A 72089-nucleotide genomic window follows, 5' to 3' on the forward strand; every position below is an offset into this window, starting at 1 on the left:
TTTTCTTCTAGCAGTTTTATGGTTTCAGGCTTTTTTTTAATCTTTTTTAAGGTTTTATTTATTTTTACAGAGAGGAAGGGAAGGAGAAAGAGAGAGAAACATTGATGTGTGGTTGCCCCTGGAGTGCCCCCTACTAGGAACTTGGCCTGCAACCCAGGCATGTGCCCTGACTGGGAATCAAACCACAGACCCTTTGGTTCTCAGGTCAGCACTCAATCCACTGGTCCACACCACCTAGGGCAAGTTTCAGGTCTTATGTTTAGATTTTTAATCTTTTTTAGTTAATTTTTGTATATGGTGTGATATAAGGATCCAGGTTCATTCTTTTACATATGGGTATCTAGTTTTTCCATCACTATTTTTTCAAGAGACTATCCTTTTCCCATTGAGTTCTTTCTGGGAATCTCTATTCTATTTTATTGGTTTATAAATCTGTCTATGCCAGAACAACACTGTTATTGTTAATTTAACTTTGTAACATACTTTGAAATCAGGAAGTGAGGTTTCTGACTTTGTTCTTCTTTTTTAAGATTTTTGTTGTTGTTGTTTTGCTATTTGACATCTTTTGTTTTGAAGTTCAGCTCTTCTATTTGCAGGACAAAGAGACGGGAAGTTGCTTTTATGAAAAGCAGACTGGTTAAATAAGAGGAAGACATGCACCCCCTGGGTGCTGTGGTTTAGAGGAGTATGAAATGTAGGAATCTACTAGAAGAAAAATAGTCACTGCCACTTCTGTAAAATCTGCTTCCCACAACACCAGCCTTCGATCGTATGTGTAGGAGTTTTCCTCATGTTTATATCTACTTACATCAAAGGGTGTTTTCTCTTTTTCAATCAAAAGATGTTAAGGACACCATGCTGGATGTATAGTCTACACCAAAACTGCTTAAACTTCGGGGGAATTTAAATGGGTAATTTATCCATTCAATTATGAAGTGTGTTCCTTGCACTATGTTATGCTCTGGGCATGGAGGGATGGCCAGTGGTGGGCAAAGCCCACCCAAACCCTGCCCTCCAGAGACTTGACTCAGCAGCTTCTTGTGTGTGTGACCATAGCCTAATGTGTCATAGTAAGAGACAATTCCACATTTGCCTCTTTAGCTATAGAATGTAATTTTTCTAATTTGGGGGGAGCATAATCTTTGACAAGTTTTCTTTAAGGTGAAGAGACACTTGCTCATTTTCAATATAGGAAATTCAAGCAATCTGTAGGTATGAACTAAGAACAAAACACATGCCATTCTGTATTGTAATATTCAACAAGAAGTTTTGCTTTAATTTAAATATATTTTAGGTTTAAATAAGTGACTTATTTCCTCCTCTAACATCATGAAATAACCTTTTTTGCTCTATGTGAGTAGTGTGAGCTGAGACGTTTACTGGAAGTGGAAGGAAAACAGAGCTTTGGCCACATGGTCTGCTGCACGGAGGGGCTGAGTTGTGCCCAACTGCTCTTACGTAACCACTGGCTCAAACGTTGTCCTGACTGGGAAATTCTCTGTCTTGGGACTGAAACTAAACACATGAAGAAGTTTGGGTTTATCTAGAGGGTCATCATCACCCAGACACATTTTCTTTCAAAGGAATTGAAAATTTTAAGCAGCTGTTTAAGGCCCCAGTTGGAGGTGGAGGAGGAGCTTGGGAGTGAGAGTGAAATTCAGATTTCCATTGTATTCTTCCACTGCATAGGTTTGTGATCTGGAATTAATTTTAATTAACTTCTTTGTGTCTCAACTTCACCTTTGTGTCTGTTTCTTCATCTCTAAGCAGGGATGATAAAAAATAGTGTCTACCTCACAGATTGTTAGGAGTATTAATTAGTTCACATCTAAAAAAGCACTTAGAATACATCCTGGGCCAAAGTACACATTATATAAACATTAAACAATAAATTTGAAGTGTCCATAGATTTATGTGCTTTTTCTATTTGATTGTATTCAAAAAGCTTTAAGGTTTATAGTGAAGATAGAAGGGATTGCTTTAATGGAATTGAAGGAATGTATATATGACATAGAAACTCCATTTTTCCTAGGAAATTTTGCAATATGACACAGCCTTTTTTTTAAAAATCAAATGTAACATTGACTCAGTATTCATTTGGGGGGGTGTTTTCTGAAGGTTTTGCTGGTTTAGAGTGATTTGGGATAATGGCAAACTGAAATGACAGATCTTTATTTAGATACTTATAAGCTTTGGAGACATTAGAATTAGACTGACAATCTTATTATGTGCATTCAGTGTTCTAGAACTAGTCTTCTGTCTCTGTTTTGGCTCACACTGTGAAATGTCCCTGGGGATTGAACAGTGGCAAACATATGCAGAGAGAGGGAGCACTCAGAGCTCACTTTATCAAGTATTCTTTTTTGGGTCGATCTGCACATCAGAGGTTGGAGGTAGGATGCTGACAATGTGAACTACTTTTTATAAATGGAATACGCCATTTGTTTCCTGAGTTATTTAATACTCCTTTCCACGTGTGTGAAATTTTAGCTACAGAAGAACCTTTAGATTGTCAAAACTTCTTAATTAGAACTGTGAAAATACCCTTTAAACATTTGTGTACCAAAAACACATTCGGTTTCATCACATGGTTCAAAGGTCAGTATCTCACAGGAACACTGACATGTCACATGTATTCACATAACAAGAAAGCAGCTAAGAAATGCCCCGATGAAAGATTAGTATGCCAAGGTTTTGTCAGTGTTAAAATGAAAAAGATGACATTGGCAAAAAGTAAAACTCCGGGCTCTGAGATCTGCTTCCAATAGGAAGCTACTCTGCTTGCAATTTTATTTTCTAGGTCATTGTTTCCCATACTAGTTGCTGAACCCCTGTTGGGACTGTGAAGATACCATGAGTGTCCTTGGTGATCGGAGCAGGGAGGGCCCGCAGGAGCAGGCAGTCTGAGGGACTGCAGCACCAGCATGCCGCCTTCTAGTCTTCTCAGATCTTCTGCCTTGCAGGAAGAGAGATGAGTCTGGAATTTTCTCTTCCCTTAATTCCCTTTCCTTAATAATCAGAGCTAATGACTATTGAGCAATTATTTTCTGCCATGAAACAATGTACTGACTGAACTGGGTAAAACATTTCATTTACACCTTAGCATGATTTCTCATAGCATCTATGACATAGATGTTATACATTTTTTCCCCAGTTCATAGAGGCTTGGGAAGTTTTAGCGATTTGGTATAAGGTCATTCAGCTAAAAAGAGTTGCTACCAGTTTTGAACACAGGCTGTCTGAGTGTAGGACACACAGTTTTTCTCTGTTTTCCCCTTTGATTTTCATCACGGAATCTTATTGGATGAAAAGGTCTAAACACTATTCTTCCATTATCATCAATTAGGCTGAGGGCCGGGAGCAAGCCACCTCAGTGGGGCATCTTAGAATATTTGAAGAAGCTTTACAAATGCTTTCTATGGAGATTTAGAAATGCCCTTTAGAACTCTCGGGCTCTGCTTAAGAACCACTTTGTCTAATGAGAGAAAGAGAAATTATTTTTAAAATGCAGGAGCTGAGAAGGCTGTAGAGGTTGACCAGAGTTGAAGAATACTCCCAGTTCATTCCCTGGCTTCGCAGACAACTTTGACACAGTTACTTGTTTTTGGTGAGGGGACGTCATGCCCAAGAGTTCTTCAGTTTCTCTTTGAGAAAGTGGCTGAAGTGTCTCCCCACCTCTACTTTGCTTCCTTCTGCTGCTTTCAGCTTCTCATGAAGATAACCATGTAATAACGTGGTCGTTATTGAGAAGAGACCCATTTAACAACTTAATTCTTCCAAATGAATGCCCAGATGATATACGAATGGGATTTCCAGTCATGGTGGCAAAAAGAGCTGGGGTAATTTCATCCAGAAACAATAGTTGTTGTTTTTTTAATGCTATTTAATGCTATTAAAAATAATTAGTTGAAGGCTCTGGAAAATTTCCAAAGGTACACACAAATTGAGAAAAAAAATATTATTGAAAGACTGTTAATCGCATTGGGTAAGAGCTGCAAGTTGGTGACTTTCTCCCCTGGGGAGTTCTGAAACCCAGCTTGCGGTCTAAGCGAACCTCATCCTTCCTGGTGTGAGTTGGGAAGTGCTCCAGTTCGGAGCAGCAGTCACACTGGTTAAGTTACAGGGGGGATTTTGAAAACGAAACAGCCACATTCACCTGACAAGTTACCTTTTTCCCCCTCAAGCGGTCTTTTAGGACAGCCACCTCTCAGTGCTCTGAGATGCTCTGCAATCCCTTTGTGCTGCATCATCTCTGTTTGAAAATTGGAGTTTCCTTGAAAAACACTGCACATGTTGGGATATCCGGGACACAGCGGACACACCAGGCCTTTAACTTGGATGGTGGGCAGAAGCCCTTTGGGCAGTGAAGGTTGTAAGAGTGGAGAGGAAAACATACTCTCGGGAAGAAGAATTCGCCTTTGACTATTGTTACTGTGCTTTTAGTTGTTCCCATGTGACATATCTACCAGAATCCACTGGGTGCCCAAGTGTTTGGTCCCATTAATTTAGATAATTCCAGAGACAAGCTGGGTGGCACATACCCTCAGGATAGGTCCGTGGCTGGAAAGACCGAAATGTTTGTTGGAGTTGCATCAGTTTGGGGCCTTTTCCAGATCTAGATACACCTAGAAGAGTTACAAAACAGGGATCTAGCCTGGCCTGGGCTCTTTTTTTTTTTTTTAAGAGATGGGGAAGGGAGGGAAAAAGGGGGGACAGAGACTTCAGTGTGTGGTTGCCTCTCACACACCCCCTACTGGGGACCTGGCCCGCAACCCAAGCATGTGCCCTGACGAGGAATCAAACCTGTAACTCTTTAATTTTCAGGCCAGCACTCAGTTCATTGAGCCACATGAGCCAGGGCTGGCCTGGGCTCTTAACTCACCCTCTGCACACATGACCACCAAGTTGACTTGATCTGTACATGTAACTCTGTGCTAGATACCAACTGGCCTCCCTGGGTGACTGTATTAGTTAGGGTTCTTCAAAGAAACAGAATCAATCAGGTAGATAGAAAGATAGATAGGTAGGTAGGTAGGCAGATAGGTAAATAGGTAGATAGACAAAAAGAAGTTTATTATAAGAAATTGGCTCATGCAATTATGGAGACTGTGAAGTAAGCACACTGGAGACCAAGGAGAGCAGATGACATGCTCTAGATTGAGTCTGACGGCCTGAGAACCAGGACAGCATATAATACAAGTTCTAGTATGAGTCTGAGTCTGAAGGCAGGATGAGACCAATGTCCCAGCACAAAGACAGGCAGAAAGAGAGGTCTTTCCTACTCAGCCTTTGTATTCTACTCAGACTTTCAGGAATTGGATGAGCTTCACCTACATAGAGGAGGGCCTTTGCTTTACTCAGTCCCCCAACTCATATGTTAACCTTATCCAGACATACTCTCATGGACACACCCAGAATAATGTTTCATCAGGTATCTGGGCACCTTATGGCTCAGTCAAGTTGACACATAAAATTAACCATCATCGTGACCCAAAGTGAGTTAGGTCTATCTGGGAACTCTCCTTGGCCAAAGACCTGACCTTGGTTAGGCAAGTAGCACATCCCATAACTTCATGCTTCTGATGGATCATAGGTTGGCCTGGGCCAAATCCTCATTACCTGAAGGTTCAATAATTGCTACGGCGAGGAAAGTACAAAGCCACCCAGGCAAAATAATATTTCTGGTTTATACCCAACCAAAAGAAATATGTCTTAGAGATAAATGTCCTTCAGCACATTAGCCTCTAGTTGGAGAAATACCAAACTAACCATAACATAGGACAACCTTTGTAAGGGCTGTAATAGAGAAAAAGAGTGTTAGGAGCATACAGGGTGAGGGACTGAGGAACACATTTTAGTTCTGTCCTAAACTTTTTTCATCATTTATCTTGGCCTTTGCTTTTTGAGAAAGTTTTTTTTTTTAATTGAGGTATAATTCACATACCTTAAAATCCACCATCTCACACTGTATATACTTCAGTGATTTTCAGGAGATTCATATGGTGGTACAACCACGCCATTATCTAATTCCAAAACACTTTTTCACCTGCAAAAGGGCTCTCTGCAGAAGATAGTGTTTTCTTAAATTTTATACTAATCTTACAATTGCTGCAGCATGAATTTATACGTGAAATATGTTGACTCAGCAACTTATTTCATAGTTGCTATTTAATGTGTTACATGAAACTTCTTGCCTCATGTGGTGTGGCATAGTGGTCAACTTGTAATATTTGAGCAGGTAACCTTTCCAATTTTCCATACTGTATCTTGTTGTAACATTTTACTTACTATAACTTTGTATGCTGCTCTTATTACATTCTCATCAACTGTTTGACTTTTCCTTCTTAGGGAAATAAGTTCTTTTACTAAATAAGTTGCTTCCTGAGCCTTTTCACTGAAAGCTTTAGTCTGTTCTGGGATTCCAGTTGCCATTTAAAATAATCAGTATCTTGTTAAATGGCTGGAACTTGTGGTTCAGTGTTATTTCAACTTTGATGGGGCTCTCACAACACTTGAAAGCTCTTTGTCCCAGATCACATACAGTGGAAGAGCAACTTAGATTAAGAGCCACGTCAAACCCATTTTCAAGTAGCTTTTGTTACAAAGATGGATTTGCTGTTGTGGGGGGCAGTCTATGTCTTTGATTGCACTGGAACAGCAAAATGACTCAGAAGATTTTAATTATTTATTACTAACCTTATCAGAATTGTCCATTAACCTATGCCTAGAAATCTCAAACCTTCAAAATTTGTCACTTCAAACTGTCAGGCATGTCTGCAAAATACAAACAAATGATACGTAAAACAGAAGGATGTAAGACATAACCAAACAAAAGAAATTCCAAAAAATCACAGTAAAATTTCCTTCTAGTTGACCCAAAGGCCATCTCACGATGTTTGTGATGTGAGGTGTTGAGGGGGAGTGGGCCCATAGCATGTAGACATGCCTTCTTTGGAGTGAAGGTCTCCCTTTGTGTGTCTATGACACCAGTAGCAATCATCGGTGTTTGGTGGAGGGAGGCCGGGAGGTGATGGGAGGCAGAGGTGATCGTCAGTCTGCTGTCCCTGCATCTGCGCCATACTCATGTCCCTTTCTTGTTTCAGTATCTGAAGGGGACCCAACCAAGGGTCCTGTCTTACCAATTTCTAATACCATTATAATGAACTTATTTAATATTCAATAATGACACTGTTGAGCCTACACTATAGAATATACATTTTGTGTTTTCTACTGGTGCTATTAAGTCTCATCTGACTTGCTGAGATGTCTTCCCCTATGTCGTGTGCTTAGCTGTGTGCAACCTTGGCCTTGGCTGGGCCTGACCTCCAAGGCAAAGGTCAGATGAATAGAAACCCATTAGAACCTTGCACTAGCCTCCCTTTAGTGCCTGCTAACTCTAATTGTGTGCTTCCTTGTCTGTTTTCCCCATGAACTGGATGTTCCATGAAAGAAAGTATTTTTGTTATTTGCTATTAATTCCCCGTAACATTACATAGCACCCTACAAATGGCAAATGTTCCCTAGGTGCCTACATCACTAGCTGACATCCCTAAAACATCCTGTGTCCCCCCCCTTCATACTTACTTGTGAAGACAGCTACCCTAACCAAGTGCTCATCATAGTCTTATTTTAATAGCAGCAAACCCCAGTAGAGACTGAATAAAAGCTTAACTCTTAAAAACTCATTAAAGTCCCAGTCACTCTATTGAGGGCAGAATTAATCTAATTTTCTTCTGGTGAAACAGAAGTAACTTGAGTAAGACCCAGTATTTTTCTTCCATGTATATACTGTGGCCTGTGAGCTACAAATGAACTAAAAGTCATTTCTTCCCAACTAAACAGTCACCTTCAGGGAGTCCCAGAGCCTGGTGTATCCTGCACTGCTGAAAATATCTCAACTCTGTTGTCTTCTTAAGACATACATCTGTGTGGTGATTGCCAGAGGGGAGGGGGATTGCAGTGGGCAGAACAGTGAAGGGAATCAAGATATAAGTACATACTTCCAGATATAAAATCAGTAAGTCCTGGGGATCTGATGCACAGCATGGTGACTATAGTCGATGATGATATATTGCAAATTTGAAAGTTGCTAAGAAGGTAAATGCTAAATGTTCTCAGCATGAGAGAAAACAATTTTGTAGAAGGGGCTAACAGGGGGATAAATGGTGATAGAAGGAGACTTAACGTGGGGTGGTAAATACATGATAAAATATACCGATGACATATTGTAGAATTGTATACCTGAAACCTATATAATTTTATTAACCAATGTCACTCCAATTAATGCACATACACACACATACACACACAAATCAAGAAAAAAGAAAGTAAAAATTAAATGTTCTCAACACAAGAAAAAAATTTGTAACTTTGTGTGGGGACAGATGGTAACAAGACTTAGTATGGTGATCATTTGGAAACACATACAAATGTTCAATCACTATGTTGTACTCCTGAAACTAATAAAATATTGTATATCAATTATACTTGAATTAACAAACACATTTCTGGTAAAGGATTTGCATTCAGAATGTATAAAGGACTCTGAAAACCTAATAATAATAATGCAACAATACAGATTTGAAAGCACAGCTGTGGATTGTGCTGTGCCGATGAGGATCACTTAGTTCTCTCTGGCTGCACATCACAGGAAGGGCACAGAATATTGCCCTTCTCATGCCCCAGGCTCTGGAGATATTTGCAGGAAATTAGATACTTTACTTCTGAGACAATTCATTGGCTCTAGTATTTTGTTTCCTAGTTCAAAGCATTCCTTTGCCTCTGACATGGGGTATTATGGAAATTTGCAGGGAATTTTTAAGTATGTTTTATTGATTATGCTATTATATTTGTCCCAATTTCCCCCCTTAGCCCTCCTCCACCCAGCACCCCACTTCCCTACAGCAAATTCCCCCTTAGCTCATGTCCATGGATCATGCATGTAAGCTCTTTGGCTTCTCCATTTTCTATACTGTTCTTAACATCGCCCTGTCTATTTTGTACCTACCAAATTTTTAATATATTTTATTGATTATGCCATTACAGTTGTCCTATTTCCCCCCTTCATTCCCCTCTATCCTGCACACCCCCTCCCCTACCATTTCCCCCCCTAGTTTATGTCCATGTGTCACAAGTTCTTTAGATTCTGTACTTCCCATACTATTCTTGCCCTCCCCCCATCTATTTTCTACCTACAGTCCATGCTACTTATTCTCTGTACCTTCTCCCCTCTTCTCCTCCTCTCACTCCCCTGTTGCTAACCCTCCATGTGATCTCCATTTCTATGGTTCTGCTCCTGATCTAGCTGTCCTTTAGTTTGCTTTTGTTTTAGGTGTGGTTGTTAATAACTGAGTTTGCTGTCCTTTCACTGTTCATCTTTTTTATATTCTTTTTCTTAGATAAGTCCCTTGAACATTAATAAGGGCTTGGTGATGATGAACTCCTTGAATTTAACCTTATCAGAAAAGCACTTGATCTGCCCTTCCATTCTAAATGAAAGCTTTGCTGGATAGAGCAATCTTGGATGTAGGTCTTTGGATTTCATGACTTGGAAGACTTCTTTCTAGCCCCTTCTTGCCTGTAAGGTCTCTTTTGAGAAATCAGCTGACAGTCTGATGGGAACTCCTTTGTAGGTGACTGTCCCCTTAGCCTTTGCTGCTTCTAGTATTCTCTCCTTCATTTTAATCTTGGCTAATGTAATGATGATGTGCCTTGGTGTGTTCCTTCTTGGGTCCAACTTCTTTGGGACTCTCTGAGCTTCCTGGACTTCCTGGAAGTCAATTTCCTTTTCCAGATTGGGGAAGTTCTCCTTTATTATTTGTTCAAATAAGTTTTCCACTTGTTGCTGTTCCTCTTCCCTTTCTGGTACCCCTATAATTTGGATGTTGGAGCATTTAAAGTTGTCCTGGAGGTTCCTAAGCCTCTCCTCATTTTTTTTATTCTTATTCCTTTATTCTTTTCTATTTGGTCATCTTTTTCTTCCTTCTGGTCCGCCCCCTTGATTTGAGTCCCAGTTTCCTTTCCATCACTGTTGGTTCTCTGTGCATTTCCCTTCATTTCAATTAGTCTGGCCTTCATTTGTTCCTCTAATTTGTGACTATAATCAACCAGTTCTGTGAGCATCCTGATCACCAGTGTTTTGAACTGTGCATCTGAAAGGTTGCCTATTTCTTGGTCACTTAGAACTATAGACTCTGAGGCTTTGAGCTGTTCTTGAGCCATAATGTTTTGGTCTGTTTGTGCCTGTTACTTATGAGGGGTGAATATATTCCACCAACTATATATTTTTAAAAACTCAAGAGCTACCCCTATTTGTCTTTTATTCTCAAGAGCAAGTCATGCAATGGGGGTGACAGTTAAGAGCCAGGTGAACCTTCTCTTATTCTTATATTGGGCCCTTTGCCTGACAGTGGCATGCTGCGACTTATCCCAGCTTTATTTAGTTCAGCTTGGTGCATTTGTCCTCCTTCCCCTCTATGATGTCTCTCAAATCAGATTATTAATACAGTCGTCATTGCCTTTTTTAAAGTCTCTATTCCTGTTTCTTTGCTGGTATTTCTTGTTTACGTGTCTTGTGTTGAGTATCTTTCAGGCTCACTATTTCTACTCTGATATGGTATTACCTTTTTTAGGCTCTTTCGTTTTTCTTTCCTACCTTTTGGATTTTTCATCTTACAAGTTATACTTTGTATGAACTCTCACACCAAATTAACCCACTTCTCACCTGAGCTTTTGTTTAAGATCCACTTGATTAATAAACTTTCTGGAAAATATTATATCTAGATTATGTGGATGAAAAGAGAAAAATATTTTTTGAGCTTCAGACAAATTTTTAAAAGTCTGCTGCAGCTATTCCTGTTTCCTGAAATTGCTCAGCATTTACCAAACCATTCGTTGCTCTGTGTGAACTTGACCTTCCTCAGAATGGTGTGAAAGATGAGAGGGAAAGAATAACTCATCCTTTCTTTATATTAAAAATGAAGTGAAAAATCCCAGGAAATCCTATAACATAGCTATTATAAGTAACACCATTTTGCAGCTGAGGTGACCAAGTTCTAAGAAGGAGGTTAACCATTAGCCTACACTGCTTAAAAAAAAGTGGAAGGAACTGGGATTTCAAGCCAGGCAATGGAATTTCCAATTCCAAACTCTACTGATTAAATGTGGATTGATCTCTGGGTAAGTTTTAATAAATCAATTTTCCAGTGATATAGTTTTAGAAATAATTGGGAACAGAGGTGGGGAAATATCTAACTCCCATAATAATATATTAATATCTTATTAAATATTAATTGGGTCCTCCTAAGGGCCAGCACTCTTAGATGCTGGGGATTGGTGAGTGGACAGGGCAGCTTAGCCTTGCTCTGTTGGAGTTTACATTCAAGAAAGGGAGCAGATGATAGCAGACAAGTAAACAGGTAGGAAACAAGAAAATGCCAGATGATGGGCAGAGCTATGAGGGAAATCAGGGAAGGTGACTTGATTGTAACTGTGGACTGAAGCTACCTTAGGTGGCAGCCTGGGGAGATCTTTCAGAGGAGGTGACAGTCGAGCTGAGAAGTGAATAGTTGATATTTTATTCATTATTATTAAAAATTAGAAGCAAATGTTTTCAAATGTGTTTAAAAGTTTGGGAGAAAAATGAAATCCACAGCCAAAACAAAACCAAACCTATGTGAAGCATTCTTTTATTTTGCCCCAGGTAACTGTAGAAAAGCAACTTCCAAGCCTCTCCTCTCTCTGAAATTTATCTATTCTCTACTTTTCCATTTTGTTTTTATCAAGTTACATATATAAAAAGTTTAAAGGTCAGTTAGTTCTGAAAGACACTATCTCCACTTTTCCATTTTGTTTTTATCAAGTTACATATATAAAAAGTTTAAAGGTCAGTTAGTTCTGAAAGAGCTTGAGAGGAAAGAGACCTGCATTCTGCTGAGCCTGTCCCCACCTGCAGCGCCTGAACCTCAGAAGCAACCGATTGTTATTCTCTTAGTTTTTTCCTCCCTTACTTCAAAATTATAGGTTTAGATACTGTTTCTTGATTTTTCAGTTTTATATGGTATGTAGTGATTTATTCTGTTAAAAGTGATATTTTGTCTTATTTTTTCCTCCCACACCTCTTCCTCTTAGTTTTAAAAATAGTTATATCATTACTTTTAATTTGATCAATTTAGATCTGTTAATCAGTATCTATTAGATGTATTACCAATTAAATCATTAAATGGTTGAATGTACATTATGATGGGACATGATATAAATATTCACATCCAAGTTGTATAGTTTACTATGATTACATTTCCTGCCTTGGTTATCCTTTGTCTTGCTAAGTGTTACTGATTTACTCATTTTAGAATTGGATTTGTTTTGTATCCACCTATCACTGATTTATACCCAGACTCCCCCCCCCCGGAGCTATAAATCTCCGATCAAACATTCAAACACATTCAGCTATCAATTTCAACTTTTTCTTAGAAATCTTGCTCTTGGAGCCTTCCATCCTCCTGCTGTATTCTGAGCTGGTTGATTTTTCAATTTTCTGAGACCCCACTTCCTGATATTTTTAAGTCAGGGACTCTGTTTTTTGGATTTCATGCTTTCTTTTTCTTGGGTACTGCAGTCTGAATAATTACACCACAGAGATTTGCACATCTCACCCCTGCAACCTGTGTACAAGAGAGGCCTGGGAGATATGATTGAGGACCTTCACGGGGGAGATGATCCTGATTCTCCAGGCAGGCCTCTTGTAATTGCACGAGTCTGTCAGTGAAGAAGGCAGGCAGCCGGGGCAGTGTCTGTGGCACCAAGAGATCTAACTCTTTGAAGATGGAGGATGGGGCCAGGGGCCAAGGAAAGCAGGTAGCTTCCAGAAGCTGAAAAAGGGAAGGAAAAAGATTTCCCCCTAGAGACTCCAGTGGGAACACCACTCTGCCTACACCTTGATTTTAGGACTTCTGACATCCAGACTCTAAGATAATTAATGTGTGCTCTTTTAAACCACTAAGTAAGTGGCAATTTGTTACAGCAGTGATAGGGAGGTACTACAGTGAGTTACTCTCTAACTTCGCTAGAGCACCTCCTCTAGCATCTGGGAAAAGAATGCATAGAAGATAAGCTTTTCATGCCTCATATATCCAAAAACACCTTTATGTTCACACCAGAGTTCTTTAAGGGGGGACATAATTTTCCCTCAGGATTTTGAAGGTGTTTCACATTTGTGTTTTCACTTCCAGTGAAAAGTTTAATGCCATTCTGATACCAGACCCTTTGCTTGTGCCCTGTTTTATTTGTTCTGTTTCTCTTAGAAAGTTTCTGATATATTCTTTGTATCCTCAGTGTCAAGAAATTTCTTTATGACATGCTTTGGCTTTAGGGTGAGTTTTCTTCTATCTACTGTATTAAGCACTCATAATGCAAAAACTCAACTTTTTCAGTTCTGGAACATTTTCCAAATTCTTTATTTGATAATTTCCTTCCCTCTCTTTCTTCTGTTCTCTCTTTCTGGAACTCCTGTTACTTGGCTGGTGGAGGTTCTGGGATGAGCCTTGAAGTTTCCTTCTCTCCCCTTACGTTTTCTATTTCTGTCTTTGCTCTACTTTCTTGAGATTGCCTGAACCGCATCCTCTGACTCCCCTTAGAGTTTGTCACTTCTTCTGTCCAATTTTTAATTTCCAAGAGCTTTTACTTGATCTTTGAGTGTTCCTTAAAAATCTGCCATTCTTTTTTGATAAATATAGTATTTTCTCTTTGAAAAGAAAATAATGAAAATATCTGGCTCCCCTTATGATATTTATTTCTGCCTTCCCAGTTCGCTTTGATAATGCATCACATCAGAGGCATCCCTGAAATGGCTGATGTTCCTGACTCACCTGTTCACTTTTGAGAGTGAGGAAATGCAGTCAGTGATATTGTAATAACTAGGTGTAGTGCTCCGCGGGTGCTGGAAATATCAGGGGGATCACTTTGTAAATGATCACTTTGTATATGATTGTCATACTACTGTGTTATACACATGAAACCAATGCAAAATAATATTGAATGTAAACTGTAACTGAAAAAATTAAAGATAATTTTTTTAAAGAGTGAGGCTCTAGAAAGCTGACTGGGGCTCTGTGCCAGGTGTGTGTGCCTGTGCATGTGTGTGTGTGTATGTTGGTATGTTGGTGGCAGAGACAAAGGCTTTACTTCCCCTTACCAAAGGGTTCTTTGACTTGGCCCTCTGAGGGATGCCATGTTGATGGGCATTGTAGGTCACACACCCCCCATTTGATTGTGCTGATTGGTTACTTCAAGGACAACACCTTTATTCTCTCATACGGAAGACAAAAAGTGTCTGCTAGTTCTGGGGAACAAATGGGAGAAGGGACCCATTTGAATCTCATGTAGTATATAGACATTCACTTAATCCTTCTTTTTTTCAGTTTGCCTGGGGTCCTGTAGTTTCTCTGATTTAATCTCTCCATGTCCTTTATGAGGATGGAGGACAGAATCTGTTTTACAGCTTATTCAACAAGTTCTTTAACAACCCTCCTGCATCAAACCCAACTGCACCCCTGTGATGCCCCTCAATTTGTGGAGACTTTCTTGCTTCTGAGGTCCAAAACAGCTAGCATCTCCTTTTCTCCATCGGGAACTTCCTTGCACTCTTATCTTCCTCCTAGCTTCCAAAACTGGGTCACTGTCATTCCCTCTAAGGTTAGCTTTATTCTTATGAATCTCTTTAAATCTTCTCACTGTCATTATAGAGAATTTTAGAAGAGTACAGTGGAAATGAAATGTACTATATTTTGCCATGTGTAATGTGCAATTTTTGCCCAAATTTTTGAGGGAAAAATAAGGATGCACATTATACATGAGTAATACTAATTCCAAGTCTATACAAATGTTTTTAATTATTTTATTTCTGCTTATGTGTTAAAAGTGTAACTCTAAAAAGCAATAATAGAGACTTCCGCCAAGATGGAGGCGTAGGTGGAAATACCTTGCATCTGCGCACAACCAAATCTAAAAATAAAGTTTTAACAACAATAAACATAACCAAACCACACAGAAAATTGACAATGCGGAGTCCAAAGACAACGAAATGCTCAGCTAAACCGGTAAGAGGAGGGAAGCCAGCAGTGGAGCGGGTTGGCGAAAAAGATCCCCAACCGGTGGTGCGCAAGCAGCCGTAGGCACAGATCCCAGGTGCGGGCTAGCTACGGGCGGATACATGGAAGAGGCACAGCTGGCTGTCTGCAGTTGGTGGAGCATTTGCATGCAGATAAAGCAGTGAAGAGGCAAGCATTGAGACCGCACGGTGCAGGACTGCCCGGGGTCGCCCATTTCCACTCGGATAAACAGGCCGGGGCGGTGGGACGGACTGGCGAGCAGAGAGGACTGCCATTGCTCCCTCTCTGACCCCGCCCCCACATACAGCATCACAAACCAGCGACCTGAGTGGCCCGGCCCTGGTAAAGAATTAAGGCTCTGCTCCTCTTACTTAACAAGCACGAACAGACCAAAAATGGCTCAAGAACAGCTCAGAGCCCCAGAGCCGATAAATCTAAGTGATGAAGAAATAGCCAAACTTTCAGATGCACAGTTCAAAACACTGGTGATCAGGATGCTCACAGAACTGGTTGATTATAGTCACAAATTAGAGAAACATATGAAAGCTAAACTAATTGAAATGAATGGTAATGCACAGGAAACCAACAGTAATGGAAAAGAAACTGGGACTCAAATCAAGGGAGTAGACCAGAAGAAAGGAAAAAATGACCAAACAGTAAAGAATGAAGAAACAAGAATTTAAAAAAATGAGGAGAGGCTTAGGAACCTCCAGGACATCTTTAAACGTTCCAACATTCGAATTGTAGGGGTACCAGAAGGGGAAGAGAAACAGTCACAAGTAAAAACCCTATTTGAACAAATAATAAGAGAGAACTTCCCTATTCTGGAAAAGGAAATAGACTTCCAGGAATCCAGGAAGCTCAGAGAGTCTCAAAGAAGTTGGACCCAAGAAGAAACACACCAAGGCACATCATCATTACATTAGCCAAGATTAAAATGAAGGAGAGAATACTAGAAGCAGTAAGAGATAAGGGGACAGTCAACTACAAAGGAATTCCCATCAGACTGTCAGCTGATTTCTCAAAAGAGACCTACAGGCAAGAAGGGGCTGGAAAGAGGTATTCCAAGTCATGAAAACCAAAGACCTACAACCAAGATTGCTCTATTCAGCAAAGTTTTCATTTAGAATGGAAGGACAGATAAAGTGCTTCTCAGATAAGACCAAATTCAAGGAGTTCATCATCACCAAGCCCTTATTATATGAAATGTTAAAGGGACTTACCTAAGAAAAAGAAGATAAAAAAAGATGAACAGTGAAAGGACAGCAAACTCACAGTTATCAACAACCACACCTAAAACAAAAGCAAATTAAGAGGACAGCTAGATGAGGAGTGAACCATAGAAATGAAGATCACGTGGAGGATTAGCAACAGGGGAGTAGGAGAAGAAGGGGGGAGAAGATACAGAAAATAAGTAGCACAGGCAGTAGATAGAAAATAGGGGGGAGGGTAAGAATAGCAGGGGAAATACAGAATCTAAAGAACTTGAGACACGTGTTCATGAACTAAAGGGGGGAATGGTGGGAGAGGGGTGTGCAGAGTGGAGGGGAAAGGAGGGGGGAATAGAACAAATGTAATGGCATAATCAATAAAAAAAAAGTTTAAAAAATAAATAAATAAATAAATAAATAAAAAAGCAATAGTGATGTCCATATGCAAAATAATATCCTGAAATACAATAATCAGTTTTGTTTCCAAATATAAATAAATAAAAACTTGAATTAAAAAATGAAATGAAAGATTTTTTTCCTGAAATTTTAAGCCAAAAACATGGGTGTGCATCATACATTATACATGGCAAAAATATGGTATTCCAGTTTTTGTATTTAGCTGAAGTTCAAATATGTACTACAGTCATATTGGTTTTTAACAAACATTTTGTTGGAGCTGGTGCTCAGCCTCCAAGTGGGAAAGTTACACCTTGTTCACTGAGGCACATGACAAAGGAACCGATGAGCCTATAAAACTATATGGTCTTTTTGCCCATTTTGTGAGTATGCTGGCAATTGGTAACTTAGGTGTCCATGGCAGCATGGAGGGGCTTGCGCCCTGTCATTGGCATATCTGCCTGTCATATAACAGCTGCTTGAAAATGAATGATTTAAAATTTAGTGAGCACATCCTAACGGTGCATTTTACTCAAAGACCATAAAAGATACAGTTTTTTTCATGGTTTTTTGAGAGAGCCATGTTTTTTCTTACTTTAGTAGATGTTCATTTTTTAAAAAGTGATTTCTAAGAATTTTTCTGAAATGCCAACACAGCACGGTATTATTTGGTTTCTTAACTTTTTATTCCATGCTCTTCTGAATTTATATTTTCTGATTAAGTGGAGACATGTTTTATATTGAATGACTCACAGGGGTGTCCAACCCGTGTCCCATGGGCCACATGCAGCCCAAGGTGGCTATGAATGCAGCCCAACACTAAATTGTAAATTTACTTAAAACCGTTTTTTTGCTCATCAGTTTTCACTAGTGTTTGTGTATTTGTGCCAAAGTATGATCTTTAGTTCTGTCACTTTTATTGAGATTAAAAAATGATCATAGAACATGTACAAAGAATACAGGGACAAAGCCAAAGCAGGGTGGGATTGAGAGTGGGAGGTGGGGATGGGTGGGGCAGAGGGGAGTGGTGGAGGGAAAATGGAGACAACTATACCTTTTAAAAAATGTATTTTGATTATGCCATTACAGTTGTCCCATTCCCCCCTTTCATTCCCCTCTACCCTGCATACCCCCTCCCCTACCATTTCCCCCCCTAGTTTATGTCCATGTGTCACGAGTTCTTTAGATTCTATATTTCCCATACTATTCTTGCCCTCCCCCATCTATTTTCTACCTACAGTCTATGCTATTTATTCTCTGTACCTTCTCCCCCCTTCTCCTCCTCTCACTCCCCTGTTGCTAACCCTCCATGTGATCTCCATTTCTATGGTTCTGCTCCTGATCTAGCTGTCCTTTAGTTTGCTTTTGTTTTAGGTGTGGTTGTTGATAACTGAGTTTGCCGTCCTTTCACTGTTCATATTTTTTATCTTCTTTTTCTTAGATAAGTCCCTTGAACATTTCATATAATAAGGGCTTGGTGGTGATGAACTCCTTGAACTTGACTTTATCAGAAAAGCACTTGATCTGCCCTTCCATTCTAAATGAAAGCTTTGCTGGATAGAGCAATCTTGGATATAGATGTTTGGATTTCATGACTTGGAATACTTCTTTCCAGCCCCTCCTTGCCTGTAGGTCTCTTTTGAGAAATCAGCTGACAGTCTGATGGGAACTCCTTTGTAGGTGACTGTCCCCTTATCTCTTACTGCTTCTAGTATTCTCGCCTTCATTTTAATCTTGGCTAATGTAATGATGATGTGCCTTGGTGTGTTCCTCCTTGGGTCCAACTTCTTTGGGACTCTCTGAGCTTCCTGGACTTCCTGGAAGTTTATTTCCTTTTCCAGAATAGGGAAGTTCTCTCTTATTATTTGTTCAAATAAGTTTTCCACTTGTTGCTGTTCCTCTTCCCCTTCTGGTAGCCCTATAATTCAGATGTTGGAGCATTTAAAGATGTTCTGGAGGTTCCTAAGCCTCTCCTCATTTTTTTAAATTCTTGTTTCTTCATTCTTTTCTGTTTGGTGATTTTTTTCTTCCTTCTGGTCCACTCCCTTGATTTGAGTCCCAGTTTCCTTTCCATCACTCTTGGTTTTCTGTGCATTACCATTCATTTCACTTAGTTTAGCCTTCATATGTTTCTCTAATTTGTGACTAAAATCAACCAGTTCTGTGAGCATCCTGATCACCAGTGTTTTGAACTGTGCATCTGATAGGTTAGCTATCTATTGGTGGCTTAGAAGTATTGGCTTTGGGGCTTTGAGCTGTTCTTCTGCTTGAGCCATAATGTTTTGGTCTGTTCACACCTGTTACGTATGAGGGGTGGGGCCTTAGGTGTTCACCAGGGCAGGGCAACCCAGGTCGCTAGGTTGTGACTCTGTATTTGGGGGTGGGGTCAGAGAGGGGCAATGGCGTTTGTTCTGCTCTCTCTCAGATTTTGGTCCCCTCTGCTGCTTCCTGCAGGTAAATTGGGCCCTTCTGGTGCTGGTTCCCAGGTGTGTGGGCTTGTGCACCCTCCAGGACCCTGTGGGTCTCTCCACCAAACTCTCTGTGAGCCTGGGAGCCTCTCCCGGCATGGTATCTCAACCCCCAAAAGTTTTTCCAATTGGTGATTTTAGGCTTTAATTTCCATTGCTGGGGCCCTGCTTTGCACAGTCTGTCTCACTGCTTGCTCCTTTGCCTGGTTTATCGGTCTGGCTGAATGGTTCGTTGATGTTGGACTTCTGTACAGTTCAATTGTTTGTTTTGGTTGCGTTTTTGTTACTAAAACTTTGTTGTCTTTAAACTTGGTTGTGCGAGGAGGCACAATGTTTCCACCTACGCCTCCATCTTGGCTGTGAGACAACTATACTTGAACAAAAATTTAAAAATAACTAAATAAAGCCAGAAAAAAATGAGTAGGAGCCAGAAGGTTCTTTAGAAGTCATTTCTCACAGTTCCATGTGAGGGAACAAAACTCAAATGGAGCTCAAGTGTCCAGGGTGTGTGGATTGCCCAGCAGACTGGGGCTCTTGGACCCTAAACAGGCACCTTTCCACTGCTCACTTATACTGGGTAAGTAATGTCGAGCTTACCTAAAGTTGGGTAATTCCTTGGTGGAGAAAAATTAGGAGAGTCCTATGTACCATACTCGTCTTTCCTTTTCTACTATGACCTCCAGTATTTCTGTCACCCCACTTGCCTTCCCCCTTGTCTGTCTATACACCGGACAATTTCTCTTACTTCCTTGTGCTGTTCCTACACCTTCTGTCAGTCCTGCCTCCTCTGAACCCATCATCATCTGTGAACTTTGTCCTCTCAGAGAACAAGAGGGTTACAGGCAGGCCCTCTGTGCCATTTTCACCCCAGTTTTCTGTGCACTGTGCAGCAGCTGGAGTGTTCTTTACAAAGACTGCCTGCAGCACTAGAGGAAAGAATAGCCCTGACTGGTGTGGTTCGGTCAATTGGGTGTCATCCTGCAAAGTGAAAGGTTCCATTCAGGGCACAGGCCTGGGTTGTGCACATAGTTCCTGTTGGGGACAAGCGAGAGGCAGCCCATGGATGTTTCTCTCCCTCTCTTTCTCCCTCGCTTCCCCTCTCTCTAAAAATAAATCAATCAACTCTTTTTTGAAAAAGAGAGAAAAGAGCAAAGCAGACTCACTAGGATAAGTAGGGACTGGGCTGCAGAGAAAGCCAAGGTGTCTCTTGGGTTCTTCACAGGACTCAGCCGTATTCCCACCTGTTGGGGCTTCACAACAGCCCTGTATCAAATTTACTGTAAATTTACAGTATATGCCCTTCTGTGCTTAAGTTCATTTCTACTACTGGCAACTGAATGGCCCTAGCTAATATCATATGTTTAAACAAAATGAACTATTTTAATGTTTATTGTATGTGTCCAAAAGAATTTTATGAGCTAAAGTTTGTACATCAAACACCACCTATAACACTTTCTGTGGGGAAAAATGTGTGTCCATATACATAAATGACTGGAATAAGACCTGATTCAAAATTTGGGATCGCTGTTCTTACCAGTTACTTTGTCTCAGTTATCCATGTTTTCATCCATTACACTTCTGAAAGCACACACATCTTTACCTGCCCCTTACTTAATATCCTCACCACGCTGGTCCTAGGAAGCAGTCCTGAGCCTCTGTGACTGTCGAAATTCCCCCTCGACCCTTAGTCTGTCCCAACAAACCTATAGACTTCTGTCTAAGTGTCTTAGACACTTCTGTCTAAGTGTCAGAGTCTGTGAAGGAATGATTCAGTATCAGGTAAAAATCTCTTGAGTGAAGAAATAGCACAAAGCTGAAAGAGAAAAGGCCTTTGCGGCATCTATTTCTCTCAAAAGAAGAAATCCACTCACCCGAAGTTCCTTTTTGCCATAAAGTTTTCAAATACAAAGTGAAAGGAACGAAGATAGAAAATCTTGTTTGTGAATCACATTGGCTCAATAAGTACTGCCTGACTGTTCCGCTGTGGTTTCAGGCAGCTGAGTTAGTTGTGTGGTGTCTGCGTGTGTGGGTGCCACTGTAGGCTTTGAGTTGCCAGGAAAGCATTTTAAGTCAGATAAGGAAAAAAATAGATAAACACAGTCTGTTAATTGCTTAGGCGATATCCAGTGAACATCAATTAAAACAGAGTGCTCTGAAATCAGGGGGAAATAATTTTAAAGAGAGCTATTGTTTTTCTTAATTACAGTGTGAGAATGAGGCTAATTCGCTGCTTCCCTTAAACCCCCAACCACAGATAAAGGAATCTCAACAGCATATCATTCAGTACAAGAACTTTACCATCCGTTTTATTCATCAGCAAAACCGGAGAAACAGTTGCAGAATGTTCTCTATTATTCAGCATGGAATGCCTTTATTACTTTATGTCCTTGTCTGACATTCGTCCTTGTTTGTTGCCGTTAAGTTCTTGGCTTTTAGTCACACAGTGCAGTGCCAAATAAGTCAGTGCACAGGTTTGTGTTACGTTTCTTCCAGGGTTACAGCAATGTCACCTCTTGTGTGAAACAGTAGGTCACACAAGTAGGTCAACACTCAGCTGCCTACCATGCTGAGTGTTATAGTGGAACCCTTATCACACAAGGTCGGATTAATTACCATGAAAAGCAGAATGAATAATGAGCTATATGAAAAGTAATATTTAGAATGAATTGATTGGTAGACTGCCTCATTCTATGAATGATTTTATGTTTGAAAGATATAATAATATCCTACAATATTCTGTGGCCATAACATATTAAAAATTACTCCCTCTGCCCCTCCGCCTTTGTCTCCGAGGTAACTGACAGAAGTTGAGGCAAAGCGTCTGTCTGAGGGGAGGATGTAGTGTGTTTTTCTTTCTTCTATTTATCAGTTGACTTTTCTGTATGTAGGAAAAGGCAACTAACTTGGGGAAGGTAATCATCTGCTGTCATTTTCTAAATTATTCTAATTATTCTAATGCTCCCATACATCATTCATTCATTCGGTGGTAATGCTTATGCAAGTAGATAAGCCAGAATTCCTTGTGTGCTTTTACCATTTATAAGGACGATTTGGCAATGATACATTTGTATCTGTGTTCTCTAAGACACTTCAGCCATCTCCCCCTAACCATATAATGTCTTCATTGTACTTACCTTTCACCTCCCTCCTCTAAGTCTTTTGTGTGGGGGTTGTTTTCTTGATAGAATTTCAACAGCTTGCTTCTGAAGGTGGTGGTTGGAGACGGCCCGCAGCTTGGCGGTTATTTCTCTTTCTTTCTCTGTAGACTCTACGCAGAATGTTCTTGAAATAGTAATGATGCATGACTCTCTTTTCTCCCTTATCCAGGATATTTCTGGTGATTTTTAATTATGTTATTTCTAGATGCATGCACAAGAAACACCTGTATTCATTATTTCTGCGTATCCTTTCTCACCTCTAAAATTAAAAGACCTAAATTATAGACATGGTAAAGTTTAACTCTGAATGCATCTGGGTTTCAAGTAAGTCCCTCTAAGTAATTGCTTTGTTTTAAATACATGGGGGTGGGCAAAAGTAGGTTCACAGTTTGTATGGAAAGTAATACAAAAATTAATAATAATACAAGAATAAACTCTGTTTTGCCCTCACAACTGTAAACCAACTTTTGCCCACCCTGTATTTTCATTTGCAAGCCTATGTCATGTTTTACATACCATAATTGACTGGTTTCCATTTCAGTAGTAAATAGTCAACTGGGGTGCATTTGGGGTGTTGATATTTCTGTTTACATGAGTCCTGTGTTTTAAAACATTGACATAAGACTGTATCTGGATGTTTCTTTTCTTGGATGATTATTTCTGTAGTTTTCAGTGCCAGAAATTTCCTTTTATTTAGAGCTTATTATCATGAATACAGATTCTGGTCCCACTTAATACTATTGTATTTTAGAGGTTTTCTTTTGCTAGGATGAAAATGACAGGTAAGAATTAATTTCCAGAGGCTTGCGCCCTTATTGAGTCACTAAATATTCTTGAATCCACCTGTACTATCTTCCTCTAGCCTATTCACACCCCCACACTCTTAGATGATAATTTCATATAATGCTTCCTCCCCTAGCACCATTTGCAGCTTCTTATTTCACTGAGAAAAGTAGAAGCAATCACAAGAAAACTTAAGCTACTTACTACATCTACGTACCTACTTGCCTCTGCCCCCGTATATTCTGCCTTCTCTGTATTTACTCTAATAAACAATTTTTGTTCCCAGCAAATACTGACATCTCTGTTCTACCCAAATCCCTTCCTTTCCCGGCCTATTTGAAGAAATTGCTTTCGCAATTCTTTGCTCTCTCTCCCCATTAAGTTTTCCCTCTCAAGTAGGTCTTTCTCCTCAGTCTACAAGCATGTAGCTATATCTCCCATCTTTAAAAAACTCTGTTGACCCCACAGCCTCCTCTAGTTGGCATCCTGTTTCGTTTTTCAAAAATATTTTAAAGTTTATGTACAGTAAAATTCACTGTCAGTCTTTTACCAGATTAATTGTATTATTTTGCATTACCTCCAGCAATGTATGAGATTTCCATACATTCAGCTGTTCTCTTGTCAGTACTTGATATTTTCAGTTTCTTTTCCTTTTATCTTTTTTCCCCTTTCTTCTTTTCTTCCTCCTCTATATTCTCCTTCTTTTCAATTTTGAACATTGTAATAGGTATATAAAATGCTATCTCATCACAATTTTAATTGGCATTTTGCTAATTACTAATGATGTTGAACATCTTTCCATGTGCTTATCTGTCCATATATTTTCTTTGGTTAGGAGTCTGTTCAAAACTTTTGTCCACTCTCCATTGTTTGCTTACTATCAAGATTTGAGATTTTAATATATCTTATATACCAGTTAAACATATATTTTATATATATTTTATGTGATTTGTGAATACTTTCTTCTGGCCTTTAGCTTATTCTCTTTCATTCTCTTAACATTTAATTTTACACACAAAAAAGTTTTTAATTATGAATAAACTAAATTCATAACTTTTATGAATTTTATGTTTTTTCAGTTTTATGAATTTTCAGTTTTTATGAATAAACTAAATTTCTTTTTTTTAATGAATGGTGCTTTTGGTGTCAAACCTAAGAACTGTTTGCTTAAACAAAGATCAAGAAATTTTGCTCCTACATTATCTTCTAAATATTTGGTAGTTTTATGTTTTATATATATGGGGTCTACAATCCATTTTTTGTCATTTATTGAACAGAATGTGAGGTCTGGGTTATGGTTTAATTTTTTATATAGCTGTTTAGCTGTTCCATCATCATTTAGTGAAAGGACTATACTTTTTAAATTATATTTTTATTGATTATACTATTACAGTTGTCCCATTCGTTTTTTTCCTTTATTCCCCTTCACCCTGCACTCTCCCTCCCACCAGCACTCCCCAACCTTAGTTTATGTTCATGGGTCATATAAGTTCTTTGGCTTCTCTGTTTCCCATACTGTTCTTAACCACACCCTGTCTATTCTGTACCTATTGTTTATGCTTCTTATGCCCTGTACCTTTTCCCCTATTCTCCCCACTCCACCTCCTCACTGATAACCCTCCCTGTGATCTCCATTTCTGTGACTCTTTCTGTTCTAGTTGTTTGCTTAGTTTGTGCTTTTTTTCATGTTCAGTTGTTGATAGTTGTGAGTTTATTGTCATTTTACTGTTCATATTTTTAATCATCTTCCTTTTCTTAGATAAGTCCCTTGGCTTGGTGATGATGAACTCCTTCAACTTGACCTTATCTGGGAAGCACTTTATCTGTTCTTCCATTCTAAATAATCACTTTGCTGGACAGAGTAATCTTGGATGTAGGTCCTTGCCTTTCATGATTTTGAATACTTCTTTCCAGCCCCTTCTTGGCTATAAGATTTCTTTTGAGAAATCAGCTGGTAGTCTTATGGGAACTCCTTTGTAACTGTCTCCTTTTCTCTTGCTGCTTTTAATATTCCCTCCTTATCTTTAATCTTGGTTAATATAATTATGATGTGTCTTGGTGTGTGCTTCCTCGGGTCCAACTTTTTTGGGACTCTGAGGCTTCCTGGACTTCCTAGAAGTCTATTTCCTTCACCAGATTGAGAAAGTTCTGTTTCTTTTTTTTTTTTTTTCCAAAGAAGTTTTCAATTTCTTATGCTTCTTCTTCTCCTTCTGGCACCCCTATGATTCAGATGTTGGAGCATTTAAAGTTGTTTGGAAGTTCCTAAGCCTCTCCTCATTTTTTTTTTTGAATTCTTGTTTCTTCATTCTGTTCTGATTGAATGTTTTATTTCTTCCTTCTGCTCCAAATAGTTAATTTGAGTCCTGGTTTCCTTCCCATTTCTGTTGGTTCTCTGCAAATTTTTATAGACCTCAGTTTTTCTTCTGTTATGTGACCATACTCAACCATTTCTGTGAGCATCCTGATTACCAGTGCTTTGAACTGTGCATCTAATAAGTTTGCTATCTCTTCATCTCAGTTTTACTTTTTGAGCTTTGATCTATTCTTTCATTTGGGCCATATATTTTGTCTCGGTGAGCCTATTACATTGTAAGGGGCAGAGCCTTAGGTATTCACCAGGGTAGGGCAAGCCACTTTGATTTGTTGTGGTGCGACATGCGGGGGGATTGTTCAGAGAGGGAATAGTGCCACTTACTCAGCTCTTGGCTTGCTTTCAGTCACTTCCTCTGCTACCCACAAGCAAATTGGGCCCTTCCGGTGGTGATTTCCAGGTTTGTAGATTTGTATACATTCTAGGACCCTGTGAGACTGGGAGTTTCTCCCACCACTACAACTGCCATAGGATTTTACAGTCAGTGGTTTTGAGACTTTATTTCTCCACACTGGAACCCTGGGTTGCATGGTCTGTCTTGCTCCCCAGTTGTTCCTCCTAGTTTATCTGCATGCAAATGTGGGATCACTCAGTCTATCATTTGCTGCCTTGCCACAAGTCCTCTCCTCCCCAGCTTCCCATCTCTGCCCCTCCTACTGGTCTGAATGAATGTTTCTTCCTTAACTCCTTCATTGTTGGAATTCTATACAGTTCAATTTTCTGGCAATTCTGGTTATTTTTGTTTTTAAATTTGTTGTTGTCTTTCTTCTGGCTGTGTGAAGAGGTACAGTGTGTCTACCTATACCTCATTCTTGGCCAGAAGTTTAAACTATAGTTTTTGAAAGGACTATATTTTTCCCATTGAATTCTTTTTGCACCTTTGTTAAAAACCTATTTTATTCATATTTGTGCAGATCTGTTTCTGAACTGATTTACATTTTCCTAATGATTAGTTATGCTGAGGATCTTCTCATGTGTCAGTTGCCTTCTGTGTATCTTCTTTGGAAAAAATACCTATTCAGGCCCTTTGCCCATGTTATAAGTCAGATTTGTTGGTGTTTTATGCTATGGAGTTATATTAACTACTTATCTGATATTGCCTATCCATTTTGTTTTGCCATATATTGCCTCTTAGTTTTGTTGATTGTTTCTTTTGCTGTACAGAGCTTTTTAATCTAATATAGTCCCACTTGTTTATTTATGCTTTTGCTGCCTGTGTTTTTTGGTGTCATATGTAAGAAATTATTGCCAAGAACAATATCAAGGAGCTTTTTCCCTGTGTTTTCTTCTAGCAGTGTTACTGTTTCAGGTCCTTTGCATTTGTCTTTAATCCATTTTGAGTTAATTTTTGTGAGTGGTCTAAGATAGAAATCCTATTTCATTCTTTTGCATGTGACTACCTGGTTTTCCCAGCACCATTTTTGAAGAGGCTATATTTTATCCCATCAAGTATTCTTGACTCCCTGTCAAATATTAGTTGATATTTAATGTGTATTTCTGGACTCTTAATTCTTTTCCATTGGTCTGTGTGTCTGTTTTTATGCCAGTACCATGCTGTTTTGATTATTACAGTTTTATAATATAGTTTGAAATCAAGTACTGTGATTCCTCCACCCCTGTTTGTTTGTTTGTTTGTTTGTTTTGTTAGTGTTGCTTTGGCTATTCAGCATCTTTTGTATTTCCATACCAATTTTAGAATTGCTTTTTCTATTTCTGTGAAAAATACCATCAGATATTTGATAGAGATTGCATTGAATCTATAGATGGCTTTGGATACACGGACATTTTAACAATATGAATTTTTCCAATCCATGAACATGGAATAACTTTCCATTTATTTGTGTCTTCTTTAATTTCTTTCATCAATGTTTTACAGTTTTCAGAGTACAGATCTTTCATCTCCTTGGTTAAATTTATTCATAAGTATTTTATTGTTTTTGATGCTGTTATAAATGGGATTTTTACCTTTCAAACATTTTGTTGTTAGTGTCTGGAAATGCAAGTGATTTTTGTATGCTGATTTTGTATCTTCTTATTTTAGTGAATTTGTTTCTTAGTTGTAACATTTTTTGGTGGAGTCTTAACCACTTACTATTTGTAAAATCCTATTGTCTGCAAACAAAGACAATTTTTTCTTCCTCTCTGATTTAAACACCTGTTCTTTTTTGTTGTTGTTTAGTCCCTCTGGCTACGACTTCCAGTATGACATTGACTAAGAATGGTGAGAATGAGCATCCTTGTTTTGTTCCTGACCTTAGAGGAAAATCTTTCAGTGTTTTACCATGAAGTATGATGTTAGCTGTGCATTGGCATATGTAGAATTTATTGAGGTATGTTCCTTCTGTATCAAATTTATTGAGAGTTTTTTTATGATGAAAGACTGTTAAATTTTTTCAGTTGCTTTTTCTACGTCTATTTAGTGCATGAATCTCACTTGGTCATCATGTATGAGCTTTTGAATGTGCTGCTGAATTTTGTTTGCTAGAATTTTGTTGAGAATTTTTGTATCTATATTCATCAAGGATACTGGCCTAGAGTTTTCTTTTCTTGTAGTATCCTTATCTACAAGATAAGGATCCTTATCCTTATCTACCTGTGGTGTTAAGATAACTCTGGCTTCACAAAATGAGTTTGGAAGTGTTACCTCCTTTTTACTTTTTTGAAGAGTTTGGTAAGGATTGACAGTAATTATTTGGTAGAATCACCAGTAAAACCATCTGGTCCAGTTGCAGGGGGTTTCTTTGTTGGGAGTCTTTTGATTCTGCTTCAGTCTCTTTACTTGCTATTGATCTGCTTGGATGTTCTACATTTTCATGATTTAGTCTTGGCAGGCTGTATGCTTCTAGAAAGGTGTCCATGTCTTTCTGGTTATCCAATGTGTCAGTGTATCATTTTTCACAGTAGCTTCTTATATTCCTTTGTATTCTGTGGTGTCCGTTGCAATGTATTTATGTATTTCCTTTCCTTTATAATTTTGCTTCTTTGGGGCCTCTCTTTTTTTTTCTTTGTTACTCTAGCTAAAAGTTTCTCAATTTGTTTATCTTTTCAAAAAAGCTAACCCTTACTTTCTTTGACTTTTATATTGTATTTCTCATCTGTAGTTTAGGTTATTTCTGCTCAGTCCTTTATTTTTTCCTTCCCTTTCTAATTTATTGGTGTGTAAAGTTAAACTGTTTTTTGAACCCGCTCTTTTGTTCTTAATGTAGTCATTTATCACTATAAATGTCCCTGTTAGAACTGTTTTTGCTGTACCTCATAAGTTTTGGCATATTGTGTTTTTACTTTCATTTGTCTCAAGATATTCTCTGCTTTCCCTTTTGACTACTTCCTTGATCCATTGGTTGTTCAGGAGTGAGTTGCTTCATTTTCACATGTTGGTGAATTTTTCAGCTTTCCTCCTATTATTGATTTCTCATTTCATGGTTCGTGGTGGGAAATCATTAGATATGATTTCTACCCTCTTTGGTTAAGGAACAATATATGCTCTATTCTTGAGAGTGTTCTGTGAAGAGATGGATTTTGGTTGCTTTGTAAATATTTGTTGGATGAAGGAATGAATCTACTTTTATTTATCTTATTCCTAGGTCAAATTCCCTAGCAATCCATTGCTTACGAAACAGCCACAGTGACATGTTAGAAATACGAACTCAAAGATTTCCCTGATAACTCGGAATGGAAACAAAATCTGCAACCAGGCCCACAAAGCACCAAATGATCTGGCCCCTCCCCCCTCACAGAACTCATCTTGCTTCACTCACACCCTGTCGTTACACAGTTGCAGCCACCTGCCTTTCTCAGGGTTTCTGAGGACACCAAGATTTTTCCTGAATCAGAGCTTCAAAGCATAGTCCTTTCTACTTGACTCTTGCAGCTCTTCTCCTTGGTTTTGGGGGGATAATTTACTTTCAGTCATGTCTCAGTATCTTAATGCAAGCACTTTATTGCTAGTACTATTTTCCTCAAGTGGAAAGGTACTCAAAACCTCAGAAAAAAAGGTCTGGCTAGTGTAGCTCAGTGGATTGAGTACGGGCCTGCGAACCACACCCTCACGGTTCGATTCCCAGTCAGGGCACATGCCTGGGTTGCAGGCCAGTTCCCAGTAGGGGACTCACGAGAGGCAACCATACATTGATATTTCTCTCCTTCTCTCCTTCCCTTCCTCTCTAAAGATAAATAAAAATCTTTAAAAAAAATAAAAATCTTAAAAAAAACTCAGAAAAATGTACTCAATAAATGTACTCGAAACCTCAGAAAATCTAGTGACAGAGAGTGTGATATTTCCTAGTTTCTTTAAATTAATTGTATTCAGGATGCTTAATGTTTTTTATATTTGCTGAAGATTTTAGTATATTACTTAACAAAAGTACAGATTTTCACTTAGGTGTACTTATAAATACAAAAGAGTATCTTTATTTTGGGGAGAGAGATTGAGAATTGGAGCTGGAGAGGGTGGGGCAGATGGAGAGATTAAAAGAAGCAGATACTGTATTAACCAGTCTCCTGTCGAAACTAACAATATAAAGAGGAAGATATTGCAATTTCTAAAGTGAAAAAGGAGTATCTTTTATGCTCTAACCTCAAAATTACTGGACAACATTACTTTATTGATTTTTGAAATATCAGTAAAGTAGGGGGTTGGAGTTATGATTGCAGTTGGAAAAATCAACCCAGAAAGTGAAAGAGAACTTTGGAATGAGCTCGGTGTGAACACTGAATACGAAGTACTTTAGTTTATAACTCCTGCTGTGGCAGTTCTTGGATCTCCTTTCAATTCAATTTGATAAACGTATATTAAATATGTTTTTCTGCCAGTATTTTGGGGAGGCAAATCTAAATTAGTGAGTTCTGCCTCCAAGGGCATGCGGTCTAGCTGAGCAGACAGAGAGGCCTGCGGTGATCTGTCAGTCAGGGGTTGACTGTAGCAAAGCATGATAGAATACAGATGAAGAAGCAATTCATTTGATCTGAGGAGCATTAGGAAGTGTTGCATGATAGAGGTGGTACATGATCTCAAACTGGCTGAAGAGCTGGGTTTTTCACAGATGGAGACATGAAGAAGAGCATTTTTTAGTCCTGCAAAGAATGTACCATTATTAACAAGCATGATGTATTTCTTGGGGGAGAAAAATATCCAGAGCATGGAGTGTATGCCAGAGATGATCTTTTATGCTGCCTCCTTTCTTTCTGTAAGCTGGAACTCTCCCCGTCTTGTTCCCAGGAAAATGCCCCCATCTTATTCCTGGGGACATTTTCCCTGAAATGCCTTGTTGACCACGTGTTTCCATAGCATCTATGTTTTCTCCCTCATTTAGTTTCATTTATTCATTCATTCATTCATTCATTCATTTATGAAATAAATGTTTCATTGGTGCCTGTCACGTACTAGGCATTGTGCTAACTTAGCCTGTAGACACGGTTCAAACAGACATCATCTTTACTAGAGTTCATAGTCCAGTAGCAAGAGAAACAAAGCAAATACTTGTACAAATAACTAATTGATATTGTGTAGTACTCAATTCAGAACTAATGGATGCTATTACTTCATTCAATCAGTATTAACTGTTGATCACCTACAACGTGTGGTAAGAGCTGGCGATATCATGATGAACAGAACGGACAAAAGCCCCAGCTTTTCACGGGTGGGTAGTAGGGACACCTTACTTAGTGTGAGGTGTGAAGGAAGGTATCTGCTGGAAAAGACATTCAGGTTGCAACTTGCTTGTTGTGTTGTCTACCCACTGTCCAGCATAGTCTGGCACTTAGGGGATGTTTGTTTCTCAGTTCTTCAGTGAAAGGAGTGTTCTCTGGGCCTTCTTGGGGGGAATTAATAGAAGTGAGGGTAGATGTACAAGTTGTTCATCACACATCCACTCCAATAATTCTGTCTCTCTGAGGCTTTGTTTTTTTCTCTATATATTCCAGAGAATTTGGGGTATCTCAATCGCACAATAAATCCATAATCTCTGGTGGAAGTGCTCATAATGAATGAGGCCCTATCTTCCTTGATCTAACATTCTTAGCATCCATTCTCACACATTGTCCAAAGTTTTGTCAAAATAAATTAGCTAAATCTTGCTATTACCTTGGGGTATAAGTGATCTCCCCTAGTTAGGTATAGCACTCTGTCTCCAGGACCACTTGACTCCAGCTACAGGAGTGGACATAAGAAGGGGCGATGGATGTGGCATCCTTGGGCAGGGCATCTGCTTCAGAGGAGCTATTAAAGGGTATCTTGGCAAGAGAAGGTGCGTTGCAGAAGAGACTCAGAGAGACTTGGGAGTGCGAGAGTCTCATTTTCACCCATGTTTCCCTAGATGTTTGCATTGCAGAGGTCTGGGACTCGTTCTTCTCTGGTCTGTCTTGACTTTTACAAAGGAGACTCTGCATGTCTGTGACATCAGTTTACACGGTAATTCTGCAACCTACACAATTAAAGTTTGCATCTGATTTTGAGCAATGTCTATCCTACAGCAATGAGAAAGGAAAGATTCTCTCCTGACTACTGTAGAAGCTTTTTCTTGAACTGAGAGTTAAAAAATCCTGAGCTTGTTTATGCCTTCTTGTAAGTCTACACCAGGCATAAAGAAATAAAAATAAGTTTCGTGCCATGCAGGAGTCTCCTGGTTTTCCCAGACACTGGCTTTAACAGGCACTTTTTTTTGCTTGCTATAGTGACAATTTAGTAAGTTGTGATGGGACCTTATGCCAAAATGATCAGTATCCCATTTTCAGTTTACAGGGAGCTAAGCACCACAGTCAAGGCTAAAAGCATAACCAAATCAACCTGAGATAAATCTTTGAGAATCTGCCTCCTGACCTCACTCATGGTGCCAGTTGCTGTGCCAGTTGGTCCAGCTAAGAAAAAGAAATCACTCCAGGAGTTTAACATGGAAAACTGGGTGCATAGATACTGGAAGGCTGACAAAGTCAGAGCAAGGAAGCCGGCCAGCTGAAATGATCTCAGGAAGCAGGTGCTACCGCTGAGGCTGGAGGAAACAGGTTAACATCACCCGGGGTTTGGGATGGGGGCCCCCACAGAACTGGCTCTCACACCTCTGAGGAGCAGGCACAGCTGGCTGCTGCTAGTATTTCTGAGGTGGATTCTGTAAATATAGAAAGTTGTCAGTGTCTAGAGCCAGTTCCTGCTGCTGAGAAGAGCAGCGACTATGGCGACAGCACAGGCAGGGGCAGCAAAAGGCAGAATAACAGCCCTGCTCCATCCCTCTGCCTTCCAGTCTCCCCCTAGTGGCTCCTATGGACAGAATCTAGTATAAGCCAGCTGGCCAAGAAGTCTGGGAAGGGAAATTTGCAGAGCCCTGGCCCAGACATGTCATGAAAGAATATAGAACAGTGGGTTTGGGGCTGAGCTGCAAGAGGTACATAACCAGCCCACAGGCTTCAGCAAAGATGATATAGCAGCCGTCATTTTTAAGCTGTCATCCCAAAGGCTGAGCAGTGAGGCCAAGAGGAGTCAGAGGAAATGACAGGCCAGGGAGAAGAAACATTAACAAAAAAATAATTTTATTTATTTTCTTTTATTTGGTATAATATGCCTTTCCCTCAATCCCCCAATAGCTTTATTAGTGTAAAGTGCTATGATTTTTTATGTGTGTGTGGGGGAGAGAGAGAGAAAGAGAGAATTGTGCTTTTTAATTGATATTTGTCTTTTAATTTAGATTCCGCATTGTCATTAGTGCTAGTTGTTCTCTCCATGGGTGCCCGCAGTATGGGTTCAGTAGTTTTCATTCTGTCTGTGTGCGTGGCCTACAGATCCTGCCACTTCCCAGACCGCTTTAGTCCCAGCTTTCCTGTCCAGATTGTTAGTAAGCAGCCCACACTTCTGCGTGAGCAAGCCGCTACACCTCTCTATTGATTCAGAGGCGGTGGGATTGGAGGGCGAGTGGAAGTTCCACATTATGCCCCATTCTTTAGCCCAGTCTTGTGCCGTTTGCCTGTCGAGTGTGTTCCCTCATGTGGGGCAGACTTTTCCCGGAAGTCCCCCATCCAACACGGATGAAAGTAAACGAGACATGATCTGCTTGTGGAGGAGAAGTGGCCGATCCCTCAGAGAGGAAGGGCCTTGAGCAGTGGCCAGTTTCTCAGGGAAAAAGGCCTTGAAACCCTTCCTCCAAGGGCTTTTATTGGGTTGTAATACACAGGAATACAGGGCGGCAAGGATCAAACAGTAGATGACATTACAAAGAAATCTGAGGGCTTAGTCTGAGTCAGAGTCTGTGAGGAAGGGAGTTTTGCAGAAACTTTTAGAGTGTCTTGCTCGGACTCTTAACATATGAATGAAAGCACTCTTAACAAGCATGTTCCACAGGATTTTTAGGAATTCTTTTTTATGCCAGTTTCCCCACTGTAGCAAAGCAAGGAGCTGCACCCCTCCCCATCAGGTATTCAGGTGTAAGGGGATTAGAGCCAGGAAGCACTTCTCCCAAAGGACATGGGGACTCGGGCTATGTCACACAGCGGGGGGGCATGGGTCTATTGCTTGCTCTTTATTGCAGCCCCCCAGATCTTTCCATGATGGCCTCCTAAGTAATCATGTATGGCTTAGGTTGCCCCTCTTCTGAGGGGACTTACCCGTCAACAGCATAGACCAAGCTTTGGGGGCAGGGAGAGGAAACTGAGGCAGCGTTTGCTACCAGAGACAAGCCTTGTCTCCTTCGGCTTGCATTCCAGAGGTCACTCGCTCATCCTTAGCCATGGGAGGTAGTTTCAATTCCTGGAACCAGGCAGAGCAGTCCACAACACCCTCATCTGGTTTTACTGGAGCTGAGATGCCATAACACTCAATCTGGATTTCCAATAGCCTGATGATGGACGCTTGGCCACTTTCCCTACAGGGCAGGAATATCCTATTCCTGACCGAGTATAGACAGTGGCTCACGCCTGCTGTTTATTTTCTGATGCAAACAAGACCTTTGACATATCCCAAATTTAACTCCTCAAGAAGCTTCAAAAGCAATCATGGTAACGCTTGTAATTTTGTCTTTGCCTCTCTTTTCCAATTAGTATTTTTGAGGTATAATTGACATGTAACATTATATTTGTTTGAAGTGGAGAACATAATGATTTGCTATTTGTAGATATTGAGAAATGATCACCAAAATCAGTCTAGTTGACATCCGTCAGGCTGGGGGTCCCCCTCTTACAGTCACCACATCTAAGTCACAGCTTCCCAAGGAGCCCTAACGGCTGTGGCAGCCCTTTGTCAGCAGTTCTAGCCCCGAAACAACAGGTGAGAACCCGAGGAGCCTTCGTGCACAAAGAGGATGCTCATGGCTGTGTGGTGATGGGAGGTCCAAACACCAAGCACTCGGAAGGCTCTGGGTTTGTCACATGCACCCGGGTGGAGGAGGTGGGCACAGCCAGGAATGCCTGGCCACACGAGGTGGGTGGACGAGTGTGGAACCAAAAATGGTTGTCTCAGGAGAAGATTCTCAAAGACCTGGTGCCCACTTCTCTGTGGAAAATATTATTGTTGTGACATTAAAGAAGACGCTGGAAAACATTACCTAAGATTTATTTTGATCAGCCTGGAAAATTAAAGCTATTGGAATCACAACTGACCGAGGCAGTGGCAAAGAGAAAGGCTTTTCTTTTGTAACCTCTGAGGACCATGACTCTGTAGACAGGGTGGTCATTCAGGAACACCGCAGTGTGAATGGCCTTGACTGGGGCGTAAGGAAAGCTCTGTTTTAGCGAGAGATGGCTAGTGCTCCATCCAGACATAGAGGTCAGAATGGTTCTAGAAACTTCAGAGATGGTCATGGAGGTGGTTTGGTGGGAATGACAACTCTGGTCATGGAGGAAACTTCTGTGGCTGAGGTGGCTTTGGTGGTGGCGGATATGGTGGCAGTGGGGATGGCTAGAATGGATTTGGTAATGATGGAAGCAATTTTGAAGATAACAGAAGCTACAATGATTCTGGCGACTACCACAATCAATCTTTAAATCCTGGACCCAGGACAGGAGGAAATTTTGGAGGCCAAAGCTCTGGCCTTTGTCTGGGTGGAGGCCAATGCTTGGCTGAACCACGAAACCCAGGTGACTGTGGCATTTTCAGCAGCAGCAGCAGCAGTGCCTAAGGCCCTGGTGGAGGTTTTATTTGCTGCCAGGAAACAGAGGTGAGCGGGAGAGGAGAGCCAAAGAAGTGGCAGGGAAGCTTCAGGTTACAGCACATCTGTGGACTCAGCCAAGCACGGTGGCGGCAGGGCCTCACTGCTAGAAAGGAGACGTGTTTCAGAACGTACTCAGGTGCATGGGCAGAAAACTCGAGGACTGTATTTATGACTAATTGGATAACAGCTTATTTTAGTTTCTCTTCTGTGGGAGGTATAAAGCATTCCAACAAAGGGTTCTAACGTAGCTTTTTTTTTACTCCTAACTATTGACTGCTAAATGGAATAGTTTGATCACAATACTGAATCAATGAGTCTTTAAAACAAAATTCATCACCATATATCATTACAATTTTTTTCTTGTAATGAGAACTTTTAAGATCTACTCTCTTACCAGCTTTCAAATATACAAAACAGTATTATTAACTATAGTTGCCACGTTATATTCCCATGACTTATAACTGGAAGTTTATACCTACTGACCCCTTCACCTATTGCTCCCACTGCCCCCCCATTGTATAGCTCTGGCAACTACCAATCTATTCTGTACATCTGTAGCTTGGTTTTTGTTTTTGTTTTTAGGATCGACATATAGGTGAAATCATATGGTATTTGTCTTTCTCTGACTTAATTCACATAGTATAATGCCTTCAAGGTCCATGCATGTTGATGCAAGTGGCAAGATTTCATTCTTTTTTATGGTTGAATAGTAATCCTGAGAGAGAGAGAGAGAGAGTGAGTGTGTGTGTGTGTGTGTGTGTGTGTGTGTGTATGTGTGAGAGAGAGAGAGAGACATAGTCTTCATCCATTCTTCCATAGATGGAAATTTAATTTGTTTCCTTTTCTCAGCTATTGAAAATAATGCTGCAGTGAACACAGGGGTGCATATGAGTTTTCAAGTTATTGTTTTCATTTCCTTTTGGACGAATACCCAGAAATAGAATTTCTGGGTCATATGGTAGTTCTATTCCTGGTTTTTTGAGGAATCTCCATACTGTTGTCCACAGTGTTTGCACTAACTTACACTTTCACCAACAGTGCACAAGTGTTCCCTTTTCTGCACACCATGCCAACACTTCCGTCTTGTCCTTTTGATGATAGCCATCTATCAGGCGTGCGGTGATATCTCGCTGTAGTTTTGATTTGCATTTTCCTGATGATTAGTGATATTGCACATCTTTTCATGTACCTGTTGGCTGTCTGTATGTCTTTTTTGGAAAATGTCTATTCATATCCTTTGCCCATTTTTTAACTTTGTTTAATGATTTTTATTGTATTTTTTCCCATTACCATTTTGGCCCCTTATACCTCTCTCCTCCCAGCAGTCACCACATTCTTGTCCATGTCCATGAGTCCTTTTACCTTTTTGTTCAATCCCTCCAGCCCCAACCTTCCCCCACTACCCTTAGCCTGCTCTCCATCTATGAATCTATCTCTGTTTTGCTTGTTAGTTCAGTTTTTTCATTAGATTCCACATATGGGTGAAATCATATGGTATTTGTCTTTCCCTGACTGGCTTATTTCACTCAGCATAATGTTCTCCAAGTCTATCCATACTGTCAAAATGGTAAAATTTTCTTCTTTTTTGTGGCCAACTTGTATTCCATTATGTAAGTGTCCCATAGTTGTTTTATCCACTCATCTACTGATGGACACTTGGGCTGCTTCCATATCTTGGCAATTGTGAATAATGCTGTAGTGACCACAGGGGTGCTTATGTTCTTTGGGGTTAGTATTTGAGTTCCTTTGGATATATTTCCAGAAGTGGGATTGCTGGGTAAAAAGACACATCCATTTTTAATTGTTTGAGGTATCTCCATACTGCTTTCCACAGTGGCTGCACTAGTCTGCATTCCCACCAACAGTGCAGAAGGGTTCTCCTTTCTCCACATGCTCACCAGCACTTGTTGTTTGTTGATTTATTGATGATGGCCATTCTGACAGGTATGACATTATATCTCATCGAGGTTTTAATCTGCATTTCTCTGAAGATTAGTGACATTGAGCATCTTTTCATATGTCTATAGGCCATCTGTATGTCCTGTCTGGAGAAGTGTCTATTCAGGTCCTTTGCCCATTTTTTAATTGGGTTGTTTGTTATCTTGGTGTTGAGTTTTGTAAATTTTATAAATTTTGGATATTAACTCCTTACCAAATGTATCATTGGAGAATATGCTCTCCCATTCTGTGGGTTGTCTTTTTACTTTGTTGATGATTTCCTTTGCTGCACAAAAACTTTTTAGTTTGATATAGTCCTACTTATTTAGTTAGTTAGTTAGTTGTGTTTCCCTTGCCTGGGGAGATACAGCTGATAAAATACTGTTATGAGCAATGTCTGAGATTTTTCTACCTGTGTTTTCTTCTACAGTTTTTATGGTTTTAGGTCCAACATTTAAGTCTTTGATCCATTTTGAATTTATTCTTGTGTGTGGTGTAATAAAGTGGTCTAGTTTCATTTTTCTGCATGCATTTGTCCAATTTCCCAACACTGTTTATTGAATAAACTATGTTTAACCCATTGTATGTGCTTGCTTCCTCTGTCAAATTATTGACTGTAAAGCTATGGGTTTATTCCTGGGCACTCCATTCTACTCCACTGACCTGTGTGTCTGTTTTTATGCCAGTATCATGCTGTTTTGATTACGATGGCCTTATAGTATCATTTGATCTTAGATAGTGTTATTGCTCCAACTTTGTTCTTTTTTCTAAGGATTGCTGCTGCTATGCGGACTCTTTTGTGATTCCATGTAAATTTTCAAAGTATTTGTTCTAGTTCTGTGAAATATATCATTGGAATCTTGATAGGAATTGCATTGAATCTGTAGATTGCTTTAGATAATACCATAAGTTTAATGGTGTTCATTCTTCCTATCCATGAATGTGGTATGTGCTTCCACCTAATTGTGTCTTCTTCAGTTTCTTTCTTCAGTATCTTATCTATGCCCACTTTTAATCAGATTGTTTTTTTTGTTGGGGAGGTGTTTTGTTTTTTGCTATTGAGTGGTATGAGTTCTTTATACAGGGTAGGGTAAAAGTAGTTCTACAGTATTTTGTATGGAAAATAATGCAGTATTTAATAAGTAATAATACAGGAATAAATTCTATTTTCATGTACTTGCAACTATAAACCTACTTTTGCCCCACCCTGTATAATTTGTATGCTAACCCCTTATCAGATATATGATTTGCAAATGTTTTCTCCCATTCGTCGGTTGCCTTTTCATTTTTTTGATGGTTTCTTTTGCTGTGTAGAAGTTTGACTTAGTCCCATTTTTTATTTTTGCCTTTGTTGCTTTCACTTTTGGAGTCAGATCCAAAAACTTATCACCAAGGCTGATGTCAAGGAGCTCGACATATGTTTTCTCTTTGGAGTTTTATGGTCTCAGGTCTCACATTCAAGCTGCAATCCACTTAGAGGTAATTTTCAGGTATAGTATAAATGGGAGTCTCGTTTCATTCTTTTGCACTTGACTCTCCAGTTTTCCCATCACCGTGTATTGAAGAGACTGTCCTTTGCCTTCCATTCTTAGCCTGTTTCTTTCTTTATATATAGTCTTTGACTTGGGAGTAAGAAACATTAAAACAAATCAGTAAGTATCAGGCTTACATAGCTTTTCTTTTTTGATTGTTTTAGAGGTTTTACTTTTCATAGATAATATTCTGTGAATGGGAATATGCCATATATTTCAAAAGTTTTCTCTACATTTCTTTTCTCTCCTGGTAAGATTCACTTACATGATGCAGTGTGATTTCAGGTTATGTGTCTGCAGCCCAATGTTCCAAAAGATATTAATCACCACACACTTTAATGACATAAAGGCCTGAGCCTCCGAGAATAAGAGACATATTATACCCTGGGTCTGCTGGGCAGCATGCTGCAGGGAAGGAGGAGGGGGACCTGCACTGGTCTAACTTGGGCTATTGTGCCTTACTACTCAGATCTGTGCTTATACAGGCACCCGGAAGGGAAACTTGGTCACCAGCATCTTGTGGCTGGTAATGCCATGCAGCCCACCTCTGAGTTCACTTTAGGGCTCATTGAACCCTCCCATGCCCCAGAGCTGGTTTGCTTCGTGTACTGAGGACATGGTAGATGGCACATTAGCTATAGAACAGTGTGCCAACTTATGGGTTTATGATTTTATTTAATCACCTGTCATCACTAACTGCCAGAGATGAAGGTTTGATATGGTTCTATGACTTCCTGATGTCTCTCTGTCTTTACTTTTAGGATCCAAAAAAAGTCCTTTTTTTTTTCATTTAATTTTTCTTATTGTAACCTGGTATGCATTAGCTGTGGCTAATTAATAAGGGCTTTTTCAACTCATTTCTTTCCTTACACAGTATGAAACTAAGGCATCCAGGTACCCTAATTTTATCCTTCATTATACATAAAAACTGGAAGCTCAATTAGAAAAGAAAAGAACCCATCATGCCTCTTCCCAGGTGTCTGCATTCATTAGAAGAGATTGCCTGTAACAGAACTGGGGTAGAGACAGATGAAAACATACATTTTAGTGTGATGAGTTTTTAGATGACTGGATGGGGGCCTTAGCAAAAGTGTGATGATTTCTTGCTAGAGAGCATATTAGAGATCACAACGGTTCATTAGCAGTTGGCACAAGTAATTAAAAGATTAATTAGAAGGACTAGGAATGTAGTCAAATTCCAGTAAAGAAAAATCACACCAATGAATAAATAAATATGTTCTGATGTATAAGTGAACATATTTTTGCTTTGCTATGTAGTCACCAAGCATCTATTAATAATAGGTACATCATATAGATTATATTCAAAGCATAAAGCTTTTATTGTATTCAACACAAAAGATTGTATCCAAAGTGAAAGAGCTGCTAAGTAATTCTCTTGTAAAGAATGGATCAGATCTACCCCCACGGACTTGGTATGAAAGGGCAGCATCAGCTCATCACCACCCCATCAGACCTCTGAACCTGCCCCTCATCTGTCCACCTAAATCGAGGCTAAAGCATAATTACTGGGTTATCGGCCTATGGGAAAGTGCTATAGATTTCCCTTTATCTTCTCTTGAGGAAAAAGAGGGAATTATTTTGCTTTGAGCTAAGTGAGGAGGCGGGGCCCCTCAAAAGATGGGCTCTCAGAGATTGGGAGAACCTAGAGAGGGGTGAGTTTCATCTGAAGTGTGGGCTGGAACTTTGCATATGCAGTGGGCTTATTCATCTCCCCACAGGCCTACTTGAGAACAGGCATGGAAAGAGCAAGAATGGGGGTGGGGGGAAGAAGGTTCAGTTTCCACTGTTCAGCAGATAAAGGACAGTGGTTCTTCCATGGACCACACAGGCACATGAACAGGAGCCAGGCTTCAGCCGAAGGTTGTAGAAGGTACCACCAAGTGAAGGTGGGCTGGATCAGATCACACCGTCTTCATCAAGGAACTGGCTGTCCTCTTCAGGGCTTTCTGAAGAGGATGACGCCTGGTGTGAAGGAGAGTCCTTGACCACCCCTGAACCATAGAGCTGCCATGTTCGAGGAGAACCGGCAGCAGCACCAATAAAGTCAGAGACATATGCCCCCCATCCCCCCACCTTCTCTGAGATCGCACAACCCCAGTGGGGAGGGAGAGACCCAAAAGAGGAGGAGGGGGAGGAGGAGGAGGGGGAGGAGAGAACAAGCTCACCGGTGCCCATCAGTCTACTTTTAGATCGTTTTACTGACTGGCTTGTTTTTACACCTGAAGTTGGCTGTACAGCTGTAAGTTCTGCCTGAAATGTCACTAAGTGGAAGGAAAGGGGAGTTGATCAAATATATTTAGGTTTGGAGACAAAAAATAACAACAACACCTTTCTGTGCCTGTATTCCATGGAGTCAGACCATTCAGCGCGGCCCTGAGGAGCTGCACCCACTCCTCCGGCGAGTTTTCTCCGTGCTGTCCTGAATGCAGACCCCTTCAGGTCAGGGGCCGAAGTATCTCTCACCTTAGGACTTGCTGGAATGTTCTTTCCCGGACTGTCACAAGCCTGGCTTCTGACAATCCACAAGGACTGTCACAGTCCTTCCCAGGACTCAGCTCAAATCCCCCTCCCTCCAAGGGGCATTTCTCCGCTGTGCAATGCTGCTCCCCTTCCCTGTGGAGTTACTTTGTCCCTTCCCCCCGTTAACTTCTCTTGTGGTACTTATCACCATCTCTAATTATTTTAATTGCTTATTTGTTTACTGGTTTATTGGCACTGACTCAGTCTATTTTATCTCTCTATATCTCAGTGCTGGGACACAATTACTCAATAAACACACATGAGTGACTGAGTGAAACAAGCCTCAGGAATTCAGAGAATCTTCTGGTTCCTACCACACAGAAACGCGGAGTCAGCTCTCCCAAGTGTAAACTGGTGGCTAATGACAGAAATTAACTAGGGCTCTGTCTCAGGGCCTTCCAGTCTAGGGAAACAGATGCTTCAAGCAGCTCTTTTCCTTGTGGCAAAATCATTCCGTTAGAAAGCAAAATACAATAAATTGTATTTACTGTGTCTCAGGTGCTTCAAACAGGTACTCATTTACTTGTTCAACCCCTTTAAAGTCAGTATTGCCATTTTATAGATTCAGAATACAAGGGTTCAATGAGCACAGGGCTTGAAATTTGTTATGTCACCCTTTCACCCTCGCCTCCGACTGGGCCGCCATGTCGGTCCTCTGCCTGGAGCAACGTAGCACTTCCCATCTTCAACTCAGGCCCCTCATGATAACTTCGGCAACAGCGGTGGCCATGGCCCATTGGACCCGAGATGCCTCTCACTCACTGTTCGTTCACAACTTTGACTAGGAATCAGGGCAGGGGCTCCTTATAATAGTCTTGAATTGTTTGTTTTAGCTTGTTTTGCATCTGATGTTTGGACAGACCCTAAAGGCCAAAAGAATTCATCTTTCCCTGATTGTCCGAGACCAGGATTGTCTGTGCAAGTGACTCACTGGAAAGTGTTTTCGGGGGGAGCTGGTAAGAGTGTGGGAGAGGCAGACACCAAGCGTGGGCGGGGCAGCCTCAGGTCAGGTCCCAGGGAGGAGCTTAAGTCCTGCAGGGGGGTCGGCAAGTGCAGGCCACACTTTGGAGTTGTCGGGTCCTGAGGAGGAGCTGGTTTTTTACATCTACTGTCACTGGCTCGGGAGCGAGGGAGGAGGTAGACTGGCTGCCCAGCTGTGCCGGGACTCAAGGGCCCCCAGTGGAGATATTTCCGTGATACAGACCGGTTCTGCACACCTGATGAAGGGTGATCAGAAAGCACAGAAGGGATCCCCGGACACCTGGGGAGAGCACCACCCAGAGCCCATTACACTGAATCTAAATTCCTCTTGTACAAGGAAAAAGTGAAGGTCTTTTCTTCTTTTTCTTTCTTTCTTTTTTTTTTTTTTGCCATAACTAGGATACTTAATTTAAGCTCCAGTGATAAGTCATTTCAGCTGGGTATTTTAAAATGAGGTAGGGTGACAAAGCGTTCCAAGTTGGCGTTCAGTGGGAATGGGAAATTGTTCTAGTTGACGCTTGGGCTGTTAAATACAGCAAGTGATCAGAGAGTGCATCATCACCGACTGTGTGCACCGACTGTGTGCTGACTCTGTCTTTATTGTTTTCTCAGCCCTAACCCCCGGCCCAGTATTGCTTCAGGTTCCAAAGCTCACAAGGCAATCAATCTATGGGATGCCTCTCTTTCGAGTCTCGCCTTCATAACTTGAGAACCTTTATAGTCCTTTCATCACTCCCAGTTCAACTTCAGTTCTGTGTTCCAGTTTTCTGATCCACCCCAGCAATTTCTCCCTTTGACTTCCCAGCAGACTCTTTGGCTCTCTGCTTTCTCAGCTTTCCCCTGTGTCTGTATGTGCTTTCAAATTGCCATTGTGCTGTTATTTTTAGTGAAAGAACTTAAATTGGTAACAGTGCAACAATTGACCTTCATTTCTTTGTATACTTTCCCCAATCCAGTACTTCAATTTTTCCTTTTGAGTTTAAATTACTCTGATAACTTTCATTTAATTTGCTGTTTTTGTTGCAGGTCAAATTAATTTATCAGACAATAGGAGAACCTAAAATAAGTTGAGGTACAGTGGAATCATATTCATGACTATTTGCCAGTGTACAATTCAGTTTATAGTTATTTGCTAGACCTCAGCTCTTATCTCAGAAAAAGAGTTAAGCATCACATTCTAAATACTTTGATACGTGTTTTGCAAATTAGCAATTAATAAGTGCTGAAAGATCGTGTGATTATGTTAAATATTTCACTGTCCTGGCCAATTTTATGTGTCAACTTGGCTGAGCCATGGTGCCCAGATATTTCAGCAAACATTCTGGATGTTTCTGTAAAGGCATTTTCCGAATATGATCAACATTTAAATTGGTGGACTTGGAGTAAAACACATTATACCTCCCTCCCCATAATGTGGGTGAGCCTCGTCCAATAAACTGGAGTCCTTAATTTTAGAAAGACTGACATGGCCTGAGCAAGCAGGAATCCTGCCAGTGCGTCACCTGCAGACAGACCCCGGCTGTCCCGGGCCTCCCACCAGCCCGCCCTGCCAATTCCGGACCTGTGCTTCTGCAGCCCATAAACCGGTTCCTTCACAAAAGTCTGTGTACCTCTCTGTGTCTCTGGTTATCCATCCATCCAGCCATCCACATCCTGTTGTGTTTCTCCGGAGAATCCTGACTAATACACCTATCTACTTTAAACCACCCTGTTAAAACTCCATCCTTTTTAAGGAGAACAAATTGTAGGCATAACAGCATAGTCACCAATCAAATCATTTGAGAAATGATAACCACAGAGTGTGGTCTGTTTCTGATGATTCACGCGCACACACAGCAATGACGGGGAGCAGCCCGCTCTCCCCAGCCGGGGCCAGTGACCCGTGTCCATTCTGTCACGGTTCAGCTCTCAGCAGGGAACAGGCGGTTTGTGCTACTGCAGGTAAAGGCTTCAAGTTTTTTTTCTCTAATCTGAATAACGTACAGGCTCTTCCTAAAGAAAAAATTAAAAATATCCAGTGTGGAACTATATTTTTAACTAGAACAGTACTTAAATATGAAGAAAATAGAAATATTCTTTTTTAGTTTGTTCACTGATAAAGTCCCAGCACTTGGATTCATTCCTGCAATACATTGACTGTGTCCATCCATTCACTGAGAAGTGAATGAACACTAATAGCTCTTCTTCAACTATACAATTCAAAGCAAATTTTAATGTTAGACACCTAAATATAAATTCAATAAGCTAAAGTTTTTAGTAACATTAATTTAATATGATGGATGGCATTGTTTAACCAAAATTAGCAATATGGTACTATTGTTATGGTTCAAAAGTGTTTGGCGTCAGCATTTCCATTACAATAATGTGATGACTCAATTCTACACCAGAGTTTTTCTCGGTAAATCTTTATCCACGTGGTGTTCTTTGGCCTTTGATTTATACTGATACTTTGTTTTTATTCGAATACATCCAGTGGTATGCTGATAAGTGTATAACTGTTAAGTCTCTGAAAAAATATATGCACACACATATATGTCTGTATGTATATAAATGCATTATAAAGTTTAATGATATAAAGGATGTGTACACACATATCATTTGTTGTAAATTTCTTATAGCTAATCTGTATATCTTTCCATTTATTTGTGTCTTCTTCCATTTCTCTCTTCAGTGTTTTCTGGGTTTCAGTGTATAGATCTATGACTTCCTTGGTTCAGTTTATTCCTAAGTATTTTATTGTTTTTCATGCCATTGTACATGGGATTGTTTTCTTTCTCTTTTAGCTAGTTTGCTGTTAGTGTATAGAAACACAATTAATTTTTGACTGATTTTATACTCTGCAATTTTTTTAATATATTTTATTAATTATGCCATTACAGTCGTTCTATTCCCCCCTTCATTCCCCTCCACCCTGCACACCTGTCCCCCATCATTCCCCCTTTAGTTTATGACCACGTGTCTCAAGTTCTTTAGATTCTATATTCCTGTACTATTCTTGCCCTCCTTCTATCTATTTTCTATCTACTGTCTATGCTACTTATTTTCTGTACCTTCTCCCCCCTTCTCCTCCTCCCACTCCCCTGTTGCTAACCCTCCATGTGATCTTCATTTCTATGGTTCTGCTCCTGATCTAGCTGTCCTCTTAGTTTGCTTTTGTTTTAGGTGTAGTTGTTAATAACTGTGAGTTTGCTGTCCTTTCACTGTTCATCTTTTTTATCTTCTTTTCCTTAGATAAGTCCCTTTAACATTTCATATAGTAAGGGCTTGGTGATAATGAACTCCTTTAACTTGACCTTATCTGAGAAGCACTTTATCTGCCCTTCCATTCTAAATGAAATTCTCTGCGATTTTGCTGAATTGATTTACTTGTTCTACCAGCCTCTGTGCACAGCCAGCTCGAGCTTCCTCACAGCAAGGTGACCTCAGGTAGTCGGACCACCACGCCTGATGGTGAGCTCCCCCCAGGGCAGTCCTCCTGGGAAGCAGGGTGCCAGGCTTCTTTGTCCTGCCTTGGAAGTCCCTCAGCATCACTTCAGCTGCATTCTATTGGTTAAATATGGAGAGAGGGGTGGGGACTCTCAGTGTATATAAGGATGTGGACAATGGGAGGTGTGGTTCACTAAGGACCATATTTGGAGATTAGCTACCAGGGATATGGCTTTTTCACTGTATTTCGACAGGACGGCCCTAAAATTAAAAGCCAGACTTTGTGAAAAACAAACGCTAAATTAATAGAATATGTATGCTGGGCCTAGTCACAACTTACCTAATGACTTCCTGTAGTGCTTGTAACTATTCTATGTTCCAGGTCGGTCCACTCTTGTTTTCAGGGCATTGAGCAGTGTCTAACGCCAGGAATCCAGACCCTTCAGAGCTGGAAGTGACCCTGGACATTTTTACCCTTTCCTTGCATGTTATAGACGGGGGCACCCAGAGGGGTTAGAAGGACATGCTCACGAGAATTAATGCAAGCACTCTGTGGCAGAACCACCAGTAGTACTCAGGACTTTGTCAGCATTCTTTCCTGTGTTCTGTCTTATCATGAACAAAGCCCTGTGTTCCCTCTGGGAAGATGCTTGTATTCGTGTGAAGTTAGTAATGTGGGAAGTAGCGGCAGGTGGGAGAATTTATTACTTAATAAATAGGGTATGAATCTAACCCTTTTTTGCACCCTGTTTCCAATGGTTTTTATGACCTACCCCTTCAAAATACTGTATGCATTGCTTCATTTTACTTCGTGACATGTTTCAGGGACTAAAATAAAGTTTTAATTTATGATTTGTGGTGGAAAACCAGGAACCAACCCATTTCACAAGACTGAGTCTAGAAGCTACTTGGGAATGACTTTTGGGTCTCAGCTCATGCTCTTCAACTGGGTATTGGAACTGCCAAGGGAACCTAGGGTTGCTCAGTACAGGGGGTGAGAAGTAACTGGGACATGCTAAACATGATACTTCTAAGAAATCTGTCCTGGTCTTTGGAACACAAAGCAATTTCTTCTAGAACTTTCCTAGGAGATATGATATAAGGGATATGAAGGAAGGGTGGGCACTGAGTGAGTCCCAGGATTCTCTTGGGTTGAGATGCCTTTAGTGGTGGATCCCAGATTCAGAATTTGAATGGGGTCCTGAGCCTCTGAGCTCAACTGCTCATTTGGATTGTGGCAGGAGGCAGTGCCGTCTGATCACACAGCAGCTGGGAGCCGGGTGGGGTGGCGGTGTTTGCTGGAGCCTCAGTCCTGGGAGCTCGCGTGCCCCGAAGGACAGCATGTGCTTGGTCCTATTCTTGCCTCCACCTGTGATCAAGCTAATTGCTACCTTCTTTCTTTTTTCTGTTTTGTGCTGTCTCTTCCTCCTACTCAAACCCCATCTAGCCTTCAAGGCCAACTTTAAGTTCCCGCGCAGCCTTCTCTGACAACCCCAGCCTGCGGGGGTTCCACACTCTCACATGGATTTCTCTGTGGCTGGGAAAGCCAAGTGCCCACACGTGTACTGAATCAGATGCATGGTCACAGTTGGGACGGGCAGTGGATGCAGGCGCTCAGATGCAAGCTCGGGTTTGAACCTGGAATAAAATCCTGACTGTGCCACTCAGTAACTAGGTGACTTGAACCTAGACAGGTGACTCGAACTCCTCGTGCTACAGCTTCCCCATTTGTAAAACAGGGAAATTTATGTTGCTTTTCTCCCACAGGATTCTTTCAAGGATGAATTTTAATGCATAAACGACTTAGAAAAGTTCCTGGTATTTAAGCCCTCGACAAATACTGGCTACTTCTGCCATTAGAAGTTTGCTGTTCTTTTTTTCCCCTTATATTCTCTAATATGTATTTCCCTTCAAAGCTTGAGAAAATAACATACAGTAACAAGAATTATAATGCCAGTATTTCAAGCAATAAATCCTGATATGTCAAATCCAACTTCAAAAGAGAAAAAGGAAGAAATAAAGCTAAATTGTATCTGTTTCCTCTGAATCACTAACATGCTAACGAGTTGATGTAATTGTTGGCCATTATGAGACCGGCCTGAGAAGCGTTGGCGGGCGATAAACAAACCCCGTGAATGGCACTTTATGAAAGCTCCTAGAAGCATGACCTCCTTCCTGTGGTTTACAGCTACCGTAATCTGGGAGGAACAAGACGAACAAAACTCGTAAGACAAATAAATAGTCATACGGAACCAAAATGTCTTGGCAAACTTGAACAGAGTCTGCTCTTGCTGCAGTTCTTACTGAAGTAAGTTAAAATGCCATTGACTTCCCTGGGCTTGGCAGGACAGGCACTACCTGTTTTAAGTTTGTTTTTAAGGAATGTTTGCAGGTTTGGTATTGGGTTTATCCATTCATATTCCTCTTTGGATGCCATATATATATATAATGATATGTAGTTATTGTCATTTCTAAGGTAATATTACAGTTAAGATGTTATACAGAGGCACTTTGGAAAATAGTAGGAGGCACTGTTGGGAGATAAGCTGGTGTAGCATGTCTAGAGGCGCCACAACCCCCAGTCTTCCGTCCTGACTGGGGTCACCGAGAAGCACAAAATCCATTCGTGGGAGAAAGAGGCCCTTACAGCGGGCGATGGTGTCTCTCCCCCAGTTCTCATTTGAAGGCTTCTCTGGCTTTGTCTCTGTTTTCCTGAGCCTTTATTTGCCTCTGTCAGTGACCAGCTGGTCAGTTCTTGCTATTGGGCATATTGGGTTAAAAAAAATAAGAAACTGTAGCAGCTCTGTAGAGTCCAAACTTAAAGACAGTTTTCTCTAAAAGGAAATAAAAAGTACAGGGAGGTCATCCTTCATCTTCTATTATAATGAAGAACCTAGTAGCAATTTCTACATCTGTATCTCTATCATCTCTATTTTTCCTCTTCTTGATTGAAATAGGTTGGAATCTCTGCTTGAGCCTGTACTCTCTAGTTAGAGCGACTCTTTGGTGACAGGCCAAGGAGAAACTCAAAGGGAACAGTACAGCAAGGGGACTGGGTTGTAAGTTTTTCCCCACAATTCTCTTGCGTGACATGGATAGCACCCCATTGCTTTACAATATTATTCCAAGTCCCCATGGATCTTTCGAGGATGCTTCAATTTTAAACTAATAACTTCTGGAACATTTTACACTGTTTTGCTCCCCTTGGACTTCCATGGGTAGTACAGAGTCCCAGAAAGATGTCGATACTTCTCGTAAGTCAGAAATCATTTCAGCCCTCGGAGGCCACAGACCAGCCGCATGGTCACTGTTTTAGGAGGCTGTAATTTCCATGCATATTTTATGCTTCTATTTTTAATTTTTGAAAGGCAGGTTCTCTAGCTACTGCCATTCCACACCCTACATGCTGAATCCCAGTGTTTCTCTTTTCACCATTTCAAACAGGATGGTGTCTCTCTATGAGAGACACACAGGTGACCATGAGATGAAGACACTGATCTCAGGGGGCTTTACCTGCTGTGCGTGTTGCCCTGGTTAGGCCCAGGAACCTGGTCTCAGGATGCATTGGCTGACTGAAGGTGCCCTGGGGCTGTGGACCCAACTCTGCATCCCCTGCCTTCTTCCTTTTCTGAGTGTGTGTGTGTGTGTGTGCACTGTACAGCTTGAATATATCATCAAGTCAAGTTTTCTGAAGAGAACAATGCAAAGACTGTTCCTCTCTGGGCAGTGGAAGTCTGGATAGAAAAGCCTTTCTGGTTTTCTGTCTCTTTTATTGTTGAAAACATGTACTTCCTAAGACATTGCCTCCAATAACACCTTTGTATGAAATTTGCTCTGGCATGGGCATTTGAAAAAACTCACCTGTGTGGAATTATTTAGGGGAAATCTATGCAAAAACAGAATGATAATTAATTAAAGATCTCTAAATGACTCCTAAATCCTGGGTTCGTAGGAATCTCCTTTCCTCTGAGTGCAGCAGTGGGAATGTTTCAAGTCAGGTAAAGGAAGCCTGAGAGAAGGATCAGTGTGGGTGGCCCTTCGGACATTCAGAGGTGTCGGGAGGCCCAGAGAAATGGAACTACAGCGTGGGAAAGAACTGTGGCTTCGAGTCGGACCTTCCCGGGCTTGAACTTCAGACCTGCGATCACTAGGGCTACCTTGGGCATATTTGATTCCCTGGGGCACCATTTCCTCTGCCCTACAACTGGGATAATGATGCCTAACTCACAAATAAAACAAAGCTATAAAGCGTCCAGTGCAGCACCCAACACATTTAGCACTCAGTGAGCAAAAGGTGTTTCTCAGGTGTAACATCAAGGCGGACAGGGGTGCAGTCTGACCGTGCAGTTCCCAACGCAGTTTTCTTCTGCTGTTTTTCCTTTCCAGAACTAAGAAATACAAATGTTCAGACCAAACTTTAAATGAGACCTCTTGAAAGTTTGAAAATTATTGAAATCAATAACCTATGTTGTCCTTTTTTAACACTGCTTATAATGTTTATACCCTTTACATAGTTGGGATAGCATTATTAAGTAAAATACCACCCCCCTCAAAAATCACATTGGACAATATAGGATTGCACAAGTCAACATGCCTATTTTTGTTACCGAGGAACTTACATATTCTCTCAATATTTTTAAAGCTCATATTGAATGTCCTGCGACATTGATTTATTATAAATACCATTACTATAATTTCATTTAAACCAATGACACACTAGCTTGCATGGAAGGCAGTGTGCCAGGCTTTCTGCTAAGTGCATCATGAACCCCACCCCTTGTTATATTGCCAATTAGTAAGTAGAGAACTGAATCTAGAGGAGAGCAAGCAGCACAGCTGGTAAGTGGCAGAGCTGACATCCGGCTGGTATGGCCGTCTGAATGTCCCCAGTGCCTGTCGGCTGCTGCTAGACACTGCGATGGTTGCTGAACATGGCTTTACCCCGTGGGAGCCTGAGACAGTAGCGGCTGTGGCGAGGCAGGGAGTGCCTGCACCACCAGCCCCTGTTAACAACCTGGGGAGCCAGCCTCACCCAGGCTTCCTTGGGCAGAAACACTGTGTACTTGTGGCTGTGTTTCCCAGCCAGAGGAGAGTGGGCCCTGGGGAGCCCCTTTAGGGAGAGTACAGAAAACACCCAGACTTTGTCTGGCCTGGTTTTATCCCCTGGGGATCTGCTGTGTAGCTGTAATTAATTAGTCTTCACCGTGAGTACTTCTGTATGCTGAGACCTGTGAGTCTTTCCAGGGAAGGACCGGGTGTGTGGGTGGTCCTGGGGCTGCTGGACCCAGGTGGGGTCTGAAGTGCTGATGAAAGAGCTGATGTTACTATGGTGGGGGTGGGGGGGCAAGATGCATACTCTCAGTCACAAACTGCCTTTTAATTATCTTCCTGAAACCTGCAGAAGTGTTAGTAGGGCCGCAGTTGCAGCTCTGCCGGGGGTTTCAGCTCCAGTGCCTCATCTAGGGCCAGTCTAGAGATCGTGTGCTTTGTAAAATGTACGCACGGAAACACAAAGGTTAGAAAATATTCCAATACTATATGTTCAGTGTTTGTCTTTCGTTAGCATTCTGTGTTTTTATTGTTTGCAGCAGGATGCCCAACATCAAATATAATTGCAAATATTCAGTTGTTCAAAAGAAGAGATAGGGCCTCAGTACAAATGGGACACAGATTTTTTACGATACATTCTTGAACAGAACTAGATCCCTACAGACATGTGGGTGCTAGACCTTCGTGGCCAAGTGGTCTCACCTGTGGGCCCTCAGCCATGTGATTCCCCTCCACCCTTCATCAGTACTTGGAATCAGCGTGGCAATGGTTGCATGTGTTCCTGGGAAGTCCCTTTTCTAGAGCTTTCCTTAGCCCACTACAGACAATTGTCTTCCTAAACAGGAACAGTCTCTTTAGATGTTTCTATTTTCTTCTCTGCATTTGCCTCCTTTTTTTCCAAACCACATACAATGTGTACATATTATTCTTACAACAAGAAAACCTAACATTTAGTAATCAGTAGTACAACATTTTGAATATACCAGATGATCACACCTACATTTGTTTATGTCCACAACACTGTGAGGGAAAACACAATAAAAAATAACAACTAAGAGATTTGGGTCATAAAAATGTGGAAAACATATTCTATCTCTCTACTTTTCTATTTTTCTTCATAATGAAAGAATTTTATATTGCTACTATTTATTATTAAAACTTAATATTTGCTGGGATCTCATGGAAATCACACACATATATCAAAATATTTTGGTGGAGAAGAAGTTCCCCAGACCCTGTGTCCAAGAGCACGTGGGCATCAGCAGGTGGGAGGAGCTCGGGGGGAGGCCGGTGCCCAGAGCAGGTGGCAAAGATGCGCACTCCACAGTGCGTGAACTCCGAGTGCTCTTTGTGTTGTGTCGTTTTAGGGCTGGTTTTATTGACAAAGTACCAAAGTCAAGCTATTTACTATACACACAAGCATTTTCAGTCATTAATAAACTAGTTTTGTTTTGTAGAATTTTATAATAAAGAAGTATAGGAAATATTTATTCAAATAAAGATTTCTTTTCTGAGATGAAGATGCTAAAGTCCAGAGAGATTAAATGCTTTCTCCCGATGAATAATGGAGTGGTCGGAGCACCCTAGGATCCTGTTCGCCTGGGTCCCGTGTCAGCCCTCCAAGCTCTGTGTCTAATTATGCTTCAGGTAACACACTTCACTCACAGAATGCCAAGCTCTGACTTCCTGTCTTTCCTAGGCATTATAGAACCGGCACCGTAAAGTAATTCAATTTGCTTCTCCTTGCTCAAAGGAATTAGGTTTGTCAAACCGTCTGAACTAACTTGACTCTTTTTGCAAGAGGTCGCGACAAATAGTTAATATTCTGCTTCAGGCCTGAAAATGCTGAAGTTGGATACTGTGAGAAAATAGGGATGGAAAGTGAATGTGAGGAAAAATGAGCATATTATACAGAAGTGGATCCAATAACCAGCTGGGCACCTGCTCTATCATATGAGTTGTTGAAGTCAAATGTGCAGCCCTAGGTTCAACTTCACATGCATTCTGTTTGCAAAACTGTGTGTTTGTTTGTTGCATGGTGCGTGCTGCCAGTGACTGAATTATTGACAACATTTTGGGAAAAGAATAAATGCTCTCTGGAGTGGGGTTAGTAGTAAATGATTCATAATGATTTTTCAAATTACAAATGAATCAGAAAACCATTATTTGACTTTTCCTGAGTAAGTGCTGGAGTTACCATAGATGTGTTTCCACGTTTTCAAACACATTTCTTGCTTGTCCTTATTCTGGATGTGGGGACACGCAGGGCAGATCCCCTGGAACGGGGCTCTCTTTTGCATCCCACCTCCTCCTCCTCCTGATGTGTTAGCTATCTAAGAATTTAATAGCCATTCTAAACATAGAGACTTGAGTTTCTAACTTCCCAAGAGCCTTGAACTGCCAAAAAGAAATTAAAACAAAACCATTAAATGAGGCTTTGGGGCATCCATAAAGTTAGAATTTTAGTATGAAAGAAAAAGAAAAGGACCTTGAGTGGGTTACTGACCATGCTTCCCTCGGACATGTGAACATGCCCATCTCTGATATCTGGGATGAAATTATGTGCTTGTGAATTTACAAAAAAAGCAATTCCTTAAGTTTTTCAGGTTTTTAGATTAGATGGCATCAGACTAAAGATACTATAAGTAGGCACTGCCGTGAAGCTTTCAAATTAACTTGGTTTTCACTGTGAATGAAGAAGTCTTCCTAGGCACCAGGCAGGTGCCATAGGCCTGGCCTTTCTCATGCTGGAGAGGCCTAGTTTTTGTCCTCGCTAGGAACTGCACGGGATGCTGCACACACAGCCACCTGCTTTTGTGAAGGCGGCCCAGACACTCAACACCTCCCTGTGCTCCTCACACACAAAACTGCACGAGGTTATAGCTGGTGTGATGTCACCAGACTACTTTTGCTTATTTGTTGAGTTTAAAAGAAACATGCAGGTCTTACACATTTGTTATACATGTATGAACCATAGACTCTTGAAAGCTCGGGCTAGAAAGGAACAGCTTGAGGTCATCCACCTAAAACCCCTCATTTGTCACAGCTGTCTAGCCTCTCTCATTCATACCCAAAATAATTGACAGTGGTAACATTCAACAACACTTTAATTTCTTATATGAGATTTTTTCCATAGAAGTTCCAGAAAGTAGCAAGCATATCAAATTTCTCAGCACTTAAAGAACTTTGAAAAATAACCCCAATTTTTCCCCTCCACATGTAACTAATATAAATTACCTCTTGCAAATGGAACAGCCATGTTCTGAGGCACCACATTCTCTTTGTAAATCCATCAGTTTTCCTGATATTCTGTGGAAAATAGTCACGAAGTCTCCTAGGCTGGTGAGGCAGGATTTTCCAAGTTTCTTTTTATACATATTCCATAAGGGTTGGAAGGGTTGACTTCCTTCTTTCTAAATTACAGGAATGATACTTAGTCTAGCACACTGAGAGACAGACAGATTTTAAATGTTAATCTGCTTTTCATTGAATAATAAACTACTCAGATGTGACTTAAAATTTCTCTTGATATTTACTGCATTATTGGCTTTTGACAAGATTTGGTTCCATAGAAATAATCTGGGGTAAAATCACCTCATCCTGGTCTTGATCTGAACCTTTTAACACACTTTCACAACCTTTATAAAAATATGCCGCATCAGTTCAAGTGGACAGTAAGAAACTTCTGATAGAGGATATTCTTTTATTTAAAAGACTAAGTCAGCGATGAGTCCAAACATTTCTTTCTCCGAGGTTTGCAGAAGATTTCAGAAGCAAATGGCTGCGACCTGCTCTGGCCTATCAGAGAGGAGCATCTTCATGGTGCAGAGAGGTGATCAGACTGTCACATTCTGGATGTCCTTCAAAAGCAAGACTGACACCTGTCAAAATTTGCATGTAAACAATTAGGGCAAAATCAAGAATTCAAATTGTAGTGTCTGTTATTGTTTTAGAAAATAACTCTGAGAGCTGTCTATATTAATTAGCAACCAGCCAAATAATAGTGGCTTAAACATGATAGAAACTTATTTGTCTCCCGGAAAAGGCAGGAGGCAGATGGTCCAGGACTGGTACAGCGACTTGTCTCCATGGGATCATCCAGCGTCCAGCATCCAGCCTCATCCCTTTACTTCTCTCTGATCCCCCCCCCCATGCAGTTCCCATCCTCATGGTGAATGATGGAATTCCAGGCTTTATACCATCAGTCAAGCAGTGGGAGGAGGGAAGGACAAAGAAGGGGCATGGCCTCTACTGGAAGACCAAGTCCAGAGGGGGTCGGTTTCTGCTATAGTCTCTTGCATAAAAGGTGGTCACGTGGTGGCAACAGAACAGGAAGCTGGAAAGTTCAGTTCCTATCCTGGGCAGCCCAGAGGCTGAGGAAATCTCGGTTTTTAGTCCTGTGAGGGCCCAGGAGAGAATGGGTCTGTGGGGAGCAACCAGCAATCTCTCTGCAACTGTCTGAGGGTTAGAGTCACTTTGGGAGCTTTACAAATGCGTGATCCTGGGCCTCAGCCCTGGACATTCTGATTCAGTGGGACTGGTTTAGGTTCTTAGGCCAAATTATTCCCAAGTTGTACGTCAGTGATAAGGAAAATCACCAGAAAGTTACATTTCTGCAGAATTGCCTTTGCAGAAACCTGTCATGTAGTCAGCTTTCAATAGGAGAGATAAGAGATGGCACATATGTGAGTCATCTCTGCTCTTCTTTGCTTTGAAACTTGTGTCAGAGATGTGGTGCATTCTGTCGAGTCCTGCTGACGTAAAGATTCTTCTCTCAGCACTCAGACCCGGGTAAATAGGTTTCAGTTTCGCCCTCCTGAAAACTTACTCTGACTTACTAGACATTTGGGCCTACACTTAATATTTGTATAATTTCTTTTGCCCTCTGATCCTCTTCAGTATGTCCAATATTATTGGACATTGGTCTTTCCTTTTATAGCATCTTCCTCAAATTAAAATTTGAATAAGATGAGATATAAGCAATAAAAAACAGGAGTTTCTAAACTGTACATTGTGAATAATGATGGTAACTTTTTTTTTTCAGTGCTTAGTTTATATGAAGCACTGTCTACTATCTGTGCTAAGCATTTTATGACAACAACCTATGTAAAACCAACCCATGTAATCCAAATAAATCCTGGGCCCAAAGTGGTTCAGTTTCTACACAGTATAACCTGCAAAAAACATAGTCCAGACAGCAAATGTAATTAAACCTAAGACCCAACTTGTACCTGATCTCTCAAAAATGAATATTAACAGAGCTACAGCTAGTTAAATACACACAGCCAAAGTTTCCTATATTCCACTTTCTCCTCAAATCTCTTACATTTGTTAGAGCTCAGCAGTAGCCCAATTTCCAAAATATCCAGCCAGGGTTTCAGGGTTCCCCCCCACTTTTTTTTCTTGTTCTCATGCCTCTGTAACACTTTGCGTCATCTTCCTGTGAGAGAGGACAGAACTCCCACTCTCACCCATTGCCGGCTAAGCAGTGACAACCTAGGGTGGCTGGAGGGCCAGGCAACTGCACCCTGCGGGCTCTTCTTCCTGGCTTCCCGCGGAGAGCACCCTGTGCAATTTCTGAATGCAGTCACCTCCTCCTATCGTGTGTGCCCCCTGGTTACACATCTGAGGTATTTCTATTTTTATGAGAGATACAGAGTTTTTATACAATTAATCAACTTCTCTGAACGCCAGTCACCCAGCTAAGACTCCAGATATTGAAGTCCAAGGAGTGTAGCTTCAAAATCTATAGGTGTAGACTCCCTGCTCTCCTGTTGCACTTGTGGCTGGAGCGATGGCACAGTTATTCTCTCCATAGTTGGAAAGTGCTACCCATATTATCTTCTAGAAACAGTATTGCGTCGGTCAGAATTACTTACCGCATTTTAATTGCTTATTTTTGTTCTTACCCGCCATTGCACTCATTCTAAGCTCAGTGAGATCGTTTTTGTCTGTTCCCTGCTGTTTATCACCGCTATATGCAGCATTTTGTGTGGAGCAGGCAAAATAATACTCATTGAATTCCTGACTAGGTGACTGAGTGAGAGGCAAGAGCTACCTTTGTCTGTGACCGTGGCGTTTTTCTGCCATCAGTAATTTATCCATCCCTATAATCTCAAGGCTTTTTGGAAATGAAAAATAGTTACTTCTCAGAAAAATCTTAGAGATCTTTGGTATATTGTCATGAATTAGTTTTCTCTCATGCCTCCTGAATTGATTCTGAAGGAAATTTCCAAAGGCTAGTTCGGAAAAATGGTTTGAGCAGAGGCAAAATGAGATGTTCTGTTATGATGTTGTTGGGGGGGAGAACCCAGAATTTAGAACAGGAAGACTAGGATATGAAGCCCAGCTGTGAACAGTTTGGGGTAAGAACATTAAACATTTTAACTTCAAATTTTTTATTTTAAGTTGAGGATAATATTGTAGTAATTCATGGTTTAATTTTTATTATGAAATCTGAGATGATATATCAATTTGTGAAATTCATTTGAAAAAAATTTCAGTATTATTGTATAAACTATGAAATTCCCAATTTGTTAAAATGTCATGAATTGTAACCATTCTATCTTTAAGGATAAGAATGCACATCAGTGCCCCTTCTCTGTTTCTGTTTTTTTCACATTAAAATCTCAAAGAAAAGAAATGGGTGGGGCTTGAGTTTTAACTTTCTCTGCTTATCTTTGAACAATAGCTATGTCTGTGATTAAGTGCATTTTCACTGATGTGTTCATAAAATAAGCAATATACTTATATCCCACATTTCATAAAGTATTACACCATCTGGACTTCAGAAATATGGCTTTGTAATGTTGTTCTATAGTATCACATAGGCTGTACAATAAAATATTAATTTCACTAAACAATTTGCAGAGTAAAAATCATATTTAAGTCCTCATTTTACAAGAACTAAAATTTGAGCAATGAACAAAATATATCTTCATTTTGGTAGAATTAAAGAGTTACAAATCTATTCTTTTCTGGTCTTATCAAGGATATTAAAAATCATGTACTAAAGCTTTATTGTAATAAAACATAATTAAGTTCTACCAAATGAACAATAAGTGCACTTCAGCAATGTCAATAATTCAGAATATGTTTGCAATGAAGTCTGGACTCAAGACAATTACTTTTAGTTAGGTTACAAGATATAAACCATAGAGAGGTTGCAAGCTTCTATAATTCACCAGCAACTATATTGAAAAGGTCACTTGAAAACAAATACAAGAAGAATCCAATTTAAAAACCCAGAATTTTCTTAAATATGAATTTTGATAAGTTCCAATTTCACAGTGTTGATATTATTTTTCAGTGGATCTCAAGTATGTGATTATACTTTGATTCTGTGCAGTGAAATAAACCAGCTTTCCCATAAAACCTTATTATGCACAGGATGGTCGGTATCCTTGTCATTTACATTCAAAACTTTGTCATCCTATAAAATGTATTTTGCCAGCATGACATGCACGGAACCGGCACAAACGTCCAAGAAAACTACCTTTCAGACATATATCAACTGTATCACTGCCCTCTTGCTGTCCTCATATACTTGTCTTTAAAATGAGTGTCATCTGGCCAGATTGTTTCAAAATAAAGCAACAGCTTGTTTCATTGTGTTTCTTCCCCATGATCTTCATTACCAGAACTTACCTGATTTACTGTGCATGTACCTAGTATCTGAATAACTACAGAAACTCCAGGCAAAAATAAGTCTTGTATAGACATTGTTTTGTGAGCTGTGGACTCTCTAGGCACTGAGGGATTTATCTGGTTAACCCTTTGAAAAGAACTGGACATAACACTGTGGAGTAACATAAGTAAGATATGGAATATATAAACCATTAATTCAAGTGCAGATACAAAAAGACCATATATAGATAAATCTCCTAGATGTGTTGGTCCATTGCTAGCTATACCCTAATTAGGAGTGGATCAGACCGATGCATGTTTTCTGGTGGAGTTTGGGACTTTGTGGTTGGAGAGGAGCATTTTGTTTAGCTTTATTTGCTCACTCCTTTCCAGCGGCTCACACACATTCACATCTCACATTGTTCTGTGACATTTTCAATGGACAGATATATTAAGCAAGGTCATTTTTGACTCTGGGTAACTCAGACAGAAAATGGAGTTATTGGAGGGAGCTGCACACAAACCAGAGAAGCTAAGCAATCGTGCCTGAGGGAGGCAGGGATGAGAGGCGGGTCTGGGACCTCAGTGACAGGCATCCATGGGGCTTCTTCAGACCGTTGCCCTTGTCATGACTTTGCCTGGGTCCTCGTGGGACCCCATGTCTTTCTATCAAACTCCAGTGTGCATCAGGGACGGCAAGAAGATGGCACAAATGCACTGACATTGTTGTGAGCCAGGATGTACCCTAATTTCGTTTGTCACAGTTGGGCACGTCATTGGGGATGATATGATATTTGGAAGAATTGCTCTTGCTGATATGAGTAATCCCTCCAAGTTCAGTGTTTGCACGTCATGTCACAGCTCTTCTTATTTCTATTTCTGTCTGCTCTTGCTCAGACCGTGGGGTGCTGCAGTGATGAATGCTGCCGCCACCAAGGGCAGAAGGTTTGCTTCCATCTGTGCTTCTGACACAGAGTGGCCTCACCTGGCCATCTGAGAGAGCGTCCCCTAGTACTCAGCATAATGTGCTCTGTGGTGAATTCCCATCTTCACTGTTAAATACTGCCCCCTCAGCTGCTACAGATCAGTTCTTAATTCGATTCCTGGAGTTTTTGCCATTTAATTATATTATGTTGGTTAATGCATGAAATGAATCTGCACAGTGCTTTATTTCAATCCATTCGTAAGACCCTGCAGAGGTTTGCTGAATATGGCAAGATGTGTTTCAATGTTCACTGGGTTCTTTCATGCTGACTTCTTGTGGGAAAGAATGACTGAGAGGCATGGCCCCTCCCAGGCACGCTTACTTGCCAAGGCGGAAAACTGTCACTGCTGCTTTCAGAAAACCTTCCAACCTAAATTAAGGCCATATCCCATCAAGTTAAAATTTCAAAAGATATATACATATGATAAATGTAAATATATACAAATATACCTATCCATGCTATAAAGTATTTCTTTTCCAAACTCATGCCCCTTGATAATTTCTTTCATTTTTATATCATCCCAATTTTAACTGACTCAAGATGACCGTTTTTGTTTTTTCATTTCAAGAATAGTGCTGAGAAGAAATAGTATCTACGTCTATTTTTGACTCACTGCATGATTTTAAGCCAGTCATTTGAGCTTTTGAGCCCCCTATTAATAAAGTGGGATTATTAGTATTTATCTTTTTCATGAACACCAACAGGATTTATATATGAAGCATTATTGACATAGTTGAAAAGGTGTTGGTTGCTCCCACCACCCAAAATGTTTCAATTTCACTTATGTTTTCAAATTATTTTATAATATTCCCTAGTTTGCATGTTTTTCTTGTGCTGAAGAGACGATTCTGCTGACTCTACAGGTCCAAATTATTGTAGTACTCAAGGACTGTGCATGAAGCAGTGGGCCATTTTGTCCTTCAGATTCCTTTATTTTGGGGTCAACTTTCCCTGCCTGAGGTTGGAGAGTGTGGGCTAATTTTGGTTTGTGCAAACTGAGAAATTTATTTGGGGCATTAAAATCATTTCTTAATATTATGAAAACAACTTACTTCTTCCAGAGCCAAATTGAACCTAATCATGTTGATGATATTTTAATGTTTCCATAATATTCTCTATAATAAGTAGAGGTTAAAACAGGCAATCTGATACTAGAACTGTATATGTTTTTAACTTTTCTCAGCTGTGTGTTTTGTCCTTTAGGAGTTGGTAGCTGAATGAGATTTGTATCTTTTTTTTTTTTACTATCACATCACATAGAATCTAATCTCTTCAATAAATGGTGTTGGGGAAACTTGACAGCCATGTGCAAAAGAATGAAACGGACCACATCTTACACTATACGATACACACACACAAAAAAAATAGGGCTTCTGGTCAAGATGGTGGTGTAGGGAATTGTAGTACTCACATCCTTCCACAACATATCAAAAAAATTACAACTAACCTACAGAAAAAAACATCCTTCAGAAATGTGCAAAATCTACCTGAGTAGAAGTTCTGCAACTAAGGATATAAAGAAGCCACATCAAGACTGGAAGGATGGGTGGAGATGCGGAAAGGGCTGCTCCCATACCCACATGTGGCAGGCAAAAGTCAAGAGGGATATCTTGGCTGCAGGGGTCCTTCCTGAGGAGTAAGGGTGTTGTGACCGTTCAAGGCCAGACAGGGTCACGGTATTCAGGCAGATGCAAGCATAGTCACAGAGCTGTTGGGATGTTCTACATGCCTTTATTCAAGAGTGGGTGATCCATGCACACTACAAACTCCTTGTCCCCCTGCATGGCACCCACCATGGCACCCCAGAGTGGCCCTACTCCCCCAGTGTGGCACCCAGCGGGGAGTCCCTACACCCATCAATACTGGAGACAAACAAAGCCAGCAGTGTGCCAACAGATCTTATGCAACAAAACTTCATACTGTGCATATGAACCCACTCAAGGCTATGGGAACAGTTTATCAGACCCAGTTTCAAGGCTATAAAACCCTACTTACCAGGCCCATTCTCAAGGTTATGGGAAACTGCTTCCCTTACTTGCCCAGACAACTGGGTGAAGAAGCCAGACTGCCTCCATTTATCCTACAGGGTCCCACTCCCACATCCCATACCAGATGGGCTCTCATACCAGATAGGCCCCCACATCCCATACCAGATGGGCTCCCACATCCCATACCAGATAGGCCCCCACATCCCATACCAGATGGGCTCCCATACCAGATAGGCCCCCACATCCCATACCAGATAGGCTCCCAAGCCTAGGTAGGGTTCCAGTGCCAGAAAGAGAAGTTCCCATAACTTCTGGCTATAAAAACCCCTGTGGATCATGTCTGAGTGAGACAGAGTGTTTCTTCTTAAAGGCTCACACACAGACTTATTCAGACTCCAGAGTCAGGGGTGCAGCAGCTTGAAAGGCACCAGGGACATATGGGGAAGAACTGAATTGTTCAGCATCAGGTCAAGAGCTGGGAGCAGGGAGCAGTTTTTTCCCAGACAGAAGTGCTGACAAAAGCCATTGTTTCTTTGCTGAGCCCTCACCCAAGAGAGCCAGCCAGTGGGCACCATATCTGCATCTCCATTAACCTGGCTCACACTTTTCCCCCAGTGCTGGTGATTACCTGGACCCTGCCCCACCCAACTTTTAGGCCCACCCAAGTTGTTTCCAGTGGCTTTTTCATACAAATGGCCTGTGTTGGTTCGTGCTTCAGATGTTCCTAAATTCTCTCAAACAAGAAGCACCTGGCCTCAGGAAGCCCCCATACCTCTCACTAAGTGGTCCCAGGCCCAGCACTAGCAGCAAACAGCCTTGGTTTGCAACTTGGCCTCACTCGGGCACCTCCAAGCCTAGCACAAGAAACAGCCATCTACAGACTACTTTGTAGCTCATGTCAGGTGCCACGGGCAGGGCACAGGCCATAGGTGACCTTGTTCTGCACCTCCTTGGAGGCCCCAGAGCCAGCACACCTAGTGGACAGCTTCAGACCATGTAGAAGCACCACCCAACCCCCTCCACAAGTGATACACTCAAGAGGTGGACTCAGCAGGCACAAGAGCTCTGCTGAACTAAGTGCTGCTCTATGGGTGGGGCCCTGCACAGTGGATCCTCCATGGTGGTTGGTGGTCTCAGTCAGTTCTGGCAGCCAATCAGCCTGGAAGTAAATCCCTTCCATTGATGTGCCAACAGCAATCAAGGCTCAAGTACAATAGGAGGGTGTGCAGAGCCCACGGGGTAGAAGAGGAGAATGGAGCACCTTGCTTGGGTGTTAGGGGAGGCTGTGCCACTGAACAGAACATCTACTACATTAGGCCATTAAACCAAGCCTGAGAGACATAGCAGCTCTACCTAATACATAGGAATAAACACAGGGAGGCTGCCAGATGAGTAGACAAAGAAACATGTTCCAAATGAAAGGACAGAACAAAGCTTCAGGAAAAGAACTAAACAAAATGGAGACCAGCAATATACAAGAAGCAGAGCTGAAAATACTCTGCTTTTAAGGATGCTCAAGGAACTTGGTGAAAACTTGAACAGCATAAAAAAAGACAGAGAAACCATAAAAAAGAACAAGTCAGAAATAAAAAATACTTTAACTAAAATGAGTAATAATTTACAGGAAATCACAGTAGAGTAAATGAAGCTGAGAATCAAATTAATGACTTAGAATATAAGTAAGCAACACACACATGCACAATCAGAGCAGCAAAAACAAAAAAATTAAAAACTGAGGATAGTGTAAGGAGCCTCTGAGGACAACTTCAAGTGTACCAATATCTGCATCATGGGGGTGCCACAAAGAGAAGGGAAAGAGCAAGGAACTGAAAATCTATTTGAAAAAATGACAGAAAAGTTCCCTAACCTAGTGAAGGAGATAGACATACAAGTCCAGAAAGGGCAGAGTCCCAAACAAGATGAACCCAAAGAGGCCCAACAGAAACACATCATAATTAAAATGCCAAAGGTTAAAGACAAAGAGAAAATCTTAAAAGCATCAAGAGAAGAGCAGTTAATGACTTGCAAGGGAGTTCCCATAAGGCTGTCAGCTGATTTCTCAATAGAAATTTTGCAAACCAGAAGAGATTCACAAGAAGCATTGAAAGTGATGAAAAACAAGGACCTACAACCAAGATTACTCTATCCAGCAAAGCTATCATCTAGAATCAAAGAATATATAAAGATATTCACAGTCAAGGAAAAGCCAAAGGAGTTCATCATCACCAAACTAGTGTTATATGAAATGTTAAAGGGTCTTCTTTAAGAAGAAGAAAAAAGAGATAAAAATATGAACAATAAAATGGTAATAAATACATAATATATCAACAATGAATCTAAAAAACAAAATGAACAAGCAGAACAGAAACAGATCATAGATACAGGAAACATTTTGATGGTTGCCAGATGGGAGGGCTGTTGGGGTGGATGGGTGGAAAAGGTGACAAGATTAAGAAGTACAAATTGGCTGTTACAGAACAGTCATGGGAATGTAAAGTACAGCACAGGGAATATAGTCAATAATATTGGAATAACTATGTATGGTGTCAGATGGGTACAAGATTTATCAGAATGATCACTTAGTAAATTACATAATGTCTAATCACTAGGATGTATACTTGAAAATAACGTTATTCTGTATTCCAAGTGCAATTGTAAAATAAAGAATTATTTAAATTTGTAAAAATCAGTTTTAAATGGATTAACAACTTGAATATAAGACCTGAAACCATAAAACTCTTAGAAGAAAATATGGGTAATAAACTTTTTGACATCAATCTTGGTTATGAGTTTTTTGGATTTGACACCAAAACCACAGGCAACAAAAGCAAAAATAAACAAGTGGGACTACATAAAACTAAACAGCTCCTTCATACCAAAGGAAACCACAAACCAAATGAAAAGCTAACTGTCCTGATGGGTGTGGCTGAGTTGCTTGGGTATAGTCCCACAAAGCAAAAGGTCACCGGTTCAATTCTCAGTCAGGACACATGCCTGGGTTGCAGGCCAGATCTCTTGTTGGGGCATTTGTGAGGAGCAGCCGGTTGTTTCTCTCTCATATTGATGTTTCTCCCTCTCTCTTTCTCCCTCCCTTCCCCTCTCTCTAAGAATAAATAAACAAAATGTTTTTAAAAAATAAGAAAGGGACCTAATGAATGGGAGAAAATGTTTGCAAATCATATATCTGATAAGCGGTTAATATGCAAAATATATAAAGAACTCATACAACTCAATAGAACAAACCCTGTTAAAGAATGGCCATAGGTCTCAGTAGACATTTTTCCAAAGAAGGAATATAGATCCACCACCCTGCCTGGTATGGATCACTTGGTTGGAGTGATCAATTCCAAGGTTGCTGGTTCAATCCCTAGTCAAGGTGCAAACCTAGGTTGTGAGTTTGGTCCCTGGTACAGGTGGGTATGATCCCCTTTCCAGGCACATGCAATCCCTGGTCTGGGCATTTACATGAGGCAACCAAAAAGTGTCTCTCTCACATCAATGTTTCTCTCTCTTCCTTTCTCCCTTCCTCTCTTTGCAATGAGAAAGTGTCCTCAGGTAAAATTTAATAATAATAAATTTTTTTAATACAAATGGACCACAGGTACATCTAAAGATTCTGAACTAAACATTGCTAATATCAGGGAAATGCAAATCAAAACCACAATGAGATGTCACCTCACACTTGGTAAAATGGTTATTACCAAAAAGAGAAAAATAAGTATTAGCAAGGATGTGGAAGAAAGGAGCCTTCATGCATTGCTGGGAATGTCAACTGGTGCAGCCACCATGGAAAACACTATGGAGGCTCCTCAAAAAATTAAAAGTAGAAGTACCATGTGATCCAGCAATCCCACTTCTGGTTATTTATCCAAAGGAAATGAAAACATGAACTCAAAAATATATATATTTACACTCACATTCACTGTAGCATTGTTTACAAGAGCCAAGACATGGAAGCAACCTAAATGTTCCATCTGAGAAGGGAATGGGTAAAGAAAATACATGCACACACACACACACACACGATGGAAGATCATTCAGCCATAAAAAGAGTGAAATCTCGCCATCTGCAACAACGCAAAGGGACCTTCTGCTAAGTGAAATGAGTCAGAGGGAAAAAGACAAATGCCATATGATCTCACTTATATGTGGAACCTAAAAAACATAAAATAAAACTTGTAGATATGGAGAACACATTGGTGGTTACAGGAGGTGGGGTAGTGGGGTGTGGACAGAATGGGTGAAGGTGTCCAAGGGTACAGATTTTCATTTACAAAATAAATAAGTCATGAGACGTAGTATACAGCATGGGAACTATAGTTAATAATAATGTACTGTGTATTTGAAAGTTGTTGTCAAGAGCATAGATCTGAAAAGTTATCACAAGGAAATTATTTGTTGCTTTGTATGGTGATGGATGTTAACTAGACTTACTGTGGTGGTTATTTTGAAGTAAATACAAATATCAAGTCATTATGTGGTATGCCTGAATAATGTAATTCTATATGTTGATTATATCTGTTTTAAAAATAAATAATTTGCTTTTACAGAAAAAGAAAGGTCAATGCATTCTACCTTTATAGTTTTCTCTTTCAGTTTTCATTTTTAAGAGCAGCATGTGCTATACTTGCATTGCTTATCTTTAGACTGACTTCATTCACGTGCTCAGAGCTGCTGTATCCTGATTGACAAGGACATGACAGGCTCTGTGCTAACCACCCGACACACATCACCTGATGCGTAGTACCAGTATCTCAGGTGTCAAAAGTCAACGTTGTTATTCTATAGGTATTAGGTGTGTGTTGATCATTATATAAAAACATTACTTTGTAATTGTGCCATCATCATAAGTAGAGAATCTACATGACATTGGAAATAGAATATTTTATGTTATTTTATTATCTAGTTCTTGGAATAATTTGTGGTACATAATAATGCATTGATGAGAAAGGACTGTTATGTTGTCGTTCAAAAACAGTTTTTCTTCGATCTGTGACTGGCTGTATTTAACTGCCTGGCCACAAAGTTCTATGACATTTAAAACTGTAGTCATGCAGAAATTGCATGATTGTTTTTCTAAAGCTCAGTAGGGAAATGCAGGTGAACAGCCATGCTTGGAGTAAACAGTACAGGAACACTTAACATGCTATTACGAACTGTGAATTTTTTATCTCGTTCCAAGTGGAACTCACTTTTGGTGCTGGTTACATACATGGGATCTGGAGTAACTGCTTATGTTTAAATTTATGGACACCTTCCTGCCACCTTCCTGTTCTGTGACTTTAGGAAAATTCCAGAACTTCTGTGTACCTCGGTTTTCTCATCTGTAGAACAGAAATAACCACCTCTTATTACCTGGCCTGCCTTACTCTGTGGCTCTTTCAATAATGTGCTCTTGTTTCATTCTCTCCGTATGGCTCCCATGACGAGGTTCAATACGTACTGTTTGCACATTTGGCTAATCTCAGGCAGTAGACCATAAGTAAAACTATTGTATCAGTTGGGGTTCAATCAGGAAAGTGGAACCCCTATGAATGATATGGAATAAGAGATTATTCTAACAAAAATTTAAGATTGTTTTCTACATGAGTAAGTTTTGAATTCTAGCTCATGCTTTGCTGCCAATTTTGTGGTCTTGATTTTGTTTCTATAATTCAGTAGATTAGAGTGATAGGATAAAATATTAGAAATGTCCCAAGTACATTTGAGAATATATTATATTATAAAGTTGGCATTTTAAATCAGTATAGAACATATATTCAGTAATTCATTTTGAGGAAACTTGTTATTCATTGAAGTTATATTCCTACTACATACTTTTCACACAAACAGTCCTAAGTGTGATAAAGACATTTTATCAAAAACCTAAATTATAAAAATAATAGTAGAAAACATATGACTATGTTTATGACTTGGGATATCATAAGTCTTATTAGACAAGGTCCAAAACTATAAAGAAAAACTGATGAATCTAATAATCAAAATAAGAAAATTTGTTGTGATAAAAAGATATAATAATCAACAGACTGGGATAAAGTATTTGCAATATAAGTATCATAAACTGGACTTATCTCAATTATATTTAAAAATTCTAGACATCAAAGGAAAAGAGACTCCAAAAAAGTAGAAAAACGAGGAAAAGGCTGGAACATGGCACTTAGGGGTTGACAGGAGTGGCTGTTTCTTAGGAGGGACCTGGCACATGAAGCGGTCACCAAGGGATTTAGGTTTGTTTATAGCATTGTGATGTTTTTTACAAAACTTATGTATTCAGGAATTACTTGTTCTTTATATATTCTGAGTACTATATGTTTGTCTTTAGATGTGGAGCAAGAAATTTATTTAGCTATTCTTTCCACTAAGGGCCATGAATTAACTTCCAAATTTTTGCTCTCCAAAGACTGCTGCAATGAATATATGCATATGTCTCCTTAAGACTCTGAGGGAGATTCTTCCTTATGGCAAATTCTAAAAGTGGAATTGCTGCCTCACAGTACACCCTCATGTGTTGAGTTTAGCAGGTGCGACCAAATTGCTTTCTTTATCTTTTAAGTATATTTTATGGATTATGCTATTACAGTTGTCCCATTTGTTTCTCCCCTTTATCCCCCTCCACCCTGTGCCCCTCTCCCTCCAACATTCCCTCCCTTAGTTCATGTCCATGAGTCATACATATAAATTCTTTGGCTTCTCCATTTCCTATACTATTGTTAACCTCCCCCTGCCTATTTTGTACCTACCAGTTATGCTTCTTATTCCCTGCACCATTTCCCCCATTCTCTCCCCTCCCCCTCCTTACTGATAACCCTCCATGTGATCTCCATTTCTGTGCTTCTGTCCCTGTTCTAGTTGTTTGCTTAGTTTTTGTTCTCGGTTTTTAGGTGCAGTTTTTGATAATTGTGAGGTTTGTGTGTGTGTGTGTATGATTTTACTTTTCATATTTTTTATCATCTTTTTCTTCGATAAGTCCCTTTAACATTTCATATAATAAGGGCTTAGTGATGATGAACCCCTTTAACTTTACCTTATCTAGGAAGCACTTTATCTTCCCTTCCACTCTAAATGATAACATTGCTGGATAGAGTAATCTTTGATGTAGGCCCTTGCCTTTCATGACTTCGAATACTTCTTTCTAGCCCCTTCTTGCCTGTAAGGTTTCTTTTGAGAAATCAGCTGAGACTCTGATGGGCACTCCTTTTTAGGTAATTGTCTCCTTTTTTCTTAATGCTTTTAAGATTCTCTCCTTATCTTTAATCTTGGGTAATGTATCTTGTTGTGTTCCTCCTTGGGTCCACCTTCGTTGGGACGCTCTGAGCTTCCTGAACTACCTGGAAGTCTATTTCCTTCTCCAGATTGGGGAAGTTCTCCATTATTTTTTTTTCAAATAAGCTTTCAGTTTTTTGCTCTCCCTCTTCTCTTCTGGCACCCCTATGATTCGGATGTTGAAATGTTTAAAGTTGTCCTGGAGTTTCCTAAGCCTCTCTCATTTTTTTGGATTCTTATTTCTTCATTCTGTTCTGGTGAAATGTTTGTTTCTTCCTTCTGGTTCAAATCATTGATTTGAGTTCAGTTTCCTTCCCTTCACTGTTGGTTCTCTATATACCTTATTTTTAGGACTGTAAGATGCCCCTAGGTTTTAGAGGAGGAAAATAGAAAAAAATGAAGCAAAAAATATGGTCAAATATTTAATAACATAAATAACATAATATTTCACCAATGTAAATGTAAACAGAACTCAACAGCAACATTAACAACCATTATTCTTCCCAAATTGGAGGGAGGGGTGCGTCTTATAGTCTAGAAAAATATGGTTATTTCATATTAACCATATAGCCTTCATTTCTTCCTTCATTTTGCAATCAAGCTCATCAATTCTGTGAGTATCCTGATTACCAGTGTTTTGAACCTTGCATCTGAGAGGTTGTCTATCTCTTCATCATTTAGTCCTTTTTCTGGAGCTTATCTGTTCTTTCATTTGGGCCACATTTCTCTGTCTCAGTGCACCTGTTACGTTGTAAGGAGCGGAGACTTAGGTACTTGCCAGGGTAAGACAACCCACTTTGCTGCACTGTGGTGCTCTATGTGGGGGAGGGGTCCGAGAGGGAACAATGCCACTTGCTAGCTTCCTCGGGTCTGGCCCCACTTTCTGTCACTTCCCTTGCTTCTCATAAGCAGATTGTGCTCTTTCAGGTGCTGATTCCCAGGTGGGTGGGATTGTGTGCATTCTAGGACCCCGTGGGTCTCTCCAATGGATTCCCCTGTGAGACTAGAAGTTTCTTCCACCACCACTACCACCACAGATTTTTACAGTCAGAGGTTTTGAGGCTTTAGGTTCTGTGCTGGATTGCAGTTTGTGTTGCTCCCAAGTCATTCCTCCCCACTTATGTACACACGAATGTGGGACCACCTGGTCCGCCAGCTGCTGCCTTGCCTGCCCTGTCCTCCAGCTGCTGTCATGCCGTGAGTCCTCTCCACCCCCCACTGACCACCTCCACCCTTTCCACCAGTTTGGATGAATGTTTCTTCTTTAACACTTCAGTTGTTGGACTTCCATACAGTTTTATTTTCTGACAGTTCTGGGTGTTTTTTGTTTTGAAATTGGTTGCTATACTTCTTTTGGTTGTACACCTCCATCTTGGCCGGACAGCCCAAATTGCTTTCCAAAGTGTCGGTGATGATTTCACTCTAACATTTGGGCCACATTTCAGACTGACTTCAGAGTTTATTTACGTCTTGTAACGTCTCTACTGTTTGAAAATCACTGTATGTCCTAGTTTTTCTATACTCTTGCCAACAATTGATATACTCATTCAAAATAAGAAATATGGCATTAGGAATAGAAATATAGGCAAAGGGAGCTCTCTTTTTATTTAGTTAAGGAAGAGATTGAAATTTTAAATGTAACTCTCAGGAACCTCTGAGAGAAGGTCCATCTTGACTATCTAAAAAGTCCGATCACCTCATGAGGCTCCAGGGGCCTTTGACCCTGAAAGTGGAACTGATTTCCTACTCCCAGTTGGATACATTCATTGCAAAATCTTCCAGATCCAGCCAGCTGACAGCCTCTACAGGAGGCCGGGAGGAGGTGGCGCTTTGGGAGCAGAGAGGAGAGGGAGGGAGGATCACCCTTTGGGAGGCATTCGTTTCTCTAGGTGCGATGAAAGGTCTGGGCGGTGGTGTGCAAGCCTCAGGGTCCAGCCTGAGGGACTCGGGCTCGTTCCAGGGACTGAGTTTTGGTTGAACAGCTTGAGGGCCCCACTGCAGACCCGCTGTACCAGTGTGGCTTCAGGAGAAGTTGAAGGATGTGCTGAAACCTGAATTGGGGAACTGATTTGTCAATTCTCATGCATACTCAAGTGTGAACACACAGTTGTTTTATAAAGGAGATTCCACTCTTTTCCCCATTACGCATATGGATCTGGGGCTTTACTCACATGATAAATACTATTTAGGATTTCCTAAGAACCGGGAGCTCTTTCAGAGGCCTTACATGCTTTATCTCATATAAGCCCCATTCAATATTAACCCAGTTTATACAAAGAAAACTAAAACTCAACCTCAGAGAGTAAAGGACTAATCCAAGACACACACACTGAGTGTGAACACGGAGTTTTAGCTGCAGACCTGCCTGGCGCCAGTTTCATGTTGTTCCCACACTGTCTCTTCTGAACCAAGTGCAAGTGCAGCAGCTCCTGCCACTCACTGATGGGACCCTCCTGCCTCGAATTGTGGCCGTAAGCACCTTGGCATGTAGCAGAGTGCCCAGGTGCACCGGATTCAGGGCAAAATTCACAACAGTGCCCTCTTTGTTTTGCAGCATTTAATTTCCGAGCCCAACATTAGCCTCTCAGGAAATCCTTCCCAAGAAGCTATTTCCAGCTGGCAGCCACTGATTTATTCCAAATGTCTGAATGGGCTGCAGAGAGTTCCCCCTGGTCTGAAGTTGCTTGTCCTGGCAGACAGATGTCTGCCCTGCTTCTAACTTTTTAACAACACCTGTCTCTGCTACACAGGCATAGAGGCCTCTCTCACCTTTGTGTTGTCTACCTGGAGACAGCAAAATAAAGCACTCAGACAGGGAGCCAGCCGATCCCATCACAGCTCTCCTCCATAACTGTTTTACCTATTTTTCCAAACACAGCAATTTTCTCTTTCTTTGTGTTCCCCACTATGGACAGTTCTTTTATTACACGTACACTATTTGCCTTGGGCAGCATCGTCTCTACTGTTTGAAAAGCTCCTGGAATTGGAAGCAAAGCCATGAAGTTGACCTTGGCAGTCGTGTGTCTCAGACAGGCAGGTGTCTCCAGTTTCCCTACAGGGTTTCTAGGGCTCTCAGACGAGACTGAGCCCCAGACAGCACAAAGGCCTCTCAGTGGGTGGGAGGCACACTCAAAG

The sequence above is a fragment of the Artibeus jamaicensis genome, unplaced genomic scaffold (assembly GCF_021234435.1).
Source record: "Artibeus jamaicensis isolate MK-2021 breed Jamaican fruit bat unplaced genomic scaffold, CSHL_Jam_final contig_786, whole genome shotgun sequence".
NCBI lineage: Eukaryota > Metazoa > Chordata > Mammalia > Chiroptera > Phyllostomidae > Artibeus > Artibeus jamaicensis.